The following is a 72,089-nucleotide window of genomic DNA, read 5'->3' as shown; positions in this document are numbered from 1 at the left end:
AATGATCCAATGCATTGGAACAAAGAACAGTATGTTACCCATTTAAAAAGTATGGGGATTACAGTGAAATCTACTTGGAGATTAGACATGATTCGACAATTGTATTTTGTCAATCAAAAGGACTTAGCAAGTTCAACAGAATGTGGTCAAAATGGTTCTACGGAATCAAGTAATACAGATGAAGTGACAGTTGCTGCCGAAAATCAAACTAACGTGGACACTGATCAACCAGTAAATGAAAACAATACAAAGTCACAAACAGCAGACATGCTAAAGGATTCTACTTCCGCACTAAAGTCGGCAAATGAAGCTATGTCGGCTATGTCATCTATGGTTGTAGGACTTCTAGCCAATAAAGATGCTTCATCAAACAGTAGTCTGCAGAATCTAAAGTCAAACTATGACTTTGCCTCGGCATATCAAGCCACATACGGACACATGACCCCAATCTCTTCTGTAAATGCGGAACAAACCTTCCAAAGACAAGTTGACACTTCTAAAGGGATTGTTTTTGCAGAGGACCTACCAAAAATGGACTACGTGTCTACTTCTTTAAGAAAGCAAATTCTAGAAGGTAAGGATATAAACCTTTCTCTTTTATTGTATCCAAAAAATGAGGTTCCCCAAACACGCACTGTCGTTTCTGAAGGGCTAACTGTAGAGTTATCTGCTCCTAAGGATCCTCGTCTAGAGAAAACATTGACCCTTGATGAGTTCAATAAGGCCTTCAGGAAGTTTAGGAATATTATCTGTAAAGTATATCCTCAACGGCGAGATGAATTAGATCAGTACGAGGCCGATATAAATGATATAGCCTATAACTACGGACAAAGATTTTACAAATACCACAATTGTTTTCGGCTAAGGCCGCCACTGCTATTATTGAACATAATATTGCAATTAACTGGGGAAAGGTAGACGACCGTCTATTACATCTAGTTATGAATGGGTTACAAAGTAGAGAATGTGCACTATGCGGAGATTACGACCACACAACGAAATTCTGCCAAAAACAAGTTTATCAAGAAACTCCTCCTTTCGCCCCACAAGCCACGACGAACGGTCGTGTTGTAGATAAATCAAAAGATAGGCATGGGAGAAATATCATTCAAGCAGAGGGTCTTGACCTTTGTAATAATTTCAATTATGGAACATGCAAATGGAAAGATGCAAGTTTACACATGCGTGTATCAAGTGTAAAAGTAGAGGTCACGGTTTCAAGACATGTGGTAACAACAAGGATACCAGTGCTAGTAATCAAAACAAAACTGCTGATAAGCCGAACGTTAAAACATCTAGGTGACTCGATATGAATGATGATTATCAACTTTCTTGCATCAATGTAAATAACCTTGAAAAAGAATTAGCAAAACATCCGGATAGAAATTTTGTAAAATATTTATTAGACGGTATAACAAACGCTTTTGATACCATGGTGTCGAAAACAGAATTACCAACAGTTGAATGTAAAAATCTACAATCAGCTTTCCGAAATCCAGACAGCGTTGATATTATAATTAAACAAGAGGTCGATAAAGGTTATCTAGTTGGGCCATTCAAAAAGCTCCCTTTTGATAGGTATCGTGTGAGCCCAATAGGTATAGTGGAAGGCAAATATTCAGGAAAAAAGAGGTTAATAGTTGATCTGTCGTCTCCACATGAAAGTCAAGATCATTTTAGTATTAACGATTTAATCGATAAAGAGCAATGCTCGCTGTCATACGTTAAAATAGATGATGCAATCAACGCAATTAAAGAATTCGGACGATTATCAATACTAAATAAGGCGGACATTGCCGATGCATTCAAGCAAATAGGGATCAAAAGGGATCAGCATCATTTATACTGTATTAAATGGAGAAATTTATATTACTATTATGTGCGTCTTTGTTTTGGCTCACGATCATCACCTAAAATATTTGACAACTTGTCAGTGGCAATTTGTTGGATAGCCAAGAACAATTACAATATTCCAGTTATACTTCATCTGCTTGATGATTTTTTAACTGTTCAAGCATCAGACACTTCAGGAGATAGAACTATGGCACTTATCACTTTAATTATTAATAGATTGAATATACCATTATCTAAGAAAAAGACTGTAGGTCCACATACCACACTAGAGTATCTCGGAATTATATTAGATACAGATAAGATGGAAGCTAGACTTCCACAAGATAAAGTTGAACGCATTATTTATTTCATTGGAACATTTCTACGTCGACGTTCTATTAAAAAACGAGAACTTTTACAACTCTTGGGACATTTCAATTTTGCCGCAAGAGTTATTATACCTGGACGGACTTTTGTAACTTATCTCATTAACCTATCGACTAAAGTTAACAATCTCAATTACTATGTTACACTGTCAGCCGAATGTCGAGATGATTTAAAGATGTGGTAAATTTTTCTTAAGCAGTGGAACTGCGTCTCCTTTTTCTATGATACTTTCACTACCAATTCAGCGGATTTCGAATTGTTTACAGATGCTGCTTCAACACTTGGCTTTGGAGGTTACTTCAAGGGACATTGGTTTTGTAGTTCTTGGCCACCAGAGTTACAAATATACTTGATTCTGATATGTCTATGGCTTTCCGAGAATTGTATCCAATTGTAGTGGCGGCAGTACTTTGGGGCAAACTTTGGACGAGAAAACGAATAGTTTTTCATTGTGATAATGAATCTACTGTTAATATTATAAACAAGGGACGCTCCAAAGTGCAAGATATTATGAAACTAATGCGTAAACTCACTTGGTTAGCTGCAATTAACAATTTTACATTTTCAAGTAAGCATATCCCTGGTGTTAAAAATGTGATTGCAGATTCACTTTCTCGATTTGATTTTCAGACGTTCCGGAAAGAAGCGCCGGAAGCAGATGCACAAGCCATGATTTGTCCGCACTTCTCACTCGTAATGTGAAATTGACTAATAGTGTAAGTTGTTTACTCAAAACTTCAATAGCTCCTAGAACACGTACGCAGTATGAGTGTGGGTATTCTGCCTATGCAACCTTTTTACGAATGACTGGAGTGATTTGGCTAAATTCAGACATGCCTCCGTTAACTGAAGAATCTCTTATTCATTTCGCTACGCATTGTTTTAAAAACTTACAGTTGAAATGTTCTACTATTAAAATGTATATATGTGGAATACGATATAAATACTTAGAGAATGGGAAGACTTCAATATTTAGCGGCAGTTCTGATAAACTTTATCGACTCGATGCGTTATATAGAGGAATAAAGAAAAATGAGAAAAAATCAACAAAACCTAGACCAATTACCTTCACGATACTCAAGGACATTTGTCAGTTGTTGAGGAAAGGGTATTATACTCCGTATGTAGACATTCTTCTGGAAGCAGCGTGTGTCACGGCATATTTTGGATTTCTCCGATGTGGGGAATTTACAGTACTACATTCGTTTGATTCAGAATGCAATGTGAGTATCGAAGACATCCGATTCCTTAAGGATAAAGTTACTTTTCATTTGAAAGCTTCGAAAACAGACCCATTCCGTGAAGGTGTTGACATTCATTTATTTGCGTCGGGAGTTTCTGTTTGTCCAGTCTTATCTCTGGAACGTTACATGGACTATCGTTCTAGGAAATTCAAAGATAGTAAATCACAAGACGCTTTCTTTGTGATGGAAAATAGGAAAGCTTTAACACGAAACTACTTCATTTCTTCTCTAAAAAACATACTTGCCGTACTTGGATACAACTCAGACTTATATAATGGTCACAGCTTTCGCATTGGAGCAAGTACCACAGCAGGTTCAAAAATTGAAGATCACCTTATTCAGACACTCGGACGGTGGAGTTCACAGTGTTATACTCGCTATATCAGAACATCTTTATCAACGATACAGCAAGCTCAACAAGCATTACTCGAATGAAGATTTAGTGTTTATTGTACATAGGAATATTTCAATCGCATACGTTTTTATCTTGATTTAATATTGTAAGTGCCTTAGAGTATATATAGACTGTTTCATTACCACATATCAGTTCATCGTGTTTATGAGGTCAACACAACGACATCAATTGCGTTTTTAATCAGTGTTTCAGGGGCATAATAATCCCCATTGTTTAATCTGATAGTGGTTTAAAGTGTGTTTCGATAGTGTTGGGGCATAATAATCCCCATATTATGTAAATATATTGACGTTTCATTGTCTTCATTTATTATGTGTATATTAATTGCTAAGCATATACATTTGTTTATAATTGCTATCAGTGACGTACCATTTTCAATGAACGAGACAAGAGTTAAACATTTAAACCAGTTATAGCAGTATGACAGTTCCCGATTTGTGTTGATATTTGAACTTACTAATTAACTATGTAGATAAAGCTCTTGAGAGATAAAGAACATTACAGTATAGCAGATGCTAGGAACATTATGATCAGAGTTCATTGACATGTTTATGAAAGTTATGTTAAGGTCAAGCAGAACATTTGATTTCATCAAGTCGTAATATTTCTTCTCACGACCCGCTGAGATAGACAGTAGTTAATCAGAACACTTGTGCTTATCACTATAAAATTTCCATGTTTTCCAGCACGCTGGAGTTACATACTGATAAACGATTAGTGATGGACGTTTTAATTGCTATTCGTCTATTCGCATCTGATATTAAGTTCATTTGTATATCATTCACATATTCAGATATATTAATATAGTAACAAATCTTTGTTCAAAGATACTGTAAATTCAGAATTGATGCGTGCATTTATCATTAGAAAATCTGTAGAATACAAAGTATCATCTATTAATGCGAGAGTTCATCACTGCCATACGCACTCAGTAAATTTGAATTTACAGTAATCATCTTCATTTGGGGTTCAGTTGTCTCCTTTAAAAACCAGTCATCAACTGCATTTTGGCATATTTTCGTTATTATTAACTCAATTTCCCCAAATTTGATGCAGAGTTATTGATGTATAAGTTGCTTGTCACAGTTAATGGGACTTATAGCAGTAATTTGGTTAAATTTTAAATAGACCAGACACGTGCTAAAAGTTTCCGGACACTAACTAACAACAGATCCCTGTTCTAAGTCAGTCCTAATGTCAGTCCATGCATGGACTTCTATCACTGACGTTTTTGATCTACATGCTTGTAGTCATAAACAAGAACAGGTCCATCAGTAAGTTCAAGCATGAACTTAAAGTTAGTGTCCTAGCGTATCAAAAGTTCAAGCATGAACTCAGATCTTCCGATTGATATGATTCTCAAGCTTGGGAATTAATCAATCACTGTGACAACAACCGAGACGGCTAAACGCCAAATGATGTTTATTTTATTGTATGTATATCATGTAGTATGTATCTTAGTTTATTATATCTTAATAAATATATATTCTATGTTTTGTTGTGTATAAATGGTTATTTATATAGGTTCACCTTAATAAATTGGTTTTATACACACAAAACTATTTTTCACGCGTGCACCTTATGGTGCCTCATGCATGAAGAGTGAAGTCATATAGCACGTGACCGATGCCATTATTAATTTGCAATGGAGTAGTGTGGTCGATTCTATATAGACTAACCACCACCTTCCCCACCACCACCATTGTTTCATTATATTTAGAAATCTATAATGTACTATTAAACTGCTGTCTCGGTATATAATATCTTTTAGATCGCATATTTTCGTTATTATTAACTCAATTTCCCCAAATTTGATGCAGAGTTATTGATGTATAAGTTGCTTGTCACAGTTAATGGGACTTATAGCAGTAATTTGGTTAAATTTTAAATAGACCAGACACGTGCTAAAAGTTTCCGGACACTAACTAACAACAGATCCCTGTTCTAAGTCAGTCCTAATGTCAGTCCATGCATGGACTTCTATCACTGACGTTTTTGATCTACATGCTTGTAGTCATAAACAAGAACAGGTCCATCAGTAAGTTCAAGCATGAACTTAAAGTTAGTGTCCTAGCGTATCAAAAGTTCAAGCATGAACTCAGATCTTCCGATTGATATGATTCTCAAGCTTGGGAATTAATCAATCACTGTGACAACAACCGAGACGGCTAAACGCCAAATGATGTTTATTTTATTGTATGTATATCATGTAGTATGTATCTTAGTTTATTATATCTTAATAAATATATATTCTATGTTTTGTTGTGTATAAATTGTCAAAAATGTCTTTCCGCAGTGACAGAGTGTCTTTAGAAATACTCTGAAACTGTTTCCTCGCATAGCGGTATTATCATATGTGGATACTTAAAAGAATTGAACTGTAAAGAACACCTTGATAATTTTGAATCTCGATCTTTCTCTGAAGTTTGTTCTATCAAAAGTAAGATTTTTCAACCTTCTAAACCGACATTTCCAATTGGAAATTGAAAATATTTCTTAAGAAATAAACCATAACGCTTTTCAACAAAAAAATGATTTTCCAATTTGTTTGGTTTGTTTTACATTTAATTTTGTCGGAGTCTTTTATAGCTTGAGGAGAAGGTATGGATTTGCTTATTGTTGAAGGGCATACGGAAACATAAATGTTCTTACATCTACGTCATTTTGGTCTCGGGTAGATCATTATTTCGTGTGAAATCAAACCTCATTTACTTATTATATAGTGCTACATTGTATATGCGTATGTCCTTTTGTATTTCAAATAAAACGAATTTATAAAAAAGGCATTTAATAGTTGTATAATGTCTGTTTATTTTGATGTTCCTTCATACATGGCATAAATCAAATAACTGAACCATGACCATGTGGAACATGGACTTAACCATGACACAACATGCACAAGGTAACCAAACCATGACACAGAATTTCCTGTAATCTTTAATTGTGAGCAAGAGAAGCTATTGTTCAGAATAATGACGGCAGTTTTATATTGTTACTAAATATGTACGTACCAGAGAGCAAAAAAACTTTATGTATGCATCATAACAGAATAACAAGTTTAAATTTTGACATATGCAAGCAGTATCATATGTTAAATTATACATCTAGACAATATAATACAAATTATGATGTACTAACATATTAGCTATAAACAAAGACACTAACCTCCTTGCAAGGGTGTTCCTTCAACAAAATATTTAATTTTGTTTAATTTTTCCACAATATGACAAAATCAATGCACTCAATACTCGATATGACGAGGTTAAAGAGTTGCAATTAAACAATTTGTTTATAATAAGGTCAGAGCTAACTTGCACTAGTACCCTGTAGAAATCTTTCTGAACTTTATTAAAAAAAAAAAAAATTGAGACAATTTTGTTACTATTTGTTAGTGATATGCACACTAGGACTGCGAATTGAATGCTAATATGTGGAACAATTATATTAGATTATATATTAAAATCTGACAAATACTGTATTAATGTTTAATGATTATCAGGAATATAATGATTGATTTATAGCACTTATAGTATTAAATTGATAGTCCCTAATGTAATAAAGGGTCAGAGGACAATTAAGATAGGCAATATTTACACATTATTGAAATTGAAGGCTACATTTTGACCTTGACATTATTTTTGTTTGTTGTTGAGATACTACTCTATAGTACTGGTGTACTCTAAGGTTTCACCACATAATGAAATCCAAGAGGACAATAGGCAAGAAATAGGGGCCGTATGGATCGTCCTTCGCTTCGATAATCCGACAATTCGATGGTTCGACAGTTTGAAGGTCCGACGGTTCAATAATCCGACAGTTCAATTGTCCGACAGTTTGATAGTTCGACAGTTTAGTGGTATTTCTACTTCATATGTATATGAGTCTGAAATCATGTACCAAATTTGAGTACTGTGTATATATGATGAAAGTGTCATAAACTGATTTTAAAGTAAAAAGACGAGGAAGCTATGAAAGGATTTATACAATAAAATTTACGAAAAACTCATACAAAATGTTGTAAGGATAAATATGTCATTTAGCGATCATGCCTCCCCTAGCCTGGGACAGTGGTGTAAAAAATACACTGTTTAACCTAATTCCAAATGGTTTACCTCAAACGAAGACATAATATAATTCTGACTTGTTTGGTCTAGTATAACGCTTAGTATATCTCAAATCATTTTGATGCAAACATGCTGCTTTTATATGTTAAAATGAAACCGCTATGGACGTTAAACTTCCATATCAATTTAAACGTATACCAACAATAACTAGCAATAAAATGAATTGCGCATCATTCAGTAGTAGTTAAGTAAAATATATATTAATATATTAATAATATATATAAGTCTGATAATAAGTTTTCTGTCAACATTTTTCTGAAGAATGTAAACATTAAACTTAAAAAATAAAACACAAACACATATCATCCAGAGCCTAAATTGTAACAGTTTGATAAAACACAAAGAAAATAAAAAGATTTGATTTTGAATGTTCCTTTAGAAGTTGCATTCAGGAAGGAGTTCCGTGAGAAATCAAATTAAAAAATGTGCGTGTTTTTTTTTTTTTTTGAAGCACTGTATGACTTAGATATTGATGGACTATCATCATACCCTGAGAACACTAACAGCTCAATAGTCATTGCTTTGGTACCTACATGATTTGATATATATTCCTACTCTATTTAGAGCCAACTATTGAAAAAATCTACATAAAAATAAGTAAAAGTAGTTTTATTGCCAGTTAGACATCTTTTCACCAAAGTTCAAGAGGATATGATATAAGCAATAATATGTATGCATTTTAAGTTAGAATTATCTTCCCCCGAATATACGTTTTAAACACTCGCTCTGTTTCTGAATCAAATATTACATTACTGAGATAAGCATACCACTAATTCTCTACACGTCATAATCCTAGCCCCATTTTTGTGAGGGGTTTTAGTGCCTCGAATTTTTTATCTGTGTTTTGCTTTGTTAAATGTTATACGAGCTTTGTGAAAAGGGTGTTAAGGGTGATAAGTACATGATCGATTGATCGCTACCGTTGATTTTGAGGTGTTATTTACGACCGCAGTCATGGCTCATACTTAAATTTTACAAACAATTACAAATAGGTTTTTTCAAATATTTCATTGTTTGAGAGACAAATTAATGTATTCTCCTGTATTTTGTATACTATTAACTTGGCCGTCATCTGCACAGAAATATGTGTTTTTAGTATCCTGCAAAGCATATTGTTCTGTAATCCCAACGATAGGTTTACATGCCACGATCGGAAAAGGAGTAGAAGTTTCATTGAGTGAATTCCGTGTTGTATTGTTATATACGTGTTCGTCTTCGGCATAGTTATGTGCCAACAATGTCGTATATGGCCGTTCATATCCATCGTTCACATGTTCTGAAGTATGACTGTCATTGTCCGATGTAGCTATTGATTGGTCTGGGGTATCGCGGTCAGTGTTCTGGAATTCCAAATGCCGTTCTCCAGACACGAGAGATGTGTTCCTATGTTCAACAATTGATCTGGCTTCTGTAGAAATTATCTGATTGTTTTGTCCTGGAACTAATAAATTTATATAATTTTGCTTTGAAAAAAAAAAGATTTTAACAGTGTGATCAGTGATGAACAGTGATTTAATAATATCATAACAGTGGATACTTAAAAGTCATATGAAACGAGTGACTGGTGAAAAGTAATGTTTATCCAATTCTTGAATCAATGCATGTTTATATCATAAAAGTATTCTTCTATGCACGATTTTATCATTTTTTACGCAAAAAGTATCGTATTATCGTCATTTCGTTTTCTCTCTCTCTATTTGTTATGAATTGAAATTATGGCAGCTCATTAATTGTCGTTTTTAAAACCGTAGTTTACCGATTGTCACCTTATAGTAAATAATCAACAATAAAGCATGGATATTAAGCACGTCTTTAACATGTACAATCAGATAAAGTTTATTTCAGTGACAGATCGATGCGTATTTCGATCATCGGAATTTTTCGAAAAGGGGCGTGCTAAGGTCACTTTGAATACGGAAAATTTTATGGCGAATTTGACACCTATCAACTTTGTTATAAAAAACATATGCATATTTTTTTTTATTTGAGGTTCATAAGACTTTAACATGTTTAAATAATGCACCAAACAGAAGAATTCTGAAATAACCCATATTTGTAATCAATATATGGTCGCTGCGCTGAAATCTATATACATCAGTTCTTCTAGATCAAAATAAAGTGTACATTCACATTTCAGGTAGTTTAGGGGTTTTGAAAAAAATCACAGAAATTTCGTCTACATTGCCAAAATGAGGATTCGTGCAAATTTAGATTGTTCATTAAAACGAAACTTTTGTGCATAAAAGGAAATCTATGAAACAAAATTTTTGAAATAAAATATGATAAAAACGTTTTAATAATATATCTTAAGAAAATAAAAATTAAAACAATGGTGTAACCGAACTTGTTTTCTTGCTAAAAGTATAAAATGAAAGTTTCCCTTTATATCCAGTATAAATTTTGTACTAAAAGAGGTATATCCTCTTAAATGGCTTATTTGAAAAATGAATTCCCAAAGCACAAATATTTGCTGTTTGTTAAAACATTTTCTTTATAGAAATAAACAGTGTAACCAAAACATTGCGAATATGTCTCCTAATTTGCAGATTTGGACAAAAACTACACCGATTATTTACTGTGATTGTAAAATTCAAGATGGTGGTATACCCCGGAACTACCTAAAGCAAATGTAAAAATAACATTTTTTTTTAATAACAATCATAAGGTACGTTGAGGCGAAAGCAAAACACATCAAATTAATAAATACAGAGCTAGGAGATATAGTCGGTTCGACATAATTTGTTTTAATACATATATATCAACTGAATATATCCAAATATGATTGATCTGTTACTTTCGTCATGAGTGCCAGTCAACTAAAAATGGTAGTATAATGAACATAGGAAATCAATTTCAAAGACAAAAACGAACGATTTTGAATGACAGGAAAACAATACTCATTTATTTGAGATATATGAGACTTTTACAATTGCAAGTATAGACAGTTTGTTGCTTGCTAAGAGTTGACAGGTATTTGTAAAACGATATTTTGAAGGATCCGTTACATAATCACGAGCTTTTTCTGTGTATTATTATATTTTTTTTAATAGTCAGGGATATCCTGAAATAACATACCATTTTCGTTGTTATCTTCAACAATCTCGATATAATGGAGAACTTCGTTAGCTGTTTGAATATTTGTGGTTGTTATCATCCTAAAATTATCGAAAACACAACAGCATTATATATTTCCGGAATGTTCAGTATCTGTTTTACTGGGGAGTTTGAATGGATTATTTGGTAGTATACCAATAAAGGAAAGTCTTGGCACTTAGCATTTTTTGTACACAAAAGAAGATGTCAGAATCATTTAAATCATAAGCATGTTTTATTGGATTTAAAGTGCCAATAGTTTTCAAAATTTTCAGATTGGTGTAAAAAACACTTTGAATTTCGAAGTTAATCAACGGAAAATTTCAGTGAAGTTATTATTTATTAATTCAGTATTATGTTCGTACAGAACCTCTTTTTACTGAGTTGATACACCAACTAAATGAAAAGGAGTCCACCAGCAGTGATGTCGACTCAGTGCTAGTAAATATTAATAACTTTAATATTTTCTTGCGTCCGCCAACCTAGTCTCTTAGTATTTTTCCGACGTAGTCGGTATAGTTTCGGTTTGTGTACTTTGAACTTAAGGACGCTTAACTATGGCAGCATAATACGCATGCACGAAAATCCTTTCTGTGATTGAACAAAATGTTGTCATGGTGAGTGATTTGATTGTGTTTGAAAAAACGTTTCATTTATTAAATCGTGATGGAAAGCAAGTGAAAAACTATAAATATTTGAACTAGATCTTATAAAGATTTATATTTTTATTAAAACAATTGTTTCTCCAATAGCTCTTTGCATCCATGACAACTGTTTATTCGGGACAATTATATAATTCTAAATGTAAACTTTGTTGTAAGAACGTACATGACTTTTAGCACGCACCTACGCATGTGAGATTACCGCGGGGTTTTGGTGAATATACTCAAATTTAAATACGTCGGATATCTTTTTTAAAGATAGTTCTTGTTTTTAATACAGTCAGATATTTTTTTTTCAGCATCGTGTCAGTATTGAAACATTCACTACTGAGTTCATTATACCATTAAGTGATAGCATTGTTTTAAAAAGACTTGAAATCACTAAAATGTGTAAAGCAACCCTCTTAATTCTGAAAAAAACTAACAATTAAAATGGATTAGATAGTTACACACCTTTTTCTATATATTTGCTTAATGTATCCTTTAATAGACAAATATCATAATTAAACATGATACTCGAAGTTTTGTATTTGATTTCGACATGTTCCATTTTGTTTAATTTCTAATGTTGGAATTAATATTCCAAGATTTCTCTTCTTTTTGCTGACAAATATATGTATAATACAATATATGTATAATACAAAGATATTCATTGTTTTTTACTGACAATCTATGTTACGTATAGTTTTGCAGATATTTCTTATAAAAGTATTCATATCGTCCTTTGTATGGTTTTAACTTAGATTTCATTTTAAGTAAATAGGATAATAATTACTTACGCAAATATGTTCCCATTGCAACTAGTAGGATCACAACTAGGATGAATAACACTATGATGCCAATGCCCTCTGAAGATATTTCCTTTTCTTCTGAAGAGATTTTAGCTATAACACAATATACTCATTTTTACACTAATTATCTTACTAAAGTTAGAAAATGTATTATTTTTTAATTTTAGTAGAACTTTTTGTTTTGGTGTGTGTTCTTGAGATTATTTTATAATGTACTGTCGATGATTCTTGGATTTTTTTGTGCCCCTCATATATTTTTTTACTTTTTTTAATTAGGTTTTCATATCGGTCTGAAAGTTTACATGTCACAGTAAAGTTCTGACGAACATATAAATTATTTGTTTTTAATTGCAGAATACAAATGTGTATTATCGGTTATGATAAAATGTACATAAGGGCGTGGTTTATGTCCAACTGTTCACATTTGTCACATTTGTCACAAACTATCTATCAACTTCTATTTTATTCATGGTCCATTTCATGTTCTTACCAGTTTGTCTTACTTCTAAAATAAAATTGTTCATGGAATAGTAATTACACACTGTGATGTTAAACCATTGGAATCTTTGCAGTTTGGCAACACGAAATGTCACTTCTATACCGTTTACTGTTATGTTGACACCATGGAAACGCATCGTCAAAGGAACACCTTTCTGAAATATATCCTTTATATTGAGACTTCCAATTGCATTCAAATGAAGACAATTGATTTCTGACGTACTGTAAACTGTAACTGTTATATCCATTGATTTTCCGATTTCCCCATATTGAAGGTTCTTGTTGTCAGCTACAAAAACTGGTGGTCCTTTGTACAAAAGATAAAACAAAGATTCTTCTTTTCTTAATAATCAAAGTGTTTGGATTAACTAAATGCAATATTATTTTTTTCTTTAATGTAGAAATATTCGTGTGTTAAATTTTTCTTTATCTTATTACGCACATGGAAAATGTCACCAAAATGTATACATGCAATGAAAATGTAAAGACAGACATGATCATTAATTACTGTCTGGTTAACCAACGTTTCACATTGTCACTCGTTTCTTAACTTTTCAGCTACACACGATATATGATGGAAATGGATTCAACTAAACTGTGTATTTATTGCCATTTTTATCATTACGATAACAATAATTCGGCATTACACATGGTTATGTTTTTTTCTGACAGTTAATGACATTATTTTTGTCTCAGATGAATACTAAATTGAAATATAATGCAAAAACGAGAGCATATATACATGGGATACATGCAGAAACGTTGTCACCTGTTTATTGTTAGTAGGTATACGTTTGATCTCCTTAATATTCCTCTCAGACAGTTATGAATGAAAATAAAAACAACTCGTTATAAATAACATGCTCCAGCAACTATATCTACTTTATCATTGACACAAACCCCGTCATATAAGACAACATACAATAGAAACAACACTTTATGAAATCCATTCTTCTAAAACGTATAATAAACGATAACATTAACACAAATCCCGTGATTGTATCATATTAATTTCATACTTACCATCTGATACGAGATATGCTTCACCTTGTTGAAATTTGTTTCCTTCTCTATTAGGAATATCATTTGAAGCATTACATACGTATAAACCAGTGTCCTGGTACCTGTCCAAAGCGTCTACAGGTGGCAGTGTGGCAATGCCATCCGAGGAGACCTCTATATACCGTATATGCTCATTGAAATATGATTTATGTTCCACACGGAAAAATGTTAAAGTATTTGGTAATCCATTCCCTTTGCACAAAACTTTTCTTTCTTTTCCAAACATATATATGTTGTTGTACGTAATGTATACAAAAGGTGGGTCTGGAAAATTATGTCATAAATTTTAGTTTTAATTTTAGTTTAACATGTATAAAGTAAAATCACGAAAATACTGAACTCAGAGGAAAATCAATACGGAAAGTCCATAATCACATGGCAAAATCGTAAAACTGGTATGTAACAGGAATCTACTTACACTCATCGGATGGCGTAAACTTACATCTAACACCATACACTATAACACCATAACCCTGTGTGATTTCACCCTAATTTTTACATCTATGCACTTAGGAATTCATGTAAAATTGCGGCCAAATTATTTAACACCAAAAACCTGACATGCTTATTTATAAAAGAATAAAAAAAAAATACCTTGTCATTTTGTGAAAGAGTGTCAAAAGAAAGAAGATAAATATTCAAATTCTAGATTGAAAATATACTGACAACGCCATGTCTAAAAAAGAACAATACAAATTAACAAGCAATAGTACATTAAACACATCAACAAAAAAAGACCTGGCAACACAAACCCTTTAACTTAAAACTGGGGGTGATCTCGGGGTCTCTGGAAGGATAAGGAGATCCTGCTCTACATATGCCACCCGTTAATTTGCTAATGTTAGTGAACACCCAGTAATAAGTATACTTCGGTATGTCACATTCGTGTAAAAAAAACAGCATTGTAGTTACTGTAACTAACTACAACATGTAATCACTATTTCAAAAACTGTCTATTCTGTTGATATTTTGAACAGATACAGAAATATGATTTCCAATATGGAATGTTCCCATTTAGACAAAATATGAATTTATACATCTTACACAACCAAACGGATTCCTCTTATCTCTCAAAAATAGGTTCTACCTCAAAAGGCTATGTTTGACTGCGTTGCCAAAAAAATATCGAGTATATATTCCCCTCTCTTCAGGTTTTTTTGGGGGACAGAAAAAGAAATCGACTAAAATAAGACAAATCAAGGTACCCTGAAACCAAATCGATGAACATTATGACATCAATAAGAAACTAGACTTGGTGCATTAGCTGGGTGAACATCTCCCGCTATTTGTATATCACATTCGTTCGTTGTGTAGATCTCAACATTCTGTTGATTTCGCGAAAATTTGATTTTAATGAAAATAAAAATTGATACGGCGCTTACTGATGCATCAAAAGAGACAATATTTTTTTCATACATGTAGGCTCAGTTTTTGTAAATTTATATTTCAATAAAAGAATTTTAGGCAAATTGTAAAATACTTTTAAAAGTTTCCAGTCGGTTCATAAAATGACTGAAAATATAAGTCAGCATCTAAAATTACTGTATCCTGTTTTCGAAATCCTTAAAGTTTTCCGTCGGTATAGAAAATGTCTCAACGAAGAAAATGCTTGTTACATATCCTTGTATCTAATTAGAAGTATTATGTAATGTCAACCGTCAGGATAGCCTTACCTATATGGTTGTTTTAATTTATTTGTTTGTTATAAAGCATTTGTACTATAATTAATGATTGTAAAGACTGAAAAACGAACTAAAGAAGGAAACAAAATCAAAATAAACTTGCAAAATACTACAAATGATGTCGTGAAAGATCCGTTTCCTATTTCATTTCCGGCAGCACAAGTATAATTGCCACTGTCTTGTCTAGTCAATTGTTCAAACAGTAAGCACAAGGAATTCGTTTTTGATATATGACTGTTGTAATTCTTAAACCAAAGTATGAAACTGATATTTGGATGACTTTCAACTTCACAGCATAGTTTTTTCTTTGATCCTTCAATGTCTAACGTTGTTTGCTCTTGGTTTATGAATACCTTAGGTTTGTCTGAAAATTTAACGCAAAACAAATATAATAGAACAGAAAATTATCAAGGAAAGCAGGTTTGTAAATTGTGTATGTATGTTAGCGTTCTACGTTCATTACACCTGAATCAAAAATGTTACAAGACTAAATAAATTTGAATTTGAAGAGCATTGAGCATCTAAGTTTTCAAATAGTTACTTTTTTTGTATGTCCTCAACACAAAATTTAGCACAACGAAAGCTTTGTATAGTTATGCAATGAAATTATCTTAATCGTTAATAAAGCCAGACAAATTTTGTGATACCTTGTTTTTAAATGGTAAGTATTCATTTATTATTTAAGAAATTATTCACCCTGCCAAAAGACAAAATTAAAAAAAGAAATATACATAAAAAAAATTACTTCTTTTAAGTACTGATACATAAGTTGTCAGACCACCAATTAAATATCCCTATCTGTACTACAAAATTTGCAATTTGTACAGCTTTCTGAATATTTTACCCTAAGTTAACTTCATAAAACCCAGGTATATTCTGAATTGCACTTGTATCAGCTTTTTCATCAAACCTCTAATGCCTTCTAAGAAATAAAGGTATTATTTGACCTTCGAAAAAGGTACTCCAACAATTTCTAGAAATCTTACATAAGCATAATAAAAAGCGCATTAATCCTCAATTGTTAATGCAAACTCATTTTCCATTTTATCATAGACATGCAGATTTTGGCTCAGAATCATCTTAAAATTTCTTCATTTCTGCAACTTTGTTGGTTAGTTTAAGTAAACAAGGACATCAAAAGCAATCTTTTGTGGCAGAGAAGTCTACTTTTATATACGTTGTAAATTGGAGGGAATAATTAATGGTCTGACACCAGAAGCAAATTACATTTAATTTCCAATAGGACGGTCTTTAACAACGGCTTCTTTGTTAGTGCATTTATAACTTCACAAGTAAAGTTCAATTTGTGATATGTTCGTTGTGGATAAAATGCATACACATTTTTTATTGGTCCGCCCATTTTCAAGATAATCCCATTCATTTTCCAGATTATGATTTCAGGCGGTATTCCACTTTCAACATTGCAGGATAATTGTAACAATTTATGTTCAATTCCAATGATTGTGTGATTATCCGTTTCATCCTTGATTGTCAAATTTGACGGCAGTTCTTAAAATAGTGAAGATAACATTGTTAGTTAAATGTCGAATTTGATGAAGAGAAGAATTCAACTTTGAAAGGGAAATAATATAAAAAAAAAAATATAAGGAAACACTGAACAGTCCTACAATGGTTTACTTTTTAAATTGTTATTTGGATGGAGAGTTGTCTCATTGGCACTCAAACCACATCCTCCTATATTTATAAAATCTGTTTATTACACTTTTTCACCTTCCATCTCTCAAAAAGTAGAAGATACTTCAAAAATATATTATATGATTCGAAAGAGAATACTGAAAGGTCTTCGATTTGTTAGAGACTCTTTCCTCATCTACTATCATTATATATCTATTCATTTAGCATTTTTTCCTGCCGATAAGAGTCTTGACGCATATGATGAAGCATCTCATCATTATCTTTCAACTTAACAATCCGATAAAAAGTACCTCTTGATGTAAGACTCGATATTTGGTAACTATATTGTAGGGATTCTCTCTATCAGTAATCAATTGAAACTCAGACACAGAAACGACTTTCTTAAATTTTGATTAAATCCAAAAATAAATAATGAGGATTGATTAAGAACCTAACTGTTCGATAAAACTAGTTAAATAATTTTTCGCAATGAAACAACATCCAGGCAACACCTGCAATTGAGATACGTATCTTGTATTTGCATTTCAAAGATCTTATGTTGTCTATCACGTTTTTAAGAGAGGATTGTTGCATAGAAGATCACTTCTGAGGCCTGAAAGTGATACTATTTTATTTGAATATGTCGAACCCGGGAATAACGTAGAGCTTCAATGTATCATTATTATTAATTCAAAACATACATACTCGTGTTAGAATCAATTAAGGAGAGATGATATTGAACATGACATTGTCAGTTTTCCTTTTATAACTATATTTATGTCATCTTCAGTATATGCATGATATGGTTACGCCGTTTTTTAAAATAGATCAGAACATGTCGAACATGTCTTTTTTGGACAAATTCGCTTGCCGATCAGAAACTTACCAAAAGACATCTTGTAGTAATTATTGTTTCAATTAACTTCGTCAATGTACAACGGTTTGCTTCGGAAGAATATCACGGATTTTTTATTCATAAATCATGATTAGTCAGTAAAATCTGACCTTCAAAGATTAAAGTACCGTTTTATTTCGGATATCCGTTGCAAAAAAGACTGCATTTTTTTACGGTGCAAATCCGAGCAAATATTTTTTGTAACTTTGTTAACCATTTTGGCACTATTGTCAGGTTTTTTTAATGTATATGTCAAAACACTTACTTTTTAATTGTAAAATATATGATATGATTTGTAGCTGCTGGTATCCTTTGGATGAATATGTCGAACACCTATAATACCCTTGGTCACAAAGCGAAGCATTACTTATTTCTAGATCGAAATGTCCCTCATTTCCAACCACTTTTAATCTATCCAAGTTTGGGATGGATGGATTTATCTTACGATCATCTGTATATTTTGTTGTCATCCATATCTTTTGTTGTCCGAAAGGATCATATACTGAGATAGGTGACGGATTTGAACTGGTATGTGCAGGTCCATCCCAGACTGCTCTATCTGCACCAGGTATGCACTTAAGCAAAACTGTTTCTTCTTCAGAAAAGTATATAAAGTTAACCGCCTCAACAGCTATGAATTAAAACAGACAAAAGATTAATTCTTCAATTCGTAATAATAAGGAATAATATTTTCATCAATGAATAGATTGTGTCTCTAAAACTATTTTTTCTGTAGAATTATCTCAATCAATCACCTCTTGATATACATACATCGATAGATACATATACAAGTATTTGCTTTACTCTAAACAATATTTTGGAACACGATGTATTGTAGGACGGTGGTAAAACCAAAAATATATTTTTTATTTAAATCCTTGGATTATATTAGTATGTACAAACCGTATACGTTAACTTGAAATTTAGATCAATTCTTACAGTTTCGACTTGTTTATGACGTCACAGTTACTACAACAGTGGTATTTCTGTACTGCAGTATCAGAGTGTATCGATCTGTCCTTTAAATAATTGGTCAATTATCGAGACATGTCTCATTAATTAATAACTAGAGTCAATAAACTCCTCATCGTTACTTTAAGAAAGTATATCAGACTCGCTTTTCGTCTTTACAACTGTAAAATAAAAATACTAGACTCAATGAAAATTTAGAAACGAAAGTTTCTTATCATTAGGCATATTCCAAAGCTCAAAAACATCAAACGAATACAAACAACTGACATCTCCATATCTATAAAAAATGGTTGATTAATCTGGTATGTGTAGCTTGCTTAACCTCTCCTTTTAATGAAAGTCGCACAATATTCCATAATACTGACAACAACACAAACAAAATTATTAGAAATAGGGTTACCGCATTCATCATTGTACTATAATCTTAACTACTTTAAAAAATATATAAACAAAGAAAAACAAAAATGGCATATACATTGTTTGTAGACAAAGCACATAGTGACCATAAATGAAAGACAAGATTACAAAAAATTACCATAGCACAACAAAAAACTGGTGGAATGCTTTAATAGGATCATATTTGAAAATGAAAATAATACTGGTAACAAAGGAGTAGGTCCGGTAAGGGCCAATTTAGGCCCTTAATATCAGGTTCATCATATGAAATATTTTCTTCATTTTTTAAACACTTCAGGGCATACGATACAGTTACTGGGGAGGTAATGACTTTGTTAACGTAAAATGTTATTTTCATGATGTCAAACTATGACATATCGAGAAAAGATGCATCATTGGACAATTTTTTATCATTCAAGCTGATTTAAATTGAAAACGAGTGCATGGACCCTCATTTTTTAAACCAACATTTTGTTTCATTTTGCAATGAGATTATGTGGACCAAATTTTGATAAATATACAGTAAAAATTTACGTTTTCTTCTCAATGCATGACCATTAGATAAATATTTGTTATTTCTGAACAAAAAATGCATCAATACTTATAAAATACAAAAAGTCCAAATTATTTAACAAAAAGCAATTTGTTTTTATCTTTTAAAACAAAAAAAGATATGTCTTTCTTTCGAAAAGGAAAATATGTCATAGTTTGACACCATGAAAATAACATTTTACGTTAACAACGTCATTACCTCCCCAGTAACTGTATTGTATGCCCTGAAGTGTTTAAAAAATGAATAAAATATTTCATCTTTTTAATCAGGTAAAAAATAGCAGACATGCAATCTTTTTTCAACTTGTAAATACGGGATCAAAACTGTATCGTGTGCCCTTAAGTGTTTACTTTAGTCGATTCAATTAGTTTGTGCGAAAGTTCTAGATAGAACTGACCAAATATTTGGTGGTCAGTTCTACTTCGAGAACAGTTCTACGGTTTTATATACCTATATGGAGTTATTTTCTTTCAGAACGACAGGTCATTCTTTTTCAGAATCAACCCGGACGATACCATTTTTCAATTAAATATGCTCAAAGGCATAAAATAATGACCTGTGTGAGGTCATTATTTGCCTTGATAAAAATGCAATCTATAATTTACTTCAAAATTTTATTGTCTGATAGTTTTTTGTTGCAGATTTGGAAATTTATATTTAAAGTTCTATCGATGATAGATGTAAAAGAAACCTTCATTGCCCGTATTTTAATTTTAGAATTAAATATCGCGTGAAGTTTTGTTAATTTATCGCTACAATGAAGAAATATTTATTTATCATATAGAATCATATTCGAAACAGTGTGGTCCTGGCCATTGATTGACAACCTAAATTATCCCATTGACTGGGACAGATTAGATGAACGTTTTTCGGTAACGACTATTGCTCACTTCTTACTTATTATAGAATTTAAACTGTGGGGTCACCAAAGGTTCTTAACGCCTTTAATGATAAAATAATTCGAAAAATTATTCAGGAATAACCTTTAGGTTTTGATTTATATTATTGATATAAATCAACACATCGAATTATTCCGAATTAGTTTTTCGAATTGCTTTATTTACGTGTTGAGAACCTTTGGTGACCCCACAGATTCAGTTTCTTTAACAAGTACACAGTGAGCAGTGATTGTTACCGACAAACGTTCATCTAATCTGTCCCAGTCAATGGGATAATTTAGGTTGTCAATCAATGGCCAGGACCACACTGTTTCGAATATGATTATATGTGAGAACAATTTTAATATAGACTTTCATAAAAAAAAAAAAAAGTCAGATTTAACATATTCATGTGTCATGTGTGTTAGATTTTGAAAATCTTATTGAGTCACACTAAATAGGTTAGTTGATTTTTGGTTCCTTGCTTAAAGTCCAGTGGCAAATATTTCATGCATATTCAGGACGATAAACGCTGAATAGGAAATCATACTGTTACCTGCATGTATTTACATTCGTCTTTGTGACAGTTCTTAACTTTTTTTAAATCATGTATACTTATTACTCTATCAAATTATCAACTAACAAGATAGTTTTATATTCTATTGAATAACATTAACGCAACTCAGAAAAGGGTCGGTGCGGAGGGTATATAATTTTATCCTGATTATCGGTTAATAAAATGTATTGCTATTCCAAAGACAATCTTTCTGAATTTTTCATTCGATTCAATTGAAATTGTTTAAAAAAATAACCACTTTTTAAATCACATTACAAATAGGAAAAAAATACCCCTCCCCCTTTTTCATTAACTAAGTGGTACACTAAATTACTTACAATGTGTCTTGTATTGGCCATACACCGTTATCGGATTGTAACAATATGTTTGTGTCTTATGTCATGCAGTTACATAATTTTTAATTGTGAATGGATAATATTTTTTGAAAGGTTTATATCTAGATTAATTAGTGAGTTATATTTCACATTATAAATGAGCCACAGGGCGTATTAAAACCTGAACGAATTAGAAAGGAATATCCCACTTTAGTGTTGTCGGTAAAATAGGATACTAAATTTTGCAAATCTTTATAAAGAATGATATTTTTTGACGGTATATAAGTCAGATAATGCATATTTTAAGGTTTTTCTTGTCGAAGAACACACCCCTCGGTGTGTTCTACGACAAGAAAAACCTTAAAATATGCATTATCCATAACATAATCAATTTCTAATTCTACGACTAGAATTGATTTTCATTAATTCTACGGCCAGAATTGATTTATAAATTCTACGGCTAGAGTTGATATATATGTTTTAAGAACACTTTGCCTTAATATAAAGGCTTGAGTAAAAGAAGCGATTTAAATTATATAGAGTTTTACTATTTTGCCGGTTTTATTTCAGATTTACATTCGGTAAGAGAACATGTTTAACCTGTTAACCCCGCCATATAGTGCATGTTTGTGCCTGTTCAGGAACATGTTATTCAGTCATTTTCTTTTGTTGATGTGTTACATAAATTATTTCTTTTTCTTTCATTTTTTTGTACATAAGTTAGGCCGTTAGTATTAGGGGGTGGGTCATTATCATTTGAATTGTTTTACATTTGTTATTCCGGGAGTCATCAACCAATATAATATCAGTTTACGAGTAGATTTCATACCTCGGACGACCTGTTTAACAAAAATCTTTTGACTGAATCATTCTTTTCTGCCATTATTTGCCTTTTTTTTCTGCAAATCTAGATAGCTGCACAGTACTTAATTTTTAATTTTAAGTCTAGAGGGACTTTAATATACAAGTTACAGCAATTTTGGGGAAAAAAACATTTGTTGCATCAATTTTTAGTTCCAGCTTGCAGGGGCAGATCCAGACATTTTTAAAAGGCTGGGGGGTCCAACTATATGCTCCTTTTCGAATGCATTGATGTTTATAAAAAGTGGGGTTCCAAACCATGGAACTTCGGCCCTCCCCTTGATCCTCCAATGAGCATGTCCTCCATTTATTCAAAATATTGAATCATAAACAAATATCAGTAGTTTTTATACTTCAGACTGAGTCTTGTAATAAAATCTTTTGACTGCATCAACCAACACTTACCATATTTGCTTTTTTTTTTATGTAAATCTATTTAGCTGCACAGCAATTCAGTTAAAATATTAGGTCGAGAGGGACTGTTGTATATGAAATCAATGACCACAATTTTTTTTTCCGCATCAATTGAGGGTGTCCGCATTTCCTATTTTCATTCAAAATATCGCAACAGAAACAAATATCAGTAGTTTTCATACCTCAGACTGACTCATGAAATAAAATTATTTTTCTGCATCAATCAAAACTGACCATATTTGACAGCAACAACCCAAACTGACCACATTTGACCTCATCAAACAGAACTGATCATATTTGCTTTTTTTTATGTAACTCTTATAGTCGCACTGTAAAACTGTAATATTTTAATGTAAGGATGGAGTGTATAATCATGATAATACAAATGATCTATATCATAGGGTTATTGCAGGAATATTGTGGAATATTGTTAAGAGTAGAATTTTATATTGCACGAGCTTATATTTTTATAGCAGGATGGATTGTTTAATATTAATGAAAGCAATATTGGAAAACAAAATTATGCTCGCATTAGTTAATAGTTCCAGCATGTCCACTTTTTAATCAAAATTTTGAATCGTTAACTAATTTCGGTAGTTTTGATATCTCATACTGACTCATGGATATAACAAAATTATTTGTCCGCATCAACCAAAAGCCATGAAAACTGACCATATTTGACAACATCAACAAAAACTGAACATATGTGACAGCATCAACCAAAACTGACCATATGTGACAGCATCAACAAAAAACTGACCATATGTAACAGCATCAACCAAAAGTTACCATATTTACACCTATAATGTAAATATATTTAATATCAAATATGTATTATAGTAGTTTCAGGTTTGTAATGATTTTTTACGGCATCACCCAAGACTCACGTGACTGATTCATATACTTTATTTTCAAATAAAAAGTAAATGTATGGGAAGTTCTCTTCTTGGAATAGTGTAATGCTATTATGATTTGAAGAAGGCAAAGAAACATGTATGATTTTGATTGTAGCAAAGCGTCTAGGGGCAACTGTTTTATTTGTGTTAAGATGAGTATATTTTTTCTGAGTTCCCGACTCCCAGATATCATTTATAATCGTTATGGATAAGTATGGCTAATATCCCATAATTCATCCACTATACAATTTTCGTTTGAACATTTGTCAAAACAGAATCTTAAATGAATGTAAATCCAAGGCCGTGTTCACATTGACCTAAACTCGGTGTTGTGTTAGTGTAACTCACACATAAACTAAACATAATTACGTTCCCATTGATAAAACTCAATGTTTACATGTAGTTTAAATCATGTTTTGTCAACATGCAGTCGATAGTCGATGTAGGCCTTGTGTAGGTTCAGTGTACACAAAACTAGACATTCCGAACTGTAAGTTTTCCATTTATATGTAAAAAAGAAACGATTTTTATATAAAATTGATACTTAAAAATAACACTTATTAATTAAGTTTTTTACAGAAATATTTGTCTAAACTTGATATATTTATTTGTTATAAAAACACTTTACGTAGCCTTACTAACCCCTTATCAAAACTCATCCATCATCATTGCCGAACACATAATCCCTTAGAAAAGGTCTTCCCGAATCGACTGGACGTACACACTGACAGAAATATTTGCCACTGGTCTTTACTCAAACAACGATTCACTCATATGTCACCCTCTCCTTTTGCCAAAAAACCACCCAACTTGTAGAAACAATACCATTTGAAACAAAAAGAAAAGATAGAAATGTAGTGATCCTTAAAATCGCAATTCTGTTTCTTTGTCTATAAGCACGCTGATGCAGCCTATATTTTTAATGCGTAGTCGAGACATCTTTAAACTACTGCAAATCATCCAAAATGACTTTCTTAAAGGAGCAACCACTGTACTTTAAAAAAAGGGGGGGTCTGAGTCCGAATTTTATCTCGCGCGAAAGTTAATATTCAATTTTTTCCGATGGTACCAATTCAATAATAATGTATGGGGAAACTTTGGATTCGGACTATTTTTTCATTCTAATCATCTGTATGACCCGATTTTTTTCAATCAAATTGTGGAAAAATCCATCCCCCCCCCTTTTGTAGTCAAATGGTCGTTCCCTTACTGCTAGAAAAGTTGTTCGAAAATTTGAGTTCGGTTCTAAGCAATGAACATTTAAATGACATATAGTTTACAAGTGTGAACACATCTTATGTACAGGTAACTGTATAGATGTGGACAAATCTTATGTGAAACTAGTGTAGATTACATTAAACCAAATGTAAACATGTTTACTGTACATGGCGTTTGGTGTGAACACGGCCCAAGATAAACAAGGTAAATTGCGATTAAAAAACGTCTATTCACTTCGATATTTGTACATGTATCGTTTGATTAGTAAAAAATATAGAGAATCTTCTATTACATAACAAAGTAATTGGAAGTGATTTATTTCTCCTAAATATTAAAGTGCCCTTACTGCAGTGACGTCATTTAGAACTGTTTCACAGTCCTGACTGATTAAGTCAGTTCTGCTGACAGTTCTACGGTTGCACTGATTTGAACAGTTCTACCTAGAACTGATTTAGATAGTTCTACCCATGAACTGATTCTGACAGTTCTACCAAGAACTGATTTAGTAAGTTCTAGGGTAGAACTTTCTAGGTAAAACTGTTCTAGGACAGGTTAGAACAGTTCTAGAGTAAAACTGTTATGGGTAGAACTATTCTAGGACAGGTTAGAACAGTTCTAGAGTAAAACTGTTATGGGTAGAACTATTCTAGGACAGGTTAGAACAGTTCTAGAGTAAAACTGTTATGGGTAGAACTATTCTAGGACAGGTTAGAACAGTTCTAGAGTAAAACTGTTATGGGTAGACCTATTCTAGGACAGGTTAGAACAGTTCTAGAGTAAAACTGTTATGGGTAGAACTATTCTAGGACAGGTTAGAACAGTTCTAGAGTAAAACTGTTATGGGTAGAACTATTCTAGGACATGTTAGAACAGTTCTAGAGTAAAACTGTTATGGGTAGAACTATTCTAGGACAGGTTAGAACATTTCTAGAGTAAAACTGTTATGGGTAGAACTATTCTAGGACAGGTTAGAACAGTTCTAGAGTAAAACTGTTATGGGTAGAACTATTCTAGGACAGGTTAGAACAGTTCTAGAGTAAAACTGATGGATAGAACTATTCTAGGACAGGTTAAAACAGATCTAGAGTAAAACTGTTATGGGTAGAAGTGTTCTAGGACAGGTTAGAACAGTTATGTGACAGATAACCTGACAGTTTTATTCTACTTTCCATAATATGGCTAACAATTTTGTAAAACTGATATATTTTGGGTCTTACTAAACCTACTCCGTTACAATGACAAAGTAAAGATCACTTTTACATTTAAATAACTTAAAGATAATACTCATCTCAGCCTGGATAGTACATTTATTCTATACTCAACACATATGTATTATTTTCAAAGCTAAAACGGAATACTCATTATCAAGGTCTCCGTATCTTCTGATAAACCTTTCTAGAAAAAGAACGAGACAGTCCTTGACATACCTTGACATAAAGACACGCTCGTTACAGTCAAAAGACACCAATTAATTTCAAAATTTAACACAAGAGAGAACTCAAAATCCTAAAGGTTTTTGCCAAATGTATATGTATAGCTGAGGTGATCTATTTCTGGAATACAAAATGTGGTATGACATATAACCAAATGAATGACGAAATTTACTACTTTTCCTTTATTCATACTAATCTGTGCTACATAATCAACACGATATGTGCGCATGTGGAGCAGGATCTACTAACTCATTTGAGACCACCCCGAACTTTACAATCGTTTGTTTATTTGATAGTTGGTCTTTTTCTTTTTTCAGCTATGGCGTTGTCAGATTTTTTTTTCTCGACAGATCAGTTTGAATATACCTTTGGTATCTCTCGACTCGCTTTGAATTAATGAACTAACACATACTATGTGAGTTGCTTCAAAAACTTACCGTGCGGACACTGAAATGGGTCCATATTGTTATATTACATATACTGAAAGAACGTTGAAAATTACTTCAGTGCCTAATTAAGAGTCAATTTGCTGCAAACACACAAGATTACAAATTTTGTTTTGCAATATTTCTTATCATGTTTCTTTCAATTACAAATGACTTCATGCTTATTTGAAGATGACTGTATCAATTTCTAGTAAGTTTTGAAAGCTATTATAATTCGCTACTTATTATCAAAAGAAGGTGACACTTATCTTACTTACGTTATATCAGTTTCAAAGATGATAGCAAATATGTTCCTAACTACAATTTCATTCCCTGTTCCCGAAAGTCACTTTCGGAATTAGACGTGTATGTAAAAACATGAGTAACATGACCATTGCCACATGCAGAGACGGGTCTACTTACCCTGCAAGAGGAACTGAGATCACCTAAAGTTTACAATAGGGTTTCGCTCAGTGTTTACTATTATTATTATTTCAAAGTTTATACAACAAATACGAATAAACATCGCAAACTCATGTGCGGGGTATAACCAAAATTTCGGAAATGCGCTTATTTTGCAAACTATCAAAATGCAAAAAAAATAATATCAAACGAAATCGTATTTTCTTATATGTTCAAACATTACTAACGCAATTACTATACATACCTTTTGTCAATGTCTTACAATAAATCAATGTCAGGATAAAAACTGTTTTCCATGATTTCTTCATTCTTCTATTTGCATAACTACATAACTTAAAAATAAAGTAAATTATTTACATATAAGCATTTGACTGATCTTTAGGATTTGATATTTTTAAGGTTGGAATAATAAAACTCATTTTGTGTGATTTTAATGACAGTTCCTCTTTTAACCTCAGTATCAATAACGATAGCTTCTTTTAAAAAAGACACTCTATAGTAATATACAAAAGTAAATTTACTGTTTTTGTTAACCTCAACCCAGTTTTGCATAAGTGTGTCCCTTTTAATAACCTAGTTCAACGTAGGTAAATTGTCTCCAATTTATATGAAAAGTCGGCCTTATTTTTACGTTTTCGTTTGACACGTTTCACTTAGTGTTTAATGATTTGAATAAGCTTTACTTCTAATCATTTTTATTAGACTTTGTCAGATAATTTTACACCAGAGTGTTACTAAAGCACAATATTCTTAGTACAACATCAACGTGCTTAAAAACACACACAAAAAACTTCTGCCACCTGTGTTGCAAATGATCTGTTTAACTGTAAAACATGTCTGCGATGCACTAATATAAAGACTTCGTTAATCAGAAGAACGATTGGATTTTTATATCACATAGTTTTTAGTCTCCAAAATATGACCAAGTTGCGGGTTTTTTTTATGTGAAAACCATGAAACATGTGAAAACTATAAGGTTAAATGTGGACAGCAATAATATAGAGATCATCTTCATTACATGGAAACAACAAAAAACTTGGTTATTTTAGTAAAATGTGTAACAATAGAAGTTAAACTGTATATATTAATATTCAAACAACGATATATCTTTGCCATTTGTGAGAAATACAAAAAATACGTCGTACTTACCGATCTACAATAAAACTTTATAATGAAGATATTAATTGCATTTCAAAAATTGATTGAGTTGCACTTATTGTTGCCGCTTTATTGATGTATGTCCTTTCATTATAATATATAATATGAAAGGTATCCTATCAAAGTACTATATATTAAGGAAATATAAAGTTTATTCGGAAGTATTTATCATTATATATTTTGTCGGATTCAATTAGACAAATTAACTGTGTTATAAAATGGATCAGTTTTAATATGTTGATATTTTAATATGGAGTTCCTCCAGCTTATACAAACGGGTCGAAAGGTACAAGTAAGCAAATATCAAATTATAAGTTTATTGAACCCGGACAAAACCACTACAAATAAACAATACAAAATGCCACCAGACGTCCACAAACATAAACAACCAAGGAGATGTGGCATGGTTCCCGATGCAATGCAAACTATCTATTAAACTTCAAATGAAGTGGATTTCAGCAATTGAAAACAACACTACGGCATTGCAAAATTAGAAATCAAATACCTTATTGTCGGCTATAGAAAGCCCCGACATGACAATATATGACTATTCAATTGAGAAAACTAACGGTCAAATTTATATCAAAATATTTTTTTGAAAAACAAAAAATACCAGACAAGTAACTAAATATGACAACTACTAATCTACTAGCTCTTAACTTGGGTCTGACACATAAATAAACTTGCTTGAACTTATTTTGTGTTTTAAAGCTCAACCATCTTCTTATCACCGGATGATGGTAAAACAGCAACACGATTATGCTTTAGATATCTGATTGCATTATTTATTATAGTTGATATTGTTTGAATATATGAGGTAGTTAAATTGTGTTAAACATACACAATTAAATGGAGTGTATTTGTTGCATACATGTGTTAACCCATGCACTATTGCTGAATATAAATGTATTCTAATTTCATTGTAACACAATGTTTATGAAAACAAAATATGTGTATTTAATATCATTGTGTTTTATTGGTTGTTGTGGTGGGGTTTTTTTTTGGAATGCCACTCTAAATATGTCGAGGGACGGGGCATTCATTTTTTTTTCAGTAGCACCTTTTTAAAATAAATCCTTTTCATTCGCGCTATAAACTTCATAACTGTTGATATAAATGTCCTTTGGGTTTGTGAGTCTTTGTTTACTCCTTGGCTTTTGTTATTGTCTTTCATAGTATTTCTCAAGAATGTTTTATTAAAACATATGTACATCAGTTGTGGAAAGATCCAACCGTCACTCATTGTTGACTGCGTTGACATGTTGGGATTCTTACACAGTTTTGGGTCAATTTTCTTTGTTCGGATGGTTTTGTTTCTAAGGCGAAGTATTTTATTTATTTTTGTTAGAATACTTTTTTTTGTTAGAATACTTATTTTTGTTAGAATGCTTATTTACTTAGGAATAAATATTCATGTATCTTATCGTAGTCACTAGATAATGAAATAAAATGAATGCAATGTTTATAAAACTTTCAATTTTCTTTAATACTAAGCAACTTACTTCATTTAGCATCTCGGTATTTTTTTATCAATACTTTTCCAATTGTGTACTTTATTGGTAATCTTTTATCGTAAATGGTTTGAGGGTCCTTGGTGAGTCTTTTGTCGTATACAGTTATAACTCTGGTGTTTATACTATATCGTTCTCATCTTGATATGCATGTAATATTTGTCATTTGGTGTAATGTGATAGTTCATCATAAACATCACAATATTGTACACGATATTACATTCATGAGATTCATTTACTGTTATTTGAGATGTGCACGAATAATTATTGATATGCTCATTTACAAAGAAAAATATATATATATAGATTTTGCAAAATTCGAAATACTAGTATTTAGGTTTGTTTAACCAAACGTACAGTTCAACTTAGTCCTATTGCGCACAACGGGTTTTGTTGTTTTTAAATGTTTCCTAATTTCTGATGCAACCATATAACGGCTTTGAAACCTTTATTTTCAATGAAATTTCTGGATCATCCCATAAGACTTATAGTTTGCACTTTTTACATCAATTTGACTTTAATCACATACAAATACTATACGTTTCCCCGATAACAATGCATAATCAAAACAACATATTGACAATTACTTCTCTTTATTTCTAAATTTTGTACTTAACGTATTGTTTTCGAATTATCAATGAAGGCAGTTTGGTATATTGTTTTTAACCCATTCCTGTCAAATTAGGAAATAATCCTTTTTTTGGTTCTGAAGTACGATTGTTTCTTCGGTGATATTCAAAACATTACTCATAAGATAAAAGCACTTAAATAAAAGTAACAGTGTACTCGTCAATAACAAATGCAACTTAATCTCACCGTATCAGATATCCACCACCACAATTCCAGATAAAGCAATACTCTTCAATTTTTGATCGTGTTGCGTATTTAAGGATGATAAATATAAGAATATGTGAAATATATGTCAATGAGACAACTCATCATCCAATAATTTTTTAGCAGTTATATTTGCCACAAAATGTCTGGCTTTTTCAAATAGTTGATGTATCTATCGTGAAAGACGAAATTTTGTATATGGTTACATTTGATTAGAAACATACATAGTGTACTTCGGTACTGGCATGAAAATATGAATTTTGGTTTTATTCAAATTTGCTGTTACAAAATATTAGAAATTATTATAAATTAAGGAATGTATCTCCCTCATGCAAAGCTCCGATTCCTTTCATCTTTTATATAAACTTTTAATTTCAAATATTTTGGCCACGAGCATCACTGCAGAGACATGAATTGTCGAAATACGCATCTGGTGTAAGAAAAATTGGTACCGTTAATTTTATAATATTGACCTACATCTAGAAATAGACAATTCGGGTCGGTTGAACACAAAACTTTACGACAAAAGAGACGATTTCAGTTTTCCAATTGTAAACTTTCCATTTCTAAGTAGCAACATTTCAGCAGCACCTGCATACCAGGTATATATCTCCCAATTGATACGATGTTCCCGTGCTTGCTTTTCCTATCATGATTTTCGTGATAGATAGTTGCTGCTCACAAGGAAGCTATTATACCAAGATTTATAAATGGTGAAGTTGAAATTATCCCTTCGTACATTTTAAAGACGCCGAGTTGGTTGACCGTTATGGAATAACCAATTCACAAATGATATCGGATATGTTCCTTACGTCGTAACTACAACCCCCTTCCCTCTCATGAATGTGACCTACTTAATTATACTATTTACCGGATTTGTTATCACATAAGCAACACGACGGGTGCCACATATTGAGCACGATCTGCGTACCCTTCCGGAGCACCTGAGATCAACCCTTGTTTTTGATTGGGTTCGTGTTGCTTATTCTTTAGTTTGTCTATGTTATGTAATGCTTACTTCATTTTCTGTTCGTCTATTTCATTTTTAGTCATGGCGTGTAAGTTTATTTCCAATTTATAAGTTTGACTGTCCCTCTGGTATCTTTCGTCCCTCTTTTATACTTTATTTGGCCTTATAAGATAGTACTATTTACAAAAGTCATTTTATATTGTATTGTATTAATAATACACGATATGACACTCATGGTATATAAGTAAGATGATATCAATGATGTGTATCTACATTGATTTATCATGAATGTATCACACAATCGAAATATAAGTATCTGTACAAGTATGAATTGTCTATATTGTTTAATACACAATCAATCTGACTTTTTTCAAAATATTGACCAGACGTTACGGTTTTGAATTTGGCAATAGAAATTAAAAGCTTGATCATATATACTATTATTACAGAGTTTGTTCTAATTTCATTGCATTGGAAAACTGTAACTTTTAGTCATAAATCATGTATTTCAGTTCAATACCTTTAATAAGTATGGTTTTTTTTTCAATATAACGTTTGATTACTAATTTGTTTCGTTTATGGTGCAAACAGTTCATTAGAAGTGTTTATTTCCTTTATCATGTTAATATTTGTTGAACAATGAATACAATTATTCAAAATATGTCACAGGCTGACCTCAACGGATTTAATAGTCTGGCTAGAAATTCATCTGATGTCTAACGAGTGCATTTTTTATTGAAATTTTCCATTTGTTTTTCATTCTCTGTTTTATCTTTTTTTATTAGAATTATAGAATTGTTGCTTTAGTGATAATACTAATCACTGTTTACATCCAAACCACGTTAACTTAATATAGCCAATTAATTAATGATGAATATTTTTATTGATTGCAGGCAACAAGATACGTCACAATATATTTTGTACCACAATTTTCATGGGTTCTGCTGCGGTTTAAATAACAAATATTAATCAAATGTGAATCATCGAATTTGAAGTTTTACCATTATGTATACTTAAATCGCGTCAAGTGCTAAATTTACTTCACCAGGTATGAATAAGGTTTGGGACCTTGAAACATGATTAACATGGTCACATTCCGTATGTCAGCTGCTGTAATTTAGTAGTTGTCGTTTGTTTCTATATCTCATGAGTGTTTTCGTTTATTGTTTTGCACGATTTGTAAGATTATTTGATTGCACCGCTGATAGTCTTATGAAGACGAAATGCGCGTCTGGCGCAATTAATAATAATCCTGGTAACTTTGATAACTATTGTATTTTCGGGGCTTCTTAAAGTTGTTTAATTGGTATGGTGTTTTTTTCTCGTTGTTGAAAGCCGTACAGTGTCATATGGTCCCTGGTGGAGAGTAATCTAACTTGCAATTAAACCAAATCTTATTGTTAAATTGATGATTGATCTTTCATCAGTCTAGTGCATAAATAATCATTGAAGATATGATTTATGTTTCCTAAACCATGATGTAACTTTAAACGACTTTCCAACATTTATTTTTTATTGAAATTTCGGGAAAATCCCACAATACTTTATAGTTTGCACTTTTAATATCACTTTGACCTTAATCACAGATATATATAACACTCGTTTCCTCTTTTTTGTTTCCAAACGTGATAACAATGGTTTATCAAAACAATATATTTACAAATACATCCCGCTATTTGTCATTGGGGAAATTGTACTTAACGTATTGATTTTGAATGATCAATGAGGTCAGTTTACTAAATTGTTTCAAGCCCTTTCCTGTCAAAAAAGGTATATTTTGTTCTGAAGTAGGAATTGTTTGATTGTTGACATTCAAAACATTACAAATTAGATAAAAGCACTAAACTCAACTATTGAAATAAAATTCGGTCGGACTTTAATATTCTACTAACCTTGAAGCAAATTTTGTCTTCTAACAGCCTTTAACTCCTTCCATTTTTTAAATTGGACACAACGACTACGAACAAAGTTACATTTTATCTTTTTGAATCAAAATCAGCAATATCAAGTTTAATACTTAACGAGTTGTTAAATTTTCTGTCATTGAGAGGTGTTGTCATAATGTAATCCGTAATACTTCTAAAATGTTATATTCTTGATAGGATAAATAGATGGGGTTAAAATTGCAAATGAGACAACTCTCCTCAAGATTTTAAGGACACACTCAACTATAATACTTAGCACATACCTCATAAACATTTAATTAATGCTAAATGTAAAGGAATTAACTGATCAATACGATTCAAACAAGAAAGAATACTCTGAGACGTGACAGGTTACTTTTACATCTGCACAACAAAGCGACACAAAGTGTGATCTGAGAGTTTTCGTAGTTGCTGGAAGCTAGTCCAAATGGTTTGTTCCTGAACCAGGTTATAAGTTTTTTCGTTTGAATTGTGTAACTGTTGTTATTGCAGGGCCTTGCTTAACTAGAATTGCCAATTGGTTTTCCTCATTGTGAAATACAATGCTGTACTTAACTTCAATGACATTTGATTTTCGTACGTTAGCTAACTTCTAAGCCATCTTATATATGTCTTTAGCAAAGAGAGGGACGAAAGATACCAAAATGGACAGTGAAACTCGTCAATCTAGAACAAACTGACAACGCCATGGTTACTACAGACAAAATATTGTGCACATGACACAACAAAGAAAACTAAAGAATAAACAACACGAACCCCACCAAAAACTAGGGGTGATCTCATGTGCTCCGGAAGGGTAAGCAGATCGTGATCCACATGTGGCACCCGTCGTGTTGCTTATGTGATAACACATCCGGTAAATAGTCTAATTCGGTAGGTTAAATTTATGAAAGGGAAGGGGATTGTAGTGGCAACGTAAGGAACATATCCGATATCATTTGTGAAACGGTTATTCCATAACGATCAACCAACTCGTGATTGCGTCCGTAAAATTTACGAAGGGGTGATTTCAACTTCACCATTTGGAACTCTTGGTTCGATAGCTTCCTTGTGAGCAGCAACCATCTGTCAAGAAAATAATGATAGGAAATGCAAACACGGGATATCGTATCAATTGGGAGATATATACACCGTATGCAGGTGCTGCTGGAATGTTGCTACTTAGAAATGGAAAGTTCACAATTGGAAAGCTGAAATCATCTCTTTTGACGTAAAGTTTTGTTTTCAACCGACCCTCATTGTCAATTTCTAGATGTAAGTCAAGATATGAGGTCGACTTTACTGTATCTGTAGTATCCTTTATCTCTAGTTCGATGGGATATATGTGTTCCACATAGTCACAAAATTTTGAATTATTTAGTGAAAGAACATTATTAATATAGCGGAAATTAGAGTTAGGGAAGTCTAAGAAGTTCCTGCATAAAGTCAGCCTCATAATAATAATAAAACAAGTCGACAAGTAGAGGGGCACAGTTTGTTCCCATTGGAATGCCGACAGTCTGTTGAAAAACACGTCCTCCGAACGTAACAAATATGTTGTCAATCAAAAAATCAAGCAGGCTATAAAGGGCCTAAAATTACTGTGTTATACAATTCAAAAAACTAATGGTATAGTATATATCAAACACGGGAAACGAGAAATACTTCTGAACTACATCAACAAACGACAACCAATGAGCAACATTACCTTTTACAAAAAACACTATAGACAAAGCAAGCTATAAAAATATCTGAAATGACAGATGTTTTAAATCAAATCAAACGAAAACACGAAAACTTTTTTTTAATATCAAAAAGTGTATGTTAGTCATATAATGTGAAATAGTTTGGAAATTGCAGGATTTGTCTCATAATGCATACTAAAAACCTAAGTTTTAATATGAAAGACAACATTTTAGTCAGAACTTTATTCTATTGTTTTAATGACAAGTTTATATATTCTTCCTCGTTCTCTTGTAGATCAATATTTGACTGGTGAAATTCGTTATCTGCTTTGGAGAAATCGATCTCGACATATTTGAGTTTAACATTTTCCTCACTGTCATTTTCTGCACAATGAATATCTGTATTATCCGGAGAACAAGGTGTCAAATTATCTTCACATACATACTTAAGTTTCTCAGCAACTTTAATTTCATCATAATGAATTTTTGTTTTATATGTAGAAGAAGAATGGGGCACATTTTCCGCAAGGACATTTTCATAAAATTCATCTTCGGCTGTAACTGTAGCAGGAGAAGGGAGAACGTGTTCATCACGGTCATTTTCATAAAAATGAATTTCTCCTTTACCCGATGAGGAATACGGTATATCATTTTCTTGACCGTCATTTTCATAAAAATTAGTCTTTAGAAGATCTAGTGCGTAATTGAATTCTATATTTGCATTACAGATATTTTTTGTAATATCCGGGAAAAAATTCAGTTTCACATTTTCTTGGCCGTCATTTTCATAAAAATTAGTTTCTTTTTTATCTGTAGAAGACATAAGCCGCATATTTTCATCACTGTCATTTTCATAGAAATGAACTGCTGCTGTATCAGGTGAAAACTTCAGATTCACATTTTCCTGACCGTCATTTTCATAAAAATGATTTTCTGGATAATACGGTGAGTTTTTTAGTTTCGTATTTTCTTCACAGATATTTACATCAACATTAAATTTTATTTTATTCGGTGAAGATTTCGCTTGTATATTTTTCTTTCTGATGTCATGAACGTTCATTTCTGATTTATCCGGTTTGGAATCTTGTTCTGTAAATTCAACGGAAGTTCCACAAGCACCATTTACACATCTAGAGGTAGTTGAACTATCTGTTCTGGTAGATACGTAACCATGTTCGTCTCCGATATCATCTGCAGTTAGGGAAATCACAGCTTTGATCATGATAGAATAACAACAACAAATACAGAATATGTACAATTTTATAACTCATCGCCAATTTGTAGGAAAAAGCAATTATATTTTCAATAAAAACGTCATTCTTTGACTTTTTAGGAAACTTGGTAGCATTGAGAAGTTGCTGATATGGATATGTATATCGTAATCATTGTGTCACTTTGAATACAGATGCTGCGTGATGTTACATTCCGAAAACATCCGTTACTTTTGAGTCAGTTCACAGTGATTTGAATACAGTTGACTGAGTTTATACTAAACAAGTAATGATGGGCACTAATATAAAAATAAGGTGATTTTGTGTGATTGCCAACAAGAAAACTATCCTTCAAAGTACATGTACCGTGGATGCAATCATATAGAGGCAACGTACACTACGTCCTTAAAAAACAAAGAAAACCCCATACCGTATAGAAGGTTATAAAAGGACATAAATAAATATACGAAACACTTAAAATGAGAAAATAACATCTCCTTGTATGACAAAACAGTTTCCAAAAAACAAATATGAATGATATAACTAAACGGTTACAACTGAACTTCATGTTTCTAACTTCTAACATGTGGAGCATGATCTGATTACCCATCCAAAAACACCTGAGATCACCCCTAGCTAATGTGGGGTTCGTGATGTCTATTCTTCAGTTTTCGATGTTGTGTCATGTGTACTATTGTTTGTCTGTTTGTCCATTTAATTTTTAGCCATGGAGTTGTCAGTTTATTTTCTTTTTATGAGTTGTCCCTCTGGTGTATTTCGTCCATCTCCTGCAATAGCCTCATCCTTCTGCTGATGTCTATCATATGGTAGGTTTGGTGTCTCTATGACACATTTCTCGTTTCAATTCTCAATTTTATCGTGTAAAATGTGTAGGGTTCCAACATTTGTTTCTAACCTTGAAAAGAGTCGTGACTGCACAACATAAAAACAAACTATGAAAAAAAGTTGAATCAGGCTTAACTCGTCAGATCGGTACAAAAAAAAACAGACACAGAAAGGAAGCATAGGCAAAGCATATATGTGTATTTATTCTTCATCCTCAACAACAAAGAAGACACTGAGTACATATTTAACAGTACTCGCAGATACTTGCAGCTAGTGCAAAGTCAATAACAACAACTGATAAAACAAACATGTATTTAAGACTACTATATCAACCAGTACACATTCAACATGCCCTTTGTTCATTTCAGGTATGGTTCCCACGAATATGATTCTTTAATTTTCGGTGTAATGTTTTGTAATTGCTATTCTTATTCTAGTATAATTTTAGCTATAATTATTTCTGTATTTGGAATATGTTTTAAAGCTCTACAATAATCGTTCTTTTCCGTATTTAATTATAAAAAAAATAGCAATAGTCTGTTAATTTTAAATGACATACCTCGAATTATAGGTTGCATTTCTATTCCGTCAATTATTTCTACAAATTGAGCATTTCCAGTACCTCTCCCTGATACATGTTTCTTCATTAAAGTTTGTATTCTTAAATTAAAATTGAATTAGCGTTGAACACAAGATTATCGTTGAAGCAGTTGACAAAAGTAAAGACTTCGAAATCCAAACCTCGCCAAAATTTGTTGTGATATTAGGTTCCCCGGGATGGTAAGCAGATCTTGTTTCGCATGTTGCATGCGGTATGCTGCTCAAGTAAGTACAAACCAGGCAACTAATCTAATTTAGTAAATTAATATTTTCCAGAAACATGCGTCATCCATAACACAATTATAGTAGAAAGCGTTGATATAACACCTAATTTCACTCCAGGTTTTTAGAGAAGTTCGTGTTATTTCTTAATTATTATTTATAACTGTTGATGTAAATGCCGTTTTGTTTTTTGAGTCTTTGTGTACTCCTTTGTTTTGATCGTTATTGTCTGAATCCCACTGACCGAGGCGTTAAATATTGACCCCTGTGCACACGACACGTTTCTGCTTATAACTATCTTGTTTGGAAGTCAAATGTTAGAAACTCTTATGATTATAAAAAATCACACAGTGTGTTAAAATATTGTCAACAATAATCGTTCGCAAAAATCACGATTATTTAAAAAAAAATTACTGAGCAAGAAAGAGTGGAAGACAACAAATATAGCAAAAATTAATTTTAAGTAAGATCAAGCAAATAATAAATTTGTATGTTCATCACTATAGGAATTTGTCCGTGGTAAACTCTCGTTAGTTTTAGTTTTAAACATATTTATTTATAGTGGATTGGAAACAATTATTTGCAACTTATGTTCATTCCTTTCTATTTTGCAGGTGCGACTTCTTCATTGTAAAGGCATTAGCCTGCTCTTTTACGAAATCAAGAGGGGTGTATTTTACTTACAAACTCTCGTCAACACTAGGTTTTCTAAACAGACAAGCAGATGATAAAACAACTTATTCTGTATATTTCTTTGTTCATAATTATATTAAAATGTTAACTAATTGATAGTTAAATAAATGTTTTCAAAACGTCCGATGGAAACATGTCTTCTATACGCAGAACAATTATAAAAAAAAATTCCAGGATCCTTTTAGTTTTAACATATTTTGAGTATACATTTTTGGAATGTAGATTTCAAGATAACGGACATATCACTTAAAACCTTTACTAAATTTTTCCATAGATATAAAGATTTGGTTTTGAAGTTTGGTTGTACCTGTAGAAAACTTATTTCAAACGGGATAGCACATCCTCATTTTTACGGAAATGTTGTTAATTGTGCCCGGAAATTTAGAAATGATCCATGTAAACTTGTTGCTCCTTCAAATAAACTTATTCTTAAAGGTTACCTATTGAACACTGTAATAAGATCATTGAATATTGTTTTTATTGGTATAAATATTGACTTTGTTATCAGTAGATTAAAAGTTAACTAAATATTACTAGTATGATATATACATATACATTTTCATGGATCTACAATCTGTCAATACCTGTAAGTTGGCATTGCACAAGGTCATGTTTTTCTCTGGCTGTTTATGACGTCTTTACACTAAATCCATTGTATGTTGGATATGTACGGATTGATTGCTTAGTCTTAGAGGCATATTTTTTTTATTAGTTGTTAATTGCTTTGAACTAGCTGTCAGATAACTGCGTGTACTCTCAGATCTATTCATTGTGTCTTTTTGTGTCGGGATGTATAAGTACCCGGCCACGTTCACTTGAATTTTTTGTTGATCTGATGAGTTTAGCCTCTTTCAACTGATTTTTATAGTTCGTTCTTATGTTGTACTGTTATATCACTGTCCCAGGTTAGGGGAGGGTTGGGATCCCGCTAACATGTTTAACCCCGCCACATTATTATGTATGTGCCTGTCCCAAGTCAGGAGCCTGTAATTCAGTGGTTGTCGTTTGTTCATGTGTTACACATTTGTTTTTCGTTCATTTTTTTTTACATAAATAAGGCCTTAGTTTTCTCATTTGAATTGTTTTTCATTGTCTTATCGGGGCCTTTTATAGCTGACTATATGCTGTATGGGCTTTGCTCATTGTTGAAGGCCATACGATGACCTATAATTGTTTATGTTTGTGTCATTTTGGTCTTTTGTGGATAGTTGTTTCATTGGCAATCATACCACATCTTCTTTTTTATACGATTTGAAAATACTACGGAAAGTTAGTTTATCTGTATTGTAAATGATGCAATTTCTGTTAAGATTATTAAATATCTTGCATACCTCTTTTTATGACTTCTCTTAAGATGTCCTGTTTAAAACAGCAATAAAAGAGAGTAAATCAAAACGAAAATAACTTTGCCATATGTTGATAAATACAGCGCTCGGAACTTTGTCATGTAGATTTATATTTATATATGTTTTACTATCACGGGAGCTTAGTATTTGTTGCAAATCGTTGAAGTCTATGTAATTATTTAACATATACAATATGTATTGCATTTAAATAATTCAAGATGCAAGGCAATTCATTTGATACACCATATGAGCGTTTCGTCCCAATTAAACTCAGCAGTGCGGTTTGATTCAAAAAGTTAAAGGGTTTAATCATATACAAAATTAAAGTCCATTCAAACCGCGAAATAGATGTACAATACGCTAGGGCAATTTGAGTTTGCGTTTGAATAACTTGACGTAAACTGCATATGGCTTTATTTTTTTTAATTTTGTACAGGAAAGCTGTCTGGTAACTTTTTACCACAACGTCTTTTTATTTGGAATAGGTCGAGCGCACTATTTTCGGAGCACACACTTAGTCCCCGTTGTTATGTTTGGCTCAATTTTCATATGTTTTTGCAATATCTTTGTTATTTTTGTGGTCGTTTCGATATTTTCCTATTACTATTTGGCAATGGTGTTCTTTGAATTTTTATTTTACTTATATTGATATGGTTACTTATTGCGTTGTACAGTTCTCCTAACATTGCACAAAAGTGAGTTGTATAATGTGAAGTACAAGAAATTGCTCGACTAATAAACAGGGATAAAACACTGTTATATGGTCGGGTTGTTGTCGCTTTGACACATTCCCCATTTCCTTTCTCATTTTTATAACAATTAATATGTGAACTAACTATACAAATCAAATAAAAAAATAAGTTGACTCACGAGATTAAATATGAAAGCACAAAACCAAATGACACATTTCTTAAACACCTTATACTGATTCAATTAGACTCGTTGGGTGTAACTAAGAGCTACGTCAAAGCCCTATTTCAACAGTTGATTGATAATTATCTTTTTTTGGTTGTTCGAAATGTTTTTGATTCCGTACAATACAAACAGTACTTACGAACATATGCTGCCACTCCACCAATTAGTACCACAAAACTTATCAGCAATACGGTGATAGTGGAACATTCACAAATATTCTCCTTTGGTAAAGTATAACTGGCTGCAAAAGGATTTTTTTGGTACGTTATTCAAGTTAACATTTCATTAACTAAACAGAGACACAAGGATTAAAATGTTGTACGCTAGTTGCGCGTTTCGTCTACAAAAATCTCACCAGTAACGATCGAATCAAAAATATAAAATTGCCAAATAAGGCACCAATTTCAAGAGCAGTATGAAACCGAAATTCCCAAATGTTTTGCAAAGTACAGCTCAGGTATTATACTTCCGGAGGTTGTAAGTCCTTTATACTTCTAAAAACTCAAAAATTAAAAAAAAACATCCTATAAGTATGATTAATTATCAAACAACATGATTACCTATCACTTCCACGACTACACACGTGATACTAGTGAAGCTAGCTGTATGTATTATATTGTTTGTATTTCTATGACTTATAATTTCAGAATGCCCAATTTATATCTTATATATATTGGGCATTCTGGTTACGTGAATGTTGAAAACGCAAGATTGTTTCTACATTTCAAATAGTGACCGAAGATAATTTACACTAATAAAAACATTATATATAGCTAATACATGATACAAATATACATGAATATGTAGTGCAATGGTGAAACCACTACAAAATAACAAACAATTCAAACGTTCGAATAACGCACGGTCGTCTACATTTAAGCTTCTCGTCTGTATAAGTTATGATTGAACTAAAAATCACAACGGAAATACCGCTTTCAAAACATAATGCTGAAGAATAGAAAAGAATAATGATCAAATTTTACTTTACGACCCAAAATCTTGGTTTGGCTGTTTCCTTAATGTGTCAGCTATTATAAATGTCGTTGACAGTCCAACAAATGACACTAATACTTACCAGACTCTATGAAACGTAAAATATGACAGAAGGATATACACGTTAGGCAATAATTCTTCATCTTTGTTACTGAAAAGAAATATGACAAATGAAATGTACTGTGATTATTTCTTAATTATTACAAGTACAATGTATAAAAGTATTGCTCAAGATATTTCAATGTATTTTTTTTTTTTTTTACATTTGTAGACTTTAATCGCCAATGAAACGTTTGTAAATAATTGTTTAAATTTATATGATGTTTTTTTGGGGGGGTCATTGGATGAGCCAGCAAGTTTCAGAATGCTCAGACGCATAAAGTGTGATCAGCACAAGTTCGTTTTCGCTACTGATGGATAATCAAAGGGTATCATAAGATCAGTATTAACGATAGATTTTATGAAATGCCTTTCTAAAATAACTGTTGATAGATTGAAGAATTATTTAGAAATCTTACGTTCAAATTCCATCAAGCATGTTCACTTAGCTAGTATGTATAGAACCTTTTATAATATAGCTCAGCAATAGTCGACATCTCCGAACTATTTTGCTAAGAGTGTTCCTAGTGAAGATAAATCAAGAAAACGACGTCCAGCAAATTTAACAAATTGTTAACTTCAATGCTTAAACACAATAATACTAAAGCGTCACAGAAAGAACTTTTTCTCCACATATTTTATATTACTCTAAGTTAAAAGTAAATTTAATAAAGTAAATCCAGTCTCCATTTTTGTTAATCCAAGCAGTAATTCTTTTGAAAGATATCAAACGACTTGATGCACCATATTATTAAAATAATAAAAATTTCAAATTATTATAAATCTAACATAGCAAAGGAAGCTCTGATAGAAAATACGTGATGCGAACACTTGAACATATACCATTAAAGAAACACACAAAAAAAAATACAGGTTTAATTCGATCTACCTATTTTTAAAGATTTGCTTCAGGAAGGAAATAACATAATTCCACATTTAAAAGAAATCTGAGTTGAATTTATCCCTAAAGTAAGTCTCCTACTTCAATTGTTTTAAGTTGCACATAACACCAATTTACCATATATTACTAAGCGTGCATAAACTTTGCCAATTATTTCCTCTTGTTTACACAAATGGCAGTTCAAATGATACACCATAAATTAAAAACAAATAATGACAAAATTTCCTGTTTAAAGGAAATGAATTTTAAATGTAAAGTTGACCTTTTTATAAATTTAACACTACCCTCTATTGCACAGAATTTGCAAAATAATGTGTAAACCAGTAACAGATGCATTCCTTATTCGGTTAAATCCATTTGTTTTAAATACAAATACAATTTGTTTTTATTGGTTAAATGGTGGATCTTATGAGGTTTTTTTTGTATCAATAAAATGGAAAGAATAAACGAATACTAATTATTTCCCCATTCGCTTCGTTGAATTTTAATCATTTTTTTAACCGTCCATTGTATTCAAGCATGTCACTTTACAAATGATTAGATTTATATATACATCGACAAAAACAGTATCCACTTATATTAATAATTTGTACATACTCTTCAGTTATCTTTAAAAAAAATAATGCCTCATTATTTTTTTGCACATAAGATTCCTTAGTCCACCTCGCCGTTCTGTTTTTTTCTAATTTTCAGATGAGTTTTCGGAGGTGTATTAAAATGAGCAATCTTGGTTTTTCTTCGGATTGTCTTATCAACAACGATTAAAACTACATTATTTATTGAATGAAATGTTGTATAAACATAAAGACACGTCGGAAATTGTGATGGAAATAGACGTTAAAGGTTAAGGTCGAATTGATTGTGAAGTGTAAGTGGTTTTCCGTTTTAGACTTAGCATATGAACCTTTCTGATGAAGTCACTCAAGATTCATAAGTATGTTGATCTGTATTGGTATTCAATTAAAAAGTATATAAAAGAACTGGTCAGGAACTTTTCTGTCAGGGAAAGATATCCATTCACCGGACATTCCGACGTCTTACCAATAAAACCTGCAGACTGCCAAGATAATGTTTATAGTAAATATAGTGAGTGAACGCTTACATTCTATCCATCAATTGCAAAATTATAATTTTGAACAATAACTTCACAAAATCTATCTCGAATGAGACAGAAAGAGAGACTTAACTCATATATTTCTAAACATTTATGATGTTTATTTATTACCTAGTTTCAAAAATAATTTCCAAATTTTTAAAAAGTTATTGTATTAATAATTGTACTATTTGAATTACCTGTACTGGTTCCTGATAGCAAATCGCTTTCAACAAGTGTCTTGTTATTTATAAGTAACAAAGATGTAACTTTTTCTTATAACTATTTTTACATAGTTTTACATTGATAAATTGATAAATGGACTCTCAAGAGTTTCAATAATGTTTTTTTTTTATCACATAAGTTTTTTTAACTTTGTAATTTCGTGTATGTTAGAACTTATGTAATTTTGTTTTAACATGGAAAGCACTTAGAGTAATTGTAGTTTATAGGAATACCTTGTAATAATAATAATAATAATGATAATAAGCGACAAGTTCCGTCTAAACTATGCATTATTTGAAGTCTATTTTCGCTATGTCTTTTCCATTAAAATTCTTTAACTTTTAAACTTATATGTAGTTTATCATTGATATGTGCATACTTATAAATCAACTGTTAACAAAACAAATTAAAACACTAACACAAGTGAAGATTACCTTAGCTGTATATGGCAAACAAAATTAGAAACTTCTGGTCCTCAATGCTCTTCAACTTCGAACTTAATTTGGCCTTTTTAACTTTATTTTATTCGAGCGTCACGGATGAGTCTTTTGTAGATGAAACGCGTGTCTGACGTAAATGTCAAATTTCAATACTGGTATATATGATGAGTTTATTTACTGACATTAAGCTATTTAATCCCAATGCATGTGCCCGCTAAAATATTTTTTTTCCAAATATGTGTGCAACTTAATGGTTTCAGTTCTGTTGATGGTTGACTGCTTATATCTAAATGTCAAATTATTATTTGGATCATTGCCTGGATTTGAAACATAGTGTTCACTACTTTCAATTATACGACTTTTAAAGTGAGTTGCACAACATAAAATGATTGTTTTTTTCCCAATATTTTCTTTTTTATTTTACTTTATATAGAGAAGAGTAAAATCAAAATTGACCCTGCAATAAAACATTTTAGTTTTCGTAATCTTTATATCTCATTTCAACATATACTTTTCTGAGAATGTTAACTTGTCTTCTTGTCTCCGTATGAGCCTCCTTTAAATAGGAGCACCACCATAGTTATGGCGTATAAAGGATGACATTTGGAGCCTGTATCGGTACAGATTAATGTGAGCATTTGCCTACCCAATTCCCCAGCCTAGCCGTGACGGCTCTTATTACCAGAAAGTTAACCTTCCAAAAACATAAATACAATGCAATCAAATAAAACATACTTACTCACACACTCACATGATTCGCTCAGTCCTCAAAGTATAAAAAGTGTATTTTTTTTTATGTATCAAATATCCTTTTTAACTACAGTTAAAGATATAATCTGGTTATTTGTTAATTGTTTCTGTATTTTATAAGGCAAATATATAACGAGTTAGTGTAAGGTATCGTCTTGGGCTTGAAAGTGGGTGCGTTTGCGTTTCATGTAACAGTAAAACTATGGATTTGTAATAAATAATTACATATTTACTCTAATATCATAGTTGCAGGATCATTTGTATTTACAAATTAATATGATTTATCGTTAGCTGTGGTATTAAAAAATTGTTTTTTATATCTAAAGCCCTATTAACTTTAAATTCCACGAAATGAATGTGTATGTCATGTATATTATACTGTACGCTTGCCATCCAATTGCATGTGTGAACCGTCGATATTTTGCCACTTGTATTTATTTAAATCGGAATTTACCTTTGATTTTTTTTGAAATTATAATCATCAGGACAACTAACAATAAATTAACATTTTTTTAGACTTCGAATATGCTTATCAGTTATCTTTGAACTATTTTGTTGATTTAATCTTTTGGGCAATTTTTACCTTCAGTGAATCTCTTTTTTTATTTTTATTTTTCATATGTCAGGCGAAATTATGCGTTTAGTTTTTACAGAAAAAAATAAGTTAAAAAGTAAAGGTAAAATTTATATTACATTAGAATTGTAAGTGTTTTTCTGTTATTATTAAAGTAAATTCATTAAGACCCCGTTTTGGCCCCAAATTATAGCAATTTTACAAAATTGTTATTATGTAAACGTTTAGTTATTTATTGGATAGAAGTATGGTTCTGCTACATAAATATGGGCTGTTTTTGTCAATACAATGCATATATATTGGGTACTAGCACCATTAAGTCTTAACAATTCCAGCATTTTACTTAAATTTTAGACGGTTTCCGTGTAAAACGAAAGTGGCCGCATCCGTGTTCATCCAAAATATTGAAATGGAAGTTGTATGTGTTTAAAAAGTGGTCAAAATCTTTCGTCAGATAAAACTGAAATTTGAGGCCAAAATCGGTCCTTACAGGAACTACTCCTTTGACTTCGATCTATTTTCAATTTATACTTCCGAAGGATGTTATCAAATAAATTCCTCATCAAGTGCATGTACTTGATGTATGTTAAAATCATTAAGTGTTATTTTCATTTAAAGGTGAATGCACAAATTAAATAACTATATGAATCAAATCTATAAATGTTTTTTTTAAAATCCGTTTCCTGATAATAATAATAAGAAGAAAGATAATACTTTTAGACAAGCTTATCAAGGCCGATTGACAAAGTTTAACTACGTTTTAAATTACATCTTTATTAATGTACAAAAACCCAAGTTGTTTGGCTATTTTTATTCTTTGAATATGCATAACAAATTCATGTTCATTGATAAATATTACGAACCGTTGGTCTAAAAAGTAAAATCACAAAAATACTGAACTCAGAGGAAAATCAATTTGGAAAGTCCATAATCACATGGCAAAATCAAAAAACAAAACGCATCAAAAACGAATGGACAAGAACTGTCATATTCCTGACTTGGTACAGGCATTTTCAAATGTAGAAAATGGTGGATTAAACCTGATTCTATAGCGCTAACCCTCTCACTTTAATAACAGTCTCATCAAATTCCGTTACATTTACATGATACATAATGCACACTTAACAAATGTGCAGTAAAATATGTGTTATTGTTCATGTTTCGAATAGTAGACATATTTTGCGGTAATATTATTTTTGACAGGATTGTCAGTTTTTTGTCAGATGTAATGTTTCCTTTAGTTGATTTTACCCGTAGTATTTTTGTTGGTTTTTTTATTATGACATTATATAACGGGATCGATTTTCACCTAAACCAGTGCTATGAGTTGCCAGGAACATAAGTTTTTGCTTCGTGTTGAGGGACTCAATTTTGCTGTTTGATGAAGGATTCTGTTAAATTTCTAACCAGTTAGTTTGGAACCAACATTATAAAAACGCTTGATTACTAGTATTGGATTGACAATCTATATATTAGTTTTGGAGACGTGTTTATAAACAAACAGTCGACAAACTGAAGGGGAAAATATAGTTTTTATAAGGGAGATTGGAGTTTTATGAAAAATTAAAAGAAGCTAGCATTATTCTTTGACTTCCCGCTCCGATGTCTAGTATAGGTCTCCTCATGACTAATTACTAACAAAAATTATTTCAGGAACTTAAGATGAGGGATTATAACGACATAAAATACATAAATTTACATAAAATAAAAGATAATAAGGGTCAGCATTCAATAACCTTTGATCTCAAAATGTATAAGTTTAACATTCTATAAGAAACTTTATATATATATGCAGCGACAAGAAAAAAAAATATATTCCATGTATGCAAGCCCTGCTGGATGACAATTGGAAAACTGATATCATCCATTTTGTCGTTTAGTTTTGATTTTAGTTGATAACTATCTAGACTTCAGTCAAGATATGAAACAGATTTTACAAAGTAAACATGTGATATGATTTTGTGATACGAGATTTATGAAAAAAATCAATATGTAAAATAAATCAAACATATCAAAAATTCAAGTCATAACGTCAATCAATCAATCAATTCAGTTGTGTATTTACAGTTGAATTATATGTACATAGGCCCCATTTAATAATTACTATAGAATTACACAGAACTTAATATAGTCTCATTTTTAGTGACAGAGTAAAGTCTGTTCTTTCGGTAATATATGTGTGACCGAAAAACAATGTTATCTGTTTTCTTTAACTCGATCTCATTATATTTCGGATTAATTATTATTATCACCATCCTTTTCTTCATAATGTGTGTCTGCTTGATCTGGCGAAGAATCTTGTTCGGTTAATTCAGATGAACATCTACAAGCAGCGTTCTCAGAAGGAGTAGCGTTTTCATTGTTTGAAGTCTTTTTTGGAGTGAGATAAACATGTTCGTCTTCAGCAAGATTATTTGTCAACAGTGTGTTGTATGCATGCTCATAGCCATCGTCCAAATATACCGGAGCATTTGTGTCATCGTCAGAGGATGTTGATGAATGTTCTGCAGATATCGGAACTATATCTGTGGTTTTAACAATTGATCTCTCCACTGTAGGTATAATCGGGCGGCTGTTTTCTGAAAAAATAGATGAAATCACATTTTTGATTTAGTATTTTCATTATAACAATTAACTGTGTACTTTTTTGCTTACCTAATTTACAGTGTTTCATATTGCTGCGTTATAAAAAAAAATGAATAAATTAATTTTGTTCAATGGTAATTAATTTTATTATACTTCACGTTAAAATGCCATATTTTGATTGGCTAATACGAGGGTGTCATTTTACTCTATCACATAGCTGAGAGGGTGACAATTTTTTTGAATGTTACCCTCTCGTCTAAACCAATCAAAAATCGACAATTTAAAGGACAATGTGCTTGAGGTATACCCCAATAATTGAATACTGTATCTATGTCAAGTATATTCACATTTAAGTGCCAGTCTGCCTAAGAATCAGGCAGTGGTGAAAACATGACAAAAAAAACCCTCCCAATTTGACATTGATTTCAGTTCAAAATATGTAGTTATGCACAAAAATAACATTCATTTTCATTTTCTGTTCTGGTAATAGAAGATACAATTTGGTTGAAATGCATTAGAAATTAATGAATAAGGGTAGATAACTCTGTAATTTGCTATCATTCTAACCAATTTTCTAACCAAGTTATTTGATATTACCAGACACACACAAACAAAAGACTAATACTTTTTAATTCAGGATGATAGTTAGTATTAAATAGCATGATTAGCTCGGTGGGTTTTTTCTAATCATGTTTTAATTTTTACCTAAATTGCATGATTCTTAAAAAGACTGGCACTTAATCACTTATCAAATCTGATGAAGGTATAACATTGTAAGTTCTTATTTTAGGATTTTATGTTTCAATCAATACCTTGCCATGGCGTCACTATGCTCTCATCTATCATATATATCTCCATATTATGACCACTCTCATCATCATTTCCTCTTGGAGATCCGAGATTAATTGTAGACAAAATTCTAAAATTATATGTAAATATATTCTATGAGATAAATCTTCATCACTAAAGTCCCATTAATTATCGGAATACACAATAAAGTTGGTAACCGATACTCAGTACTATCGGGCGATACCTGAGTACTCGCCTTATTGTTGACATTCCTACTACAGATAAATGAATATATGAATGCATAATTAAGTTAATGCAGATAATCTCTTGAGAGTCCAGCTGTCTTAAGGATTGTAACGTTTCCTTTCATTTTTCATTGTAGAGCGATAACAATAAATATCTTTGATGTATATAAATTAACCTGTTTGTCATGTGTTTCATCCATTTAAAATAGTTACATGTATGAACTGTGAACAACAAATTCATTAATTTGTGAAAAAAATGTTTACATCTGTATTCTTATCAAAAAAACTAGTCAAAATAAATTTACCTGTGTACCATTCTTTATTTGACTCCACTTTAAGTTGTCCAAGGTTAGACTTATCAACTGGAAACTGTTCTTGTATCTTTGTTTCATTAATATTGTATTTATATTGTGTCATGGACAAACTTATTCAATTAATGTATGTTTATCTATTTTTGTTGTTTAAAAGTTTTGTGATCATGGTAAGCCATTTCTGTTGATATTTTAAAGCGCATCTTCTTATTTGGTAGCATAATACTTCTATTATATGTTGGCGCCTGTTAAAATATTTAAACAGTCGTTATTTTATACACCTGTTCTATGTTTATGAGTTTATAAGTTACGAGCCTTTTGATCAGTTGTTGTCGTTTGATAGTAAGGTTCATGAGTGATTTATGTTTCTCGTTTTTTTAATTGAAATATACTGTTTGAAGTTGAACACCAGTCATTTGAAGGCTTTTAATAGGTTTCTTTTTTGGTGTGAGACAAGGCTTTGTTCTTAGTACTATACTTGTTAATGTTGTATACATTGTGGCTAAGGTGGAGCGTTGTCTCATTCACGCACATGCTGTGTCTTCTTTTCTTTTTGCACAAATATTATAAATTGTTAATTAATCCTTTTATCTGTGATATTAAACATATCAAATTGTACGCACCTCTGTTTTTTCTTCCGATGCATGTGAGCTGTATCCAAAAACGTTAAAAAGAAATGAATATGCGGAAAATTAATATATTTGGCAAAACAATTTTAGTTGTTTGTTTAAATTTCAATTCATTCTAAGATTGAACTGCATTTTCACATGTAAGCGAAACCAAGTCTTCACATACATTTTAACACTCAAGCATCGTATACGGTGCTCATTTCGAACAATCAAAAAGATAAATGCTCATTTGATGGGACCTTCGAACAAAATATTAAATAAAAAAGAAGATGTGGTATGATTGCAAAAGAGACAACTCTCTACAAAACTCCAAAAGACACAGAAATTAACAACTATCGATTATCGTACGGTCTTTAACCATGAGCAAAGCCATGCCACATGGTCAGCTATAAAGGCCCTAAAATGACACATATAAAACAATCCAATCAAGAAAACTAATATCCTAATTTATGTACAAAAATGAACGAAAAACACATATATAACACATCAACAAACGATAACCATTGCATTACAGCCTCCTGGCTTGGGACAGGCACATGCATACATAATGTCGCGGTGTTAAACATGTTGGCGGGATCCTTACCCTTTCCATAACCTGGGATAGTGGTGAAACAGTACAACATAAGAACGAATTATAAAAATCAGTTGAAAAGGCTTATCTCATAAGATGGATACACATAGAAATACATCTCACAAAATCACAGTGTGGACGTGGCCGGTCACGTGCATATCCCAACAGCAAAAACGACACAAATTACTTGTCTGAGAGCACTTGCAGTTACTGACAGCTAGTTTAACGCCTATAACAACTAATAAAAGAATCCGGCATCTAAGACTAAATTATCAATCAGTGCAAATCCAACATCCGCTGGATTTAGTGCAAAGACGTCATAAACAGTCTGAGAAAAACATAACCTTACGCAATTCTATGATACAGGTATCGACAGATGTAGATCTATGAATGTGTATATATCTAACAATGATGTTTAGTTTGCTTTTAATTTACTTATACCAAAATCAATATTAATACCAATAAAAACAATAGTTTACCTTGATCGTTTCTAAATTTTTGGGCACGGTTAAAAACATTTCCGTAAAAATGAGGATTTGCTTTCTGGTTTGAGTATGCTTTCTACAGGTACAAACAAACTTCAAAACCAAATATTTATAGTTGGTTCCTTTTATTGCGAAACGTTTTCCAAATCTTTAACATTTTTTTTTCTATTTTGTTTTCTGTTTTCTATGTGTTTATAAAGTGCTGGTACTCATACTTACAAAATAGAATTGCTATTCCAACAACAAGCACAGCAATGGTTCCAAGTAATCCCCAAAGGATGACACTTTGTAACGGTTGCACATTTTCTTTAAGTTGATAATAAGCTAAAGAATATTAAATTTACATTATGTTTTCATAAAAGCTCAAAGATTATCACTGAACAAAAGAATTGTTCATGTATTTTTAAATTAAGTTTATAATGTACCAATGCTTTATTTTACTGGAATAATATATTAAAGACCTGGTTAAGGATAGTTGAATGTTTATAAACAAGGTAGCTATTAAACCAAGAGTTCCAAATGGTGATGTTGAAATCATTCCTTCGTAAATTTTACGGACGCCATCAAGAGTTGGTTGACCATTATGGAATAACCGTTTCACAAATGATATCGGATATTTTCCTTACGTAGTTACTACAATCCCCTTCCCTTTTATGAATGTGACCTACCGCATTAGACTATTTACCGGATTTGTTATCACATAAGCAACACGACGGGTGCCACATGTAGAGCAGGATCTGCTTACCCTTCCGGAGCACCTGAGATCACCCCTAGCTTTTTGGTGGGGTTCGTGTTGTTTGTTCTTTAGTTTTTTATGTTGTGTCCTATGTGCTATTGTTTGTCTGTTTGTCTTTTTTTCATTTTAAACCATGGCGTTGTCAGTTTGTTTTAGATTTATGAGTTTGACTGTCCCTTTGGTATCTTTCGTCCCTCTTTTTTTATCATGATCTCAATTTTTGTATTACTAAGTTTGAGTTGAAAGTTTCAGAAATTAAGGTATAAACTCTTTTTGATATATATAAATAGCTCCTGTCGTTCGCTGTAAGTATTGCACAAAGCACAACAACACTAGAGAATATCCATGCATGATGTAACGAAGCATCCCCTACACGAAAAATTGGAACAGCTAGTAGTATTAACACACTCATTTATGTCAATGTATGTTATTAAGAGGGTGTCCATGAAACAAACAGGCAGAGGATGGCACATATTATATTTTGTTTTCAATTTTTTTTCATTTATTTCATTCTTTCTCAAAGTTAAGTTTTGTTTTTTTATTAACTGCAACAAATAAAGAGAAAAAAATACATAGAAATCATTGAAAATTCATTGAAAAAGGCAGATAACTCTTCATTTTGTAAGACATTTCGTGGCGTTGTAAGTGAACTTTAAAATCCTTTTCTGGGCCATCCACTGTTGATTCAAAAATATCTTTGACATATATATCCTTTGTATGATATAAACATTGCTTTGTAACCAAAAATCCAATGGGGAAAAAATTATGTTGTGCCACCCATATCATAGGATTTGCCTGACATTAACTTGGACAGCCTCTTAAACAAACTTTCGTTATTTTTTTTTTCTTTTGTCTCGTTATTTATTGGTTAGTAACAGCATTGTTATATAATTAATTAAATATAATCATTAATGATGTATTATGTATATAGAATTTTCATGTCAACAAGTATTTTACATTTAATAATTACAAACTCACATTTAACTTGAAGAACTGTAGTAATTGATCCACTTCCAATCATATTTTCTGCTGTACATGTGTAGATTCCTTGGTCGTATCGACTGACGTTTTTGATGGTGAAACAAAATTCTGTAGCATTATTTATAACCGATATTTCCTGACCTCCTTTGAACCACCTTATTGATGTCGGTGATGAAGTTTCTGATACATTATGTGTAATAAAAATTTCCTGGCTTCCATTTAACCATCTGGTTGATGTTATTGCTGTATTACTATCAACATAACAACAAATATTCTTTTTTTCACCTTCATTAATTTCTTCAAACAAATCATGCTTCCTTGATACCACTGGTTTATCTATTTGAGACAAAACAGATATACCGAAAATAGTAAAATTCATTATAGGTTATAAAAGAACCATCTGTTAGGCTAAACAGATTAGAACTGAGGCATTTTTTTTTCTCAGGAGAACTCGTCATCTTGAAAGACATATTCAATGTAGTTAAGGGGCTCCTGGGTATAAATGATTTTTTTTTCCTAATATAGGATTTCGCTATATTTTTTCATAAATGAACTTTATCATATACTTAAAAGAAAAATGAAATAAAAAAATGGGGTCACCGTTCATTTAAGCTAAAATCTGCCTCTGGAAGAAGCATACATTTTTGTTAATGTCCTTTTTTTCTGTTGAACTAATAGGAGAAAAAAAGGAAATATCGAAATAAAAAAATAACCTAATATAAGAAATCGCTTAAATTTTACAATTATTTAGTTTATGTACAGCTTATTTGAAAACAATAATAAAAAATGTAGGTCACCGATGAGTTAAAAAAGATATTTCAAAGTTAAGGCCAAAAAATGGCATTTTTGCACCAAAGGGAGATAATTTGGAGCTTTTTCAATTTTTAAAGTCACCTGGGGCCAAACCAAATCATTTTTTGGGGTTGGTTTTGTACCATATCATAAAGTAACTACTAATAGTGTAAGAAATAAAATTTGTAATGAAAAAATAAAGGTTTAATTTTTTGCTAAAATTTTTGTACCCACGAGCCACCTTAAGTTGTACAACTGTTATTGCTTTGGCATATGATTTCTTCAAGTCAAAAACTCTCTACAAGTTTATTTAAAAAGTAAAGCATTGATGTGCATTATAAACAATTGAATTCTCTTAACTTGAAAAATCATACCAGGTGCTTCGAAGCTATTACATATCCAATAAATTCATCATAGTTACCAGGAATAGTAGTGTGTGCGCAAGACGTATATTTCGTATAAAAATCAACAGTGCACTTGAATCAAAAGGCCAAATGAGTCAAGTTGCGCTGGTTCTCATTGGTCGTCGTATTTGCTTTTGTACATATTTGATATGCTTTATGCCGTAAGTGTTCTTTAATTGATTTTTGTTCATATCTTTTTATATCAGAGCCTTTTAAAGCAGACTATACCGTATCAGTTTTTGTTCATTTCTGTTACCTATTACTGCTTACATTAAATTCATTTACACGGGTAGACTTTATATAGATAAATTAAGTGGTATAAGAAAAGCAAAATGAGTATGTTTAATTTGATGTATGCCTTTTTGTGCTTCTTCGTCACATTTGTTGTTTTTATAGTGATGCATGTATGTATGCCTTCATACTTTTAACGACAAAATTATTTTCTACCTGTACGAATTTCAAACGCAAATTTGTACACCAGCAATGAAAACCTTCTTTCCTTTACGGGTAGACTTTATATACATAAATTAAGTGGTACACGAAAAGCAAAATGAGTATGTTAAATTTGATGTATGCCTTTTTGTGACTCTGCGTTACATTTGTTGTTTTTATAGTGATATTAGGATGATAACACAATATTGACTGCTGTACCCCTATTTTTTGACATTTGTACTCTTTGAGTATGTTTGTTTTGTTCATACATCGTTGACAATGTAATAGAATTTGATGCGACTGTCATACAAGTAAGAGGTTAAGCTAGTTATAAAACCAGGTTCAATCCACCATTTTCTACATTAGAAAATGCCTGTACCAAGCCAGGAATATGACAGTTGTTATCCATTCGTTTGATGTGTTTGGACTTTTGTGTGTATCTTTACATTTATTTGTTGAAAATTCTTTTTTTCTGTGTTATAGACAGTTACTCATAATTGAAAAGTCTTAGTAGGTATTAACGTCATGTGAATTGGGTTAATTTTCTTTGCTCTAATGTACAATGAAAAAGTTATTGTTTGCTTCGTGTCTTGAATAAACAAATTTTTTTGTGCAGAGTTCATGTTTTACTCAAAAATACATTTAATGGATTCATTTCTGTTAACCTGATATGCAAATGTTCAGACTACTAACAAAAAGGTTCCTGGTTCAATTCCCGTTTGAGATTTCAGGAACTCAATTTTCGGCTCTCCCTTGACACCATCCACGAGTATGGTCTTGAGGAAACGATGATAGTCCGTCGGAAGGGGACGATAAATGGCTGACCCGTGTTAAGAGAGAGTCATATCTCTTGCACGTTAAAGACACCCTTGTAGATTTCGAACAAGAGTAGGCTAATCCCGCTACAAGGCAGCACTCGCACCAGCAAAGTGGAAAAAAAATAAAATCACAAAAATACTGAACTCAGAGGAAAATCAATTTGGAAAGTCCATAATCACATGGCAAAATCAAAAAACAAAACGCATAAAAAACGAATGGACAAGAACTGTCATATTCCTGACTTGGTACAGGCATTTTCAAATGTAGAAAATGGTGGATTAAACCTGGTTCTATAGCGCTAACCCTCTCACTTTAATAACAGTCTCATCAAATTCCGCTACATTTACATGATGCATTAAATAAACAGTCACAATAAATAAAATAGTCAAAATATGGGTACATCAGTCATCATCGTATAACAATTTTAAAAGGAACAATTTAACAGGACACAAAAACATCTACTATCTACGAACATATGGATTGATTTGAGTGTCTGACGTCAGAAAAAGTATATACGTCACATAAATTTGTCGTTCAATGTGCATACAAACAATTATAAAATTTACATAGGCAATGTCCGCATACAGGGTTAAAAAATCAAAAGTATTTTAGAATAAATTACCGAAATAGACCGAGATTCAAACTAGTCCAAAAGTTATACATAGAATTTATGAGAATCCAAAACTTTTAAAAGGAACAATTTAACAGGACACAAAAACATCTACTATCTACGAACACATGGATTGATTTACTTTTCTGACGTCAGAAAAATTATATACCTCACATAAATTTGTCATTCAATGTGCATACAAACAATTTTAAAATTTACATAGGCAATGTACGCATACAGGGTTAAAAAATCAAAAGTATGTAAGAATAAATTACAGAAATAGACCGAGATTCAAACTAGTCCAAAAATTATACATAGAATTTATGAGAATCCAAAATTGTTAATTCCACTACACCATTGATTGATTTTGACGTTTGTGGTTCAACGTATATAGTAATTCATAATAGAAATATATCATAATGACATATTATAGACAAATAATATACTGACGGGATCTTTTAAAGTACAGAGTCACGTTATAAGCACAAAAGAAATACAAAGAGTCACATATGCAAAACAAATCACCAAAAAATGAAAGCCAATACAAACACATTGTCGAGATGTATAAGTACAGAGCCACGTCAAACGGATATCACATAAAACCATTCAACAGTAAAAGTAATCTTAATAATAGAACAAAAACAAATAAAAGAACAATAAAACATGTTGTTAAGATGATACACAACATCAGTACGCAGAATCTATACATCAAGACCATCGTGTATTATTTGAGAAGTTGATACGGAATATTTATCAACAAGGTCTTGGTACCTTCCGATGAACTTTTTTAGAAAAAGGACGAGACGTTCTTTGACATACCCCTGGTTCATCAACTTTCTACTCAGACACTGATGACGTTTTACAAAGTCTGAGTAGGAGCTGCAAGCTCTTGAATATCGAATAAGTTGGGAAATATATATCCCATATGCAGGTGAAGTTGGTATATTGCTACTAAGGTGGGGGATAATTTGGAAATTAAAATCGTCTCGTTTGTCATAGATTCTGGTACTGAGATGACTGTGTAAGTCAAATTCGAGATATAAGTCTAAAAATGAGGCGGAGGAAGCCGTGTCTGTTGTTTCTTTAATCTCGAGTTCTGGGGGATATATTAATGGAACCCAATCAGAAAAGTTCGGATTGTTTAAGGAAAGAACATCATCAATATATCTGAAAGTGAAATTAAATAATCTGGCTTCTTTGATCCTCTTGTTTTTGACAAGTGTCTGGAGGAACTCCGATTCATATGAAAATAAGAAGGGATTTATATAAGTTGCAAAACTTGCTTCCCAATCCACTATAAATAAATATGTTTAAACTAAAAATGTTCAGAATCAACAGAAGGTCGCACAGTTTGCCGATTATTGAAAGACATATTTAAAAGTATAATTTTTCACGTTCGCTATAAAAGCTTACGGTGTCGTCGAATACGAGTTACAGGGATAAGCAATTGACCCCGATCGATAATTCTAAAGTGGAATAAAGACTATCTTATGTAGAAAATGTAGTATTTAAGCTGGTTTTAAAGCTAGACCTCCTTTCATATCTTAATGTGTCAGTCATATAGAATTCCATTATATTGACAACCATACCCTTCTATCAGCGAAAGATATCGATGGATTATACAAACTTATAAGTCGAAATCAAAATGACAATGCAATGTCAAAAAAAGGGAAACGATTTAAATACTTACAATCGTATTAAACACAACATACAGAACTACGACTAAATTATACGAAGCCCATAAAACTTGGATGTGAGCAAATGCGCTTAAGATGGTCAATTCACCATATTCATGATGTTCCATATCTTACACCGTCTATCGTCAAGTCAATGTTAGTACAAACACGGTTATAAATTAAACTCGGTAGTTTGCATGCCAGACACAAGGACTGGATTGTGATAATGACAAGTAGATCATATTGATGTGAATCGGATATTTCATAAAGGTCGAAAACTCGTTATTGGGTTTCCAAGCACAATAAAATGGTGCACAAATGCATGATCAATTAAAAATAACGGTAAATGTTTGTACAATTTTCAAAAATTAAATATACTAAAAATAAAACAACAGTAAACAAAACACAACATACAATTTATATGTTGAAAACGGAAAACTAACAAGGTGGCTTTACTTAAAATCATATTTGGCCATATGTTATATTTTGTCGTGATTCTTTATGTTGTCGATGCCAATGTCCGTCTTTTCTTTTAAGTTTTCGCTAAGAAATTAAACACTTACAATTAACTATAAGAACTAAAGTAACAGATCAAATTCCAATGGTATTCTCCGCTGTACATGTGTAGTTTCCTTGATCATATCGATTGACGCTTTTGATTGTATAATTAGTTGTGTTTACGTTATGTGTAACCAATATCTCCTGACTTCCTTTAAACCATCTCGTTGATGTTGGAGTTGGGTTGCTATCAACAAAACAACAAAGTTTCTTCGTTTCACCTTCATTTATTTCTTCTATTGAATCCTGCATGCTTGAAACCAATGGTTTATCTATTTAAAACGTCAATCACGTGCAAGATTACAAAGAATTAAAAGTCGTAAAACAATAGTTGTTTATCACGAAATACTCTTTACATAAAAATCAAATAAAAAAAAACATCAATTTTTATATTGGTTTTTTTTTTAAACACTTCCCTTCATTTGCAATTCAATAGATCATGTTGGCAAAATTACATTTGTTAGCTATGAAGCAATAATTAGATTTAGCTGTGATCAAATTTTTATAACCTGACTTTAATATACATCATATCTTTTTGTTTTTCTTTACGTTTTCCATGTGTTTGTACATATTGATGTTGTACCTTGATTCTTTTGATTAGTTTTTTAGGAAACTAACTTTCAAGCAATCAGGAATTATTGCCTTTTCGTTCACATTAGATTTCATCATACCACAAATTGGCGAATTGTTTAACCTGAATTCAAATAATTTATTCAAAATTTACATTTTACTTTGATAACAGTCGTATTTGATCCACTTCCGACGATATTCTCTGCTGTACATGTGTATACCCCTTGGTCGTATCGGCTGATATTGTTTATTGTATAACAAACGTCTGTTACATTATAAGCAACCATTATTTCTTGACTTCCTTTCGACCACCTCGTTATCGTTGGTGATGGATAGCTCTCAATACAACAACAAAGTTTCTTCGTGTCACCTTCTGTTGCAATTTCTTTTATAGACTGATTGACTGAAACCTCTGGTTTATCTAGTTGAAACAACAAAGATGTATTGAAATTTATAAGAGGCGTCAAATTAATAAAAAAGACCATGTGAGTCTAACCTATTCATTGATTATAAACTAATCTTATTCAGACTGTATTAATGGTTGATTTTTTCATCACCGAATTGCATCGGCTTAATTCTCTTATTTTGACTTATTTAGAAGGTTTTATACCAGTCCAAGATGGCAAAGGACGTGTTATATTTTTTCTATCCCATTTGAAAATCACTTTTAAAGTGAAATAGTTTGTAACTAACCATCCATGTTCCTGTCCTCCCCTCAACTGAAAGATCTTTATTATACAAAGTTCAATAGTTGCACGCTGAGTGCTAAGTAGTCGCAATTGAAATGGATATACATAGATGTCCTGTAAAAATTGACTCTATTACCATTTCAAAATGATATTCATTGGTGCAGGTTGAATCGAAATGCAAAGCTTGAAATTTTTGCAGTTCATCGGGAATACAGTGTGTTATAGTGTTTCCTGGAAATCTTTAAAACAGATGACACAGATAATACCTTCCTGTACACTACAAAACTTTTGATTTCACTTTTTTTTTATTGATATAACTAAAAAAAATACAAGTCGGTACAAATAATAATTTAATCTGAACTACAGACTACTGTCAGCTATTCTGTAGTTTAACGATTAGTTTCCACAAAAACAACCTCATTTCGACGAGTTCCGGCTTCTCATAAAAAAGTGGTGAATTTGATATTCCCTCAATATAATATCACGCTGTGTTAGATATTAGATTTGAATCAGAAATTATAAAAACGATAGATACAGAAAAACAGACAAAGCAATGTCCCTTAATAATAAATTTCCTTTGAAACAGTATGGCATGCTATATTTTTTTATGCACAGGTTTTTTCGTTCACAAACCAATTTGCATGCATCTGGCATATCTTGAATAAAACAAGTGAAACTTGGATCAACTGCTCACTGATGATAATTCGCAGCAAGTGTAAAAACTTCAGTCTAAAAATATACAAGTATTCCTTAAACGGGAAGTTGTTAAATGATGAATCTTAAAACACTTCATAGATATAGGAAGATGTGGTGTGAGTGCCAATGAGACAACTCTCCATCCAAATAACAATTTAAAAACTAAACCATTATAGGTTAAAGTACGGCATTCAACACGGAGCCTTGGCTCACACCGAACAACGAGCTATAAAGGGCCCCAAAATTACTAGTGTAAAACCATTCAAACGGGAAAACCAACAGTCTAATCTTTATAAACAAAACGATAAACACGTATATATTACATAAACAAACGACAACTACTGTACATCAGATTCCTACCGTATAGATGACTTATATAAACCCTGACACCAAAGTTCAGAAATCCTTGTAATAGAGTTCATGAGAAAGATGCTACGAAACATATCCATAAGACAGACGGACGGAAGGACAAATGCATGGACGAATAAACAGAGAGAGGTAAAACAGTGTACCTCAATTTTTTTTAAAGATGGGGTATAATTATATGCTATTTTTCTTTTTTTATCGTCATTAGCTTCACTGATGAGTCTTGTGTAGACGAAACGCATATAGATAGACAACTGGGCCGATGCAACTGCTGGTGGAGATTTATTTCCCAGAGGGTATCACCAGCCCATTAGTCAGCATTTTGTGTGCCGACATGAACTATCATTGATGTGGTAATATTTATAAATAAACTATTTACAAAATTTTGAATGTTAGAAATGCTAAGGCTTGTTTACCTCAGGCATATATTACCTTACTTGGATTTGGCAAAACTTTTAGGAACTTTGGTCCTCAATCCTCTTCAACTTTTTCCTTTATTTGGCCTTTCTTACTTTTTTGGATTCGAGCGTCACTGATTAGTCTTTTTGTAGACGAAACGCGCGTCTGGCGTGTAAACAAAATTTAGTCCTGGTATCTATGATGAGTTTTTTACAACCACTGGGTCGATGCCACTGCTGGTGGAGATTTAATTCCCTGAGGGTATCACCAGCCCAGTAGTCAGCACTTGTTGTGCCGACATAAATTATCATTGATATGATTATATTTATAAATAAACTGTTCACAAAATTTTGAAATTTTGAAATACTTTTCTACCTCAGGCATAGATTCCCTTACCTGGCAAAACTTTTAGGAATTTGGTTCTCAATGCTCTTCACCTTTGTACTTTATTTGGCTTTTTTTACTTTTTTGAATTCTAGCGTCACTGATGAGTCTTTTTGTAGACGTTTGGCGTATAAACAAATTAGTATGGTAACTGGTATAAATGATGAGTTTATTTGAAACTTGTGAAAAATTTATTGTCTTTCTGTCTTACATTGTTAGTAAATTTAAAATTTAAAAGGCCATAAATAACCACAAACAGAGCTGAATATCCATAGCAGAATGAACGTTATAATAAAGCACTTTTCTCAGCATAATGGCCAAACTAAATTACTTAACAAGCTCGCATTGAATATTTGATATTCATATATAGCTTATACAATCTAGAGTCTATTTTGCCTGAGGAAGTCGGACACCTTATTTCCTATTAGCTCCTAGAATTTACAAAAGAACATTTAAAAACATGTGTGTAATCAATACAAAGCACCTACTGCTACAGGATGGAATTAAGCCTTTTCAATTTTGGGATTGTTTGTATCTCTCTTATTAATCAATCATTTTGAAGGTCAATGCTCTTTTAATGATTAAGGAGATGTACTCAGCTGTGGGCCACCTCCGGATGTGGGATTTTATTTCTGCGTTGAAGACCTATTGGTTGCCTTTGGTTTTTATCTGCTCTTTGTTCATGTTGTTGTTTCTTTGACAAATATCTTATTTCTACTCTAAATTTGTTCATACTCTTGATACATTCCAACTGCCTAATTGATAACAAACTAAAATTATAACACTTTGAATTGGCATTTCTTATAGGTTTACATTTACAATAGATTTGAAATATTGCTATATCAACTCAATTATTTCAAAAAATTGTCAAGAATTTTCATTTTCCTTGTTATTTTACCTGATAGTCTTATGGCTGACCAATATCATTTTTTTTTATCTTTGTTCCTACTGATTACTGCCTTATATATTAACTTACTTATCAATTGAAGAATATAATAATCGGAAGCAGTTAGCATCTCAGAATCATCGCAAAAATAAAGCCCTTCCTCCAAAAGTGACGCATTTCTGATCTGAAGTTCATACTCTCCTGTGTGTGGTCTTCTTATGACTTTTAACCTATTATGATTCGGCAGAGATGGCGAAATAGACTTCCCTTCTGTATAACGATTCATCGTCCAAAAACTACGTTTTTCATGCATGTCATTCACTAGTGATTGATTAAATGAAATATTAGAGTATGCAGGTCCAAACCATTCCATATTTCGTGAACACTTGAGTAAAACTGTCGACCTTTCGGGATAGTATTTATATATAATTCTGGATGCGTCTACAATATGTTTTAAATGGCTGGTGAGTTTGTAGAATACTTTTGTCATAATATTTTGGTTTATATACAGACATGCAAACCCTTCTTTCAAAAACGATTCATTAAACATTATAATTGTATAAAAAGTTCATCAATAATTAAACAACCGTCATACCAGTGGGAGGTTTAGCTATCTATAAAATCAAATCAGATAAACCATTTTCTTGGGAAACTGCCTGTACTAAGGAAATTGTCAGCTGTTTTGAACTTACGAATAATTGCCCGGTCAATTGTTATTGAATATAGTTTGCTAACATTTTCACCAGACGTATCACTTTCAATAATAAGCTTATCAACCATTAACGAATCATTTATCGAAGCTATACATAAATAAATCAGGGTTTTCAATTGTTGTGTTAAGGATTTCCGCTGGCATTTTGCGGATAATTTTGACTATAAAAAGTCATCATTTGCGAAAGAATTTGGCGAAAGAAATATATATAACGATTTTATTTTTTTTCATTTTGTTTATTTACTTTGTTTCTGGTTTCTCGGACTTTACCTGATCAGTCAATACTCGTAATTGACATTGAGCTCGTTAATATTTTGATCAGCTGATTGAGTTTTATAGCTGTAGACAACAAAGAACTAATTAATAAAAATGTTTAATGTATTGTTTGACCAAATGATATGGTTAAATGGCGTCCGTCACATGTCACATACACGATTTATTATCACATTGTGACGCACGTGTTTGGTTAAAACTTTTACGTCTCTTATCTTTCTTTTGATAACGATGGAAAGGAAATATGTTGTTTAAGAGATGAAAACTGTTCAAATCAAGATAAATCTCCGACTTAAAACTTAATCATTTGACTTTTATATAGATAATTGATATGAGAGGGCCGTTTTGTTAAAATTGTTTTGACGACGCACGTGTTTCAAGCATAGTTTTACGTCTCACCTTTTTTTTATTTACAATGGTTCGGTATGTCCTTATAAAGGATTATATGCAACAGGTTTGAAACAACTACTCAAATGAGGAGTTACCTTTCAATGTAAATTACTAGATCCTAAATAAAGGACCAGTTCCAAGAGATACAAAATTTGTTTTTGTTGTGAAAAACAGTTATCAATGCATGCGTCTGGTATTACTGTAATTTCAGAAATTAATGCGAGGTTTTTATTTTTGCTAAAAATGCGACTGAGTTGTAAACGCAATAATTTAAACTCGCATTTTGAAATATTTTATATGAATTTAACAGAATCGTAAAAAAATAAAATCACATTATAGTTTAAAATGACAAAATCGCAATAATAAATGCACCCAATAAATAAAAATCTGTTATTCCAGGACTTATATATCTTCCTTATAGATAAAAGTAAATGGATTTCTTTTAGGAAATTGTTCTAAACACATGTATAATGAATTTTCTACCCTTTGAGTTAAAAAAAAGCAAAGTTTTATTTCTAAAAGTATATGTTTTAGTTCTTAATCATTACAATGTAGTCTAAAAGATAAGTTTTAGAAAATTATCATAGACAAAATGGGACAAACTCATCTCTTTTTTTGGGTGAGGGGGGTTGAAAGAAGGCAAATTTCAAACAAACATTATACTTATGATACTTGAATTGGCGATTAAGATAATTAAGTGGCGAAAAATATTTTGTTTTGGCGACGTTGCGAAAAAATCATTTACCCAGGAGAAACTCTGGTTGTGTGTAGGAGTTAAATTAAATAAATATTTAGATAAGACGGAGTACTTATAAACATTGCATTAGTAACTTAAACAGATACATTTATTAGTGATAATAACGTTTTTGTAAGGTCAAAGTTGCTTTTTTGGTATGTTTCTTTTTATGAGACCTTTACTTGTGCTACTCTCCTCGCTTCGTGACAACCTATAGTATTTCACTACAATGACTGCGTCGTTATGTTACTTAACGCTTTTTAATCTGTTGATGACTTAAAAACTATTTCTTTTTATGAAGATGTGATGCGCTGTAGTTTTACGGCTTTCTAAATTTTAAGTCATATCCTGCATGATTCGGAAACTACCAATTTGCTTAACATTGTACTAAATAGTTATCAGAGGTACCAGGATTATAATTTAGTACGTCAGACGCGCTTTTCGTCTACATAAGACTCATCAGTGACGCTCATATCACTATTTATAAGCCAAACAAGTACAAAGTTAAAAAGGATTGAGCATCCAAAATTCCCAAAAGTTGTGTCAAATACGGCTAAGGTAATCTATGCCTGGGATAAGAAAATCCTTAGTTTTTCGAAAAATTTAAAGTTTTACAAACAGGAAATTTATAAAAATTACCACATTATTGATATTCATGTCAACACCGAAATGTTGACTACTGGGCTGGTGATACCCTCGGGGACGAAACGTCCACCAGCAGTGGCATCGACCCAGTGGTGTAAATAATTATCAAAGGTACCAGGATTATAATTTAGTACGCCAGACGCGCGTTTCGTCTACATAAGACTCATCAGTGACGCTCATATTAATATTAATAAGGCCAAACAAGTACAAAGTTAAAGAGCATTGGGCATCCAAAATTCCCAAAAGTTGTGCCAAATACGGCTACGGTATCTATGCCTGAGATAAGAAAATCCTTAGTTTTTCGAAATTTTTAAAGTTTTACAAACAGGAAATTTAGAAAAACGACCACATTATTGATATTCATGTCAACACCGAAATGTTGACTACTGGGCTTGTGATATCCTCGGGGACGAAACGTTCACCAGCTAAAACTATTTTATTACCAATTAGACATATTATAAAACAGAAAATATTGTGGTAAAAACAGAAGTTTCATCGTCTAACATTTTAAAATCTAAACACATTTATTCATTGAATATAAAAAGTTACATGTGCTTTGTTATTGGACTCTATGTAAGATGCCCATAAGAAAAAACAGTAAGAGAAAGCTATTCATTTACGATTATCATAACATTTTTAAAATTTGATAAGTCCGAGTCGCTTTCCTTAATCATCGGGAACGTTTATAACGAAACAATGAAAGCCATAGTCACCTTAAGCATTAGGTACTTGGCTATTAATACGAGAAAAAATGGGTAAATCCATCAAATAACACTTTTGCCTTTTTAGTATGATGCTGAGGTTTTTGATAATTACTTTTAAAAATTAAAAAGAAACTGTTTTAAGAAATTATGTCAGTGGTTTAGTTCTCACTCACGGTCTCAATAAATGTTAGCCCATATATATTTTGTACATTGTAAAAATGATGCAATTCTATATCTTTTTGTCTTAATATATACTTGTACAAGAATCAAAACAAATCGTATAAGAGTATTTTTTCAATTGTTCATCAAAACTTCTGGTCCTCGAAAGAAGACTATATAACAGCAATAGGTTCACTGTAATTATAACTGATCATTTTCTTATCTGTTTACTTACTTATCAATTTTAGTAAATAATAATCGGAACGTTTGTCCATGTAAAAGATACCCCGGCAGAAGTAAAGACCTTCATCATAAATGGAAGCATTATTGATCTGTAAAAAGTTTCCTTCATATTTTCTCCATATAACTTGAAACCTATTTCGATGCGGTAGGTCTGGATTAAGATCGTAGCCATTTGAATAAATACTTGTATTCCACTTCTTATGATTTCCATGCATATCAACTATTGATATTTCCTTAAAGTCACGAAAGGTCAAAACAGGTCCCCACCAATCAACGAAGAATCGAGCCTCACACTTCAGTAACACTGTGGACTCTTCCTGATAGTAAATATATCTAGCACTGGATGCTTCTGCAACGAATGTGTATATTAAAATGAGTATATGATAACAACTTATGATTGTTTTGTTCTTTTGTAAATGTTCATAGATAACATTATATAATTTTCAACACTCCATGATTTTATGTAAACCACTAACAGCGTTCTAATATATTATAACGCCTGTTTTCGAAATTTTGAAAAAGATGAAATTGTTTTCAAGTTATGTGTTTGACGGATGATAGACGTAACATTATACCAAAGTTATGAAATGACAAAGATGTATTACCTGCTATATACAACAAAGCTTCAAAAATCATCCAGTTTCTAAAGAGATAAGTTGTCTTCATCCTTCAAGGAAATCAGAGTATTCATTGTTAAGTAGTTCAAAATAAAATAATAGAATTATACTTATTTTTTACAACTCTTAACTGATTGATACTTCTTGGAAGATATCGGTTCACATAACATATTTTCGAATTTTTATTTTTTTAGTTCCCCAAATTTAACCTTGACTTTTACTTTTGATCTTAAGAAGGTCATATTTAAAGGAAGTCAATACTGAAAACAAAATCGTATGAAACAGTTTATCAATTTCTTTATTGTTAAATGTCAATTTCTATGTAGTAACATTTCATCAGCTCCTGAATATGCAGCATATATCTTCGCATTTGATAATTTATATTCGTTTCCAATCATGATGGCGTAGATCGAGGGTTGTTGCTACCATAGAAGCAACTGAAACAATTTACGGACTCTATAACGAGACCACACCCAGTTTAGGTGGACTGCATGTTGCTTAGTTTGTAGTTTCTTGGTCGATTCATAATACTTCGGGTGTTTCCGTTTTACACGTGTGTGAAATTAAGACGGCATCTCCATCCGTGGCCGGAGTGATCTCGACTAATTTAGATCCACTTTAATATTTTAAGTGTTATTATAGTCTTTGCTGCACTACCCTTCTCATACAACATACTTGATTTATATCACAAACATTTAAAGTAAATCTTCTAGTCGTTCCTTCAAAGCGGAATTTAACTTAACATCTCGCTCTATATAAAAAAAAAATCATTAGCACATACTTCACTGGAATTTTGTTTCTGGATGGCTGTCAATCTGAATTCGTTAACAAATACGACATATATAGCTGGATGGACTCAAATATTGGTACATACTATGAAAGGGTGTGGAGTACTGCGAATACCCAATTAAGCCGACAAGTAAATAGTTATCAAAAAATACCCGGACAATAACACTACAAAAGTCAAAAAGTCTGAAAAGACCAGTTTTTGTCTTGATTTGCATGAACTTTTACTCGACATTCTCCAAAAGTATGACTTGTGTCTTAATTTTTCTTAACCAAATCTCATTTATATCAAATTTGTATGAAATGTTCTTCACATATTCATGACATTCTGAATATGGTCTTAAAATTTCTCAACATATTCTTGACATTTGAATACTCTCTTGAAATTTCTAGACATATTTTGACATTTAAATTTTTTTTTTCAGTATGGCATGACAATTTCTGAACGTTTTGAATTGTATCTGAAATGTACTTGACAGTTCTGAGTCTTACAAATCATGACTTATATTTATGATATAACTTTAATCTTTATTTCTCTTTACATAATATATACTGTTGTTTTTAGTTACACTTCATACAACAAAAGTAAAAGTTTGACATATTAAATTTGGTATCTAAATATTTTTACAAATGCAAATATGGTGTGAAATCTAATGTATAGCATTATTCAAATGTGGATGGGTTATTTGAAAATTTAAATGTGGGTTTTTTAAAATTACAAATTTTGATTCCTAAAACTCCTGTTAACTAAATGATTAAAACCAATCAAACTGTAGACATATTTCATTCTACATTCATAATATTCAACGTTAATATGGTAAATATTTATTGTACAAAAATGTGGTTTATATAAATAGCAAATTATGATGATAAACAAGTCATCCATTTAACAGACGAAAAATGTGTGTAATGTCATCTGTTGGAAAATATATGAAGTATTACACATGGAGAGGATATTCCCCATAAAATTAAGTTATTTCACACCACAGAATACACGCCACTGTCAAATAGAAATAACCGATTTACCTGTAAGCAGCCATACAACTTATAAGTTAATAATTACAAAGATTAAAAGAAAATTATTATCTATTCCAGGAATGATAAAAAAAAGTATTTATAATGGGTCCAATCCATGATTTCTATAGAAATCATTTGTCTTATGAAGTTGGTCTCAAACAGACATGCATATTATTGATCTAAACATTTTTTTCTTTTAAGGAAGGAAATATCACAAAATGTGTTTGATAAGAAAATTATAAAATTCAACACTCAAATTTGAATAAAAAATGTTTTACGAATTCTTTGACCTACACGAAAGACCCTCCCCTCCCCTCTTTTTTAGCCACATAAACCCAAAAGATGAATTGTGGGGTCTTCAAGAGACCCATGGTCACATTTTAAAACTGCCTTAAAGACACCTATTTTTGTAAAGCAAATTTGACAGGCAGTTTTAAACGTTAAATAAAAATAAATCAAAATTAAACTACATGGGGGATTATTCAGGGTATCTTACTATACCAAATCAATCCTTGATTCTGCAAAGTTCAGTTTAGACATGATAGAATGGAGTATATAACAGCAATAGAATGTCATAAACAGTGCAGAATAAGTCCGTACGCATTTTTGGCGAAATTTATCCAGTGTTCATACTGTCTAGACACTTGTCAAGAAAAATCAAGAACCTAATTAGACAACATAATACTATTTTCAAAAACTATTTATACAAATTAAGAATGTCGAGCGAGTAAAAATTCATGTAAATTCAGACAAAAAACTGTACTTTTCAGACTTAATTTAATACGCCATACGCGCGTTTCGTTTACATAAAGACTCATCAGTGACGCTTAGATCAAAATTTTAAAAGCCAAACAAGCAAACAAATTTAGAGCATTGGGTACCGAAAATTCCCAAAAGTTGTGCCAAATAAGGTTAAGGTAATCTACTCCTAGGGTAAGAAAATCTTGATTTTTTCCAAAAAAAAATTTTTTGTTAACTGGAAATTTATAAAATGACCCTATAAATGATTTTCATGTCAACACCGAAGTGCTGACTACTGGCTAGTAAATGTAAATTAAGATTGGCACTAAACGTGCCCATTACATGTTGCATGAGGAAAATATCAAAGAAGCAATCAAAATAACAAGAACACAAAAATAAGATGCTCGGCAATGGTTGAATCATGATTATTTTCTTTTTAGTGATTAAACAATAATTTTAGGAAGATAGTCATTCCTTTTTAGCTACAAGCATTTCGATTGCGTTGAAGTGAAAAACAAATTTCGAATCATATATTTTATCAATGTAGAAGAAAAAGATAATTTTCTAAGCAAAACAATAAGCTTTCATAAAATTAACTGATGCTTAACTATGAAGTCATAAAAAAAAATGACGACAATTATATACTTCAATTTGCTTGTATTCCAATCGAAGGTCGGTTGTTTTTTCCTGACACTTCGGCTTCCCCACCAATCAAACAGACATCACAAAATAGCAGGAATGTTCTAAAAGTGGCGATAAACGCCAATTAATTAATAAATTAAATCACTCAAGGTGCATGCTATCTTTTTTTATACTTTTCTCACTAAACAAAATGAAAATAAGAAGAGGTGATATAATTGCCAATGAGACAACAATCGATTAACGTTCTAATTAAATGTAATCAAGCATTTTCAAACAATTGTAAAGCATTTAACATTTAGAAAACCCCATACTGTATATTCGACTATAAAGGTTCACTAAAATCCATAATTACAATATTCCTAACACAATATATATGTTGTATAACATCCTGGAGTTTATCATTTTGTACCAGTTTGCTCCTTCCTAATTCTCCTTCTCAAAGCTATTTGCTAAAGAAACATAATCAACAAAGTAAAATAAAGTAAACACACTCAAGACTAATATGAATAAGTGCTATTTTATACAGAGTTGAAAATCTTTTTGGCGTCAACAATACGCAGATAAGATATCAATGTACGGAACTTTGGTCAGTTGATAGCTTCCAGTTTAAAAAATGGAGCTTTTAAAAAGTCTTATGACGGATGTCGGGCGTCAGTGATGACAGTTATAAAAAACTAGACACCATTGTAATAACATTCTTAACATTAGTGAAGTCTTTCCACAAGAGCGTTCTCATGGGTAGTTAAAATGTAGTTCTAGTTCGAAATTTACCTTTGAATGAATATGTTCCAACTTATTTCAATAGGTTAATGAAAGTTGATAAAAAAAATGAAGGACAATTAACGGACCAATTTCCTGGTTGGAACATTTAGACCTTTTACAGGAAGTAATACTTATTATGAAGCATAACAACATGTGATATTCATTTTTGCTCTTCCTGCATACACATGACACCAGTGACGAATATGCAGGGTCGCATATTTTTTTAAACCGGAAACTTTTTTTTTTTGAAGTGGACAAAAAATATCGTAAAGGACATCAACCCTATTCTATGTTGATAAAAACATACTGACAATTCCATGAACTTGCTCTTATTATTTGTTTTGCACGAATATAATTAAAAATGAGTAAAAAACGACTGCAGGGTAGTGGTAGTGTC

General features: G+C 31.7%; 4 protein-coding genes and 1 long non-coding RNA gene across 5 annotated transcripts; 2 read left to right on the top strand and 3 right to left on the bottom strand.

Moving 5' to 3' along the window:
* Positions 1-1,309: 1,309 nt before the first annotated feature.
* On the top strand, positions 1,310-2,404 carry LOC134699847 (uncharacterized). The gene has a single exon (XM_063561255.1). It carries the CDS (start codon positions 1,310-1,312, stop codon positions 2,402-2,404), a length of 1,095 nt encoding a protein of 364 aa, XP_063417325.1.
* Positions 2,405-3,137: 733 nt separating this feature from the next.
* Positions 3,138-3,899, top strand: LOC134699846 (uncharacterized). Its single transcript, XM_063561254.1, has one exon. It carries the CDS (start codon positions 3,138-3,140, stop codon positions 3,897-3,899), a length of 762 nt encoding a protein of 253 aa, XP_063417324.1.
* A 36,683-nt stretch (positions 3,900-40,582) lies between these two features.
* On the bottom strand, positions 40,583-42,757 carry LOC134699756 (uncharacterized). Its single transcript, XR_010103657.1, has 3 exons — positions 42,652-42,757; positions 41,716-41,817; positions 40,583-40,674 (listed from the first exon to the last, which is right to left on the bottom strand). It is a non-coding gene; the product is annotated as an uncharacterized LOC134699756 (long non-coding RNA).
* Positions 42,758-48,704: 5,947 nt separating this feature from the next.
* On the bottom strand, positions 48,705-50,124 carry LOC134699804 (uncharacterized). The gene is made up of 2 exons (XM_063561217.1): positions 50,050-50,124; positions 48,705-49,230 (listed from the first exon to the last, which is right to left on the bottom strand). Exons 1-2 carry the CDS (start codon positions 50,093-50,095, stop codon positions 48,887-48,889), a joined length of 390 nt encoding a protein of 129 aa, XP_063417287.1. The 5' UTR covers positions 50,096-50,124; the 3' UTR covers positions 48,705-48,886.
* Positions 50,125-51,156: 1,032 nt separating this feature from the next.
* LOC134699845 (basigin-like) lies at positions 51,157-54,363 on the bottom strand. Its single transcript, XM_063561253.1, has 3 exons — positions 53,982-54,363; positions 52,487-52,591; positions 51,157-51,233 (listed from the first exon to the last, which is right to left on the bottom strand). The coding sequence occupies exons 1-3, from the start codon at positions 54,361-54,363 to the stop codon at positions 51,157-51,159; spliced, it is 564 nt and encodes a 187-aa protein (XP_063417323.1).
* Between the last annotated feature and the right edge of the window lie 17,726 nt (positions 54,364-72,089).

The sequence above is a fragment of the Mytilus trossulus genome, unplaced genomic scaffold (genome assembly GCF_036588685.1).
Source record: "Mytilus trossulus isolate FHL-02 unplaced genomic scaffold, PNRI_Mtr1.1.1.hap1 h1tg000085l___fragment_1__unscaffolded, whole genome shotgun sequence".
Taxonomy (NCBI): Eukaryota; Metazoa; Mollusca; class Bivalvia; order Mytilida; family Mytilidae; genus Mytilus; species Mytilus trossulus.
The sequence above is the reverse complement of the archived record's forward strand: the minus strand, read 5'-3'. Positions and strand labels throughout refer to the sequence as shown.

Excerpts from the sequence above, each read along its gene's own strand:
- LOC134699847 (XM_063561255.1), top strand. The coding sequence starts at position 1,310 with ATGAATGATGATTATCAACTTTCTTGCATCAATGTAAATAACCTTGAA.
- LOC134699846 (XM_063561254.1), top strand. The coding sequence starts at position 3,138 with ATGTATATATGTGGAATACGATATAAATACTTAGAGAATGGGAAGACT.
- LOC134699804 (XM_063561217.1), bottom strand. The coding sequence starts at position 50,095 with ATGGAGATATATATGATAGATGAGAGCATAGTGACGCCATGGCAAG. Across the intron at positions 49,231-50,049 it reads CATAGTGACGCCATGGCAAG|AAAACAGCCGCCCGATTATA; the intron begins GTATTGATTGAA and ends CTATTTTTTCAG.
- LOC134699845 (XM_063561253.1), bottom strand. The coding sequence starts at position 54,363 with ATGAATTTTACTATTTTCGGTATATCTGTTTTGTCTCAAATAGATAAA. Across the intron at positions 52,592-53,981 it reads TACAGTTCTTCAAGTTAAAT|CTTATTATCAACTTAAAGAA; the intron begins GTGAGTTTGTAA and ends AATATTCTTTAG. Across the intron at positions 51,234-52,486 it reads TGGAATAGCAATTCTATTTT|CTCACATGCATCGGAAGAAA; the intron begins GTAAGTATGAGT and ends TTTTGGATACAG.